Source organism: Bombina bombina, chromosome 4 (genome assembly GCF_027579735.1).
Source record: "Bombina bombina isolate aBomBom1 chromosome 4, aBomBom1.pri, whole genome shotgun sequence".
NCBI classification, from domain to species: Eukaryota; Metazoa; Chordata; class Amphibia; order Anura; family Bombinatoridae; genus Bombina; species Bombina bombina.
In genome coordinates, this window is record NC_069502.1 from 827,196,911 (window position 1) to 827,268,999 (window position 72,089).

A 72,089-nucleotide genomic window follows, 5' to 3' on the forward strand; every position below is an offset into this window, starting at 1 on the left:
CCCCTCTCTCTCTCTCCCCCTCCCCCTCTGTCTCTCTCTCTCTCCTCTCTGTCTCTCTCTCTCCCCTCTGTCTCTCTTTCTCCCATCTGTGTCTCTCTCTCTCTCCCCTCTGTCTCTCTCTCTCCCTTCTGTCTCTCTCTCTCCCTCCCCCTGTCTCTCCCTTTCTCCCTCCCCCTCTGTCTCTCCCTTTCTCCCTCCCCCCTCTGTCTCTCCCTTTTCTCCCTCCCCCTCTGTCTCTCTCCCCTCTGTCTCTCTCTCTCCCCCTCTGTCGCTCTCTCTCCCCCTCTGTCTCTCTCTCTTCTCTCTCTTTCTCCCCTCTGTCTCTCTCTTTCCCCTCTGTCTCTCTCTCTCCCCCCTGTGTCTCTCTTTCTCCCTCTCCCCCTCTGTCTTTCTCCCTCTCCCCCTCTGTCTCTCTCCTCTCTCCCCCCTGTCTCTCTCTCTCCCCCTGTCTCTCTCTCCCCTCTGTCTTTCTCTCTCTATCACTCCCCCCTCTGTCTCTCTCTCTCTCCCCCTGTCTCTCTCTCTCTTTCTCCCCTCTGTCTTTCTCTCTCTATCTCTCCCCCCCCTGCCTCTCTCTCTCTCCCCTCTGTCTTTCTCTTTCTATCTCTCCCCCCTCTGTCTTTCTCTCTCTCCCCTCTGCCTGTCTCTCTCTCCCCCTCTGTCTCTCTCTCCCCCTCTGTCTCTCTCTTCTCTCTCTCTTCTCTCTCTCTCTCCCCTCTCTCCCCCTCTGTCTCTCTCTCTCCCCCCGGTTTCTCTTTCTCTCCCCTCTGTCTTTCTCTCTCTGTCTCTCTCTTTCTCCCCTCTGTCTCTCTATTTCTCCCCTCTGTCTCTCTATCCCTCCCCCTCTGTCTCTCTATCCCTCCCCCCTCTCTCTCTCTCCCCTTCCCCCTCTGTCTCTCTCCCCCCCTCTCTCCTCTCTGTCTCTCTCTCTCTCTCCCCTCTGTCTCTCTTTCTCCCCTCTGTGTCTCTCTCTCTCTCCCCTCTGTCTCTCTCTCTCCCTTCTGTCTCTCTCTCTCCCTCCCCCTGTCTCTCCCTTTCTCCCTCCCCCTCTGTCTCTCCCTTTCTCCCTCCCCCTCTGTCTCTCCCTTTTCTACCTCCCCCTCTGTCTCTCTCCCCTCTGTCTCTCTCTCTCCCCCTCTGTCGCTCTCTCTCCCCCTCTGTCTCTCTCTCTTCTCTCTCTTTCTCCCCTCTGTCTCTCTCCCCTCTGTCTCTCTCTCTCTCCCCCCTGTGTCTCTCTTTCTCCCTCTCCCCCTCTGTCTTTCTCCCTCTCCCCCTCTGTCTCTCTCCTCTCTCCCCCCTGTCTCTCTCTCTCCCCCTGTCTCTCTCTCCCCTCTGTCTTTCTCTCTCTATCACTCCCCCCTCTGTCTCTCTCTCTCTCCCCCTGTCTCTCTCTCTCTTTCTCCCCTCTGTCTTTCTCTCTCTATCTCTCCCCCCCCTGCCTCTCTCTCTCTCCCCTCTGTCTTTCTCTTTCTATCTCTCCCCCCTCTGTCTTTCTCTCTCTCCCCTCTGCCTGTCTCTCTCTCCCCCTCTGTCTCTCTCTCCCCCTCTGTCTCTCTCTTCTCTCTCTCTTCTCTCTCTCTCTCCCCTCTGTCTCTCTCCCCTCTGTCTGTCTCTCTCCCCCCTGTGTCTCTCTTTTTCCCTCTCCCCCTCTCTCCCCTCTGTCTCTCTCTTCTCTCCCCTGTCTCTCTCTCTCTCCCCTGTCTCTCTCTCTCCCCCCTCTCTCTCTCTCTCTCTCCCCCTGTCTCTCTCTCTCCCCTCTGTCTTTCTCTATCTCTCCCCCCTGTCTCTCTCTCTCTCTCCCCCCCTGTCTCTCTCTCTCTCTCCCCCCCTGTCTCTCTCTCTCTCCCCTCTGTCTTTCTCTCTCTCTCCCCCCTCTGTCTTTTTCTCTCCCCCGTTTCTCTTTCTCTCCCCTCTGTCTTTCTCTCCCCTCTGTCTTTCTCTCTCTGTCTCTCTCTTTCTCCCCTCTGTCTCTCTTTCTCCCCTCTGTCTCTCTATCCCTCCCCCTCTGTCTCTCTATCCCTCCCCCTCTCTCTCTCTCCCCCTCCCCCTCTCTCTCCTCTCTGTCTCTCTCTCTCTCCCCTCTGTCTCTCTCTCTCTCCCCTCTGTGTCTCTCTCTCTGTCTCTCTCTCTCCCCTCTGTCTCTCTCTCTCTCCTCTGTCTCTCTGTTCCTCCCCCTCTGTCTCTTCCTTTCTCCCTCCCCCTCTGTCTCTCCCTTTCTCCCTCCCCCTCTGTCTCTCCCTTTCTCCCACCCCCTCTGTCTCTCTCTCTCCCCTTTGTGTCTTTCTTTCTCTCTCCCCCTCTGTGTCTTTCTTTCTCTCTCCCCCTCTGTGTCTTTCTTTCTCTCTCCCCCTCTGTGTCTCTCTTTCTCTCTCCCCCTCTGTGTCTCTCTCTCTTCTCTCTCTCTCTCTCTCTCTTTTTCTGTCTCTCTCTATCTATCATCTCTCTCTCCCTGTCTCTCCCTCCCCCTCTGTCTCTATCCTTATGTGTCTCATTCTCCCCCATGGTCTCTTTCTCTGTGTCTCTACCCTCTGTCTCTCTTTGTCTCTCTCTCCTCTGTCTCTTTGTCTCTCTCCCTCCCTCTGTCTATCTCTATCTCCCTGTCTCTCCCACCCCCTCTGTCCAACTTAAATCTAATTTCCTTCATTTTCTTGATATCCTTTGTTGAAAATCATATCTAAATATGCTCAGTAGCTGCTGATTGGTGGCTGCACAATAGATACCTCATGTGATTGGCTCACCCATGTACATTGCTATTTCTTCAACAAAGGAAATCTAAAGAATGAAGGCATATCCTAGCCAGTGCCTCACCTGCCTCTGACCTCACTGCACATCACTGATATATATATATATATATATATATATATATATATATATATATATATATATATATATATATATATATATATCAAAAAGAATAAGAAAGGCACTCTCCGTGATCAATAGTGAAATAACTTTACTTCGGTGAACATTTTCGGGGTCGCCCCCTTCCTCAGACCTTACAAAACAACTAAACAGTGAACTATTTAAGTGCTTACCCGGTGACGATCCTGCCAGAGTCTGTGGCGTCCTCCTAGCGCAACTGCGCATGCGCAAGAGTCAGTACAGAAGCCCTGGAGGTACAAAAAAGTCACCCAAGCAATATATATATATATTCCAAATATCTTTTACCTAAATGCTGTTTTAAAGGTTGTGCTGCATTCCCACTGGGAAAATGTGATTTTTCATTTTGAATGATTAGTATTCCTTTATGAACCACAATACAATTTAACAGCAGTTTATAATAGTGCTTTGAAGGGTCCAATAAAATAATAGAAACAAGGGGTTGACAAGAAATAAAAGCTATTAAAATGATTTTGCACTGTTTCCTCCATTTCAGTGTGTTCATAATGTGATCCATTTTACCTGATGGATTGGATTAAAATGGAAATGGCTGTTTTTTTTTTTCTGTTGAAACCACAACCTGTACTTCAAAATTCCAAAATGCACATTTCTATTTTACTTTTATTATTATGTACTGCATTATTTTGGTATCCTTTGTTGAAGAGCATACCCAAGTGGGATGTGCACTTGTGTTTCTTGTGCACCGTATTGCAGCAGCTGTGTTCGCAGTATTGATAACTTTGTGTAAAACTTGTATGGTAAATTATTTCTATTTTTTTTTTTTTTTTTTTTTTTTTTTTTTTTTTTAAGTTTAATAGTTTTTATTTGATTTAAAAGAAGAAGGTAACAATTGGGGACGCGCAGGACCCCTGCTCAAGTATCTGTAAACATGAAGTTCATACAAATATATCCAGGGAGGAATAACGTACATTAAACACACAGGAAAACAACTTTATATAAATCGTAGTTCCATACCCAATGAATAAGCAATAAAATTCAATTCTGTGAGAACGCATATTTTATAAAATAAGAAAGATTGAGGCGAAAGTAGTCCGCCTAGTTTGAACCCTGGAGTGGGTTCTGCTTTAGGGGGGGGAGGAGGTGGGCTAATGCTGGGTATCTCATGTCTATAAACATAAGGGTTGTTAGGCTGAACAGAGTATAAGAGGTAAAGATAGGTGTTGCTTGTTCTAGGCATAAAATAGTTTCCATAACTTTCTTTAAAACTAAAACGCATAACAAAAACCTGGGCATCCTACAAGGCTGAGAGCCCTTCTACCGTACTATGGGGCTTAGCTGTATAGCCTCTCTAGATTACATAGTTTAAGCTAAAATCAGTCTTGAGTGGATGTGTTTGTAGTACAATGTTCAGCTGCCGTATGCAACTTAGGGATCTCGTGATAATTAACAAAACGTGTGTATGTTCATGGGTTATGCTTCCTTTACAAGGACTCCCTCAGGGCCCTGGCCACTGGCCCAGAAGGAGAAACAAACATCGTGTAATTGTTATCTTGGGCTAAGTGTAATAATGATACTTAGGTTACGACACTGCTAGAAATATACTCGGCCCCCTCTCACCCCCAGAGCGGACAGACTCATAAGGATGATATGACAATTATCATTAAAAGTGTTGTGCTTATGACCCACAGTTGGTAGAATTATAATATCGCTGCTTCACAAATTTACGAAACTTCTCCCCCAGGGCTTTCCCCCAACCCACGGGAAGGATAAACAGATAAGATGTCCGCAACCTATATTGGAAATAGCCAACGGCAAACTGCATAGGCAAAGCAAACTACAAGATAGAGCAACATCAAGGTCCCACAATAATACCATCAGGGCTGACCCTAGGTGGGACTATATCATGCTCCCTGGGATGCCACCAACAAGTAAAATGGGGTGACCCAGACTGTATTATTATGCGCTTGAAACACCTATTTTTGGGGCGCTTAGTATGGTGAGCCAGAACATAGAACATGTTAACACTAGCATATTAAAAATGTAACACAATAGGAATGAACCTGAGCTAATGGTATCGACATAGGGACTTAAGGAAAGTTCCCGTAACAAATAATGGCATAGTGAGACAGCATTGGGGTAAGGGTTGTGAGCAGCAATAAACATGAAGTATGCTTACAGTAATTATGCAGGTAACATATATACAATAACAATCTGTATGAAGTGCACAATAACGTTATGCTACTAATATCTATGAGCCAGTATAAGCTCCTTATTGGGCAGTACCCGTTATGTAGCCAGGGAGACAGACCACTGAAATATCATTGTCATATATTTTAACACTAAATGTCTAGGTAGCGGGGGCTACATCCTCTGGCTAAAACATAGTGCATAAGACAAATGACCTCTTATATAAAACCAGGACTTACTAGTATTAATACAAACATTAAAGGCTTGATTCCTGCCTAGTCTCCCTCAGATAGGGCATATTCCTATATTATAGCCAAAGCATTTTTCTTCTCTTGCATATATAGATTATCCAGACTGAGCTCTAAAATAGGTCTTCAGAGCAGCAAGTAAGGCTATACAAAACATAAAGAGTAGACTGCAGTGCGGTCAATGTAAAAACAGCTGGGTTTAGAAATGTCCAACTTCTAATGAGGCATATTAATATAACCCCCGACGATTGCCTCATGAATCAGACACATAGGTCTTTATCGGGAGTAGAAAGTTTAAGCAGTAAGTACCTCAGCTGTCAAAAGGATGTTGGGGCAATACTTGACTCACACCGCCACCGGGATCGAAAGGCCAAAATGTACTACCTGCAAGGCCCTCTAACACAGGCTTCAGAAATTGGGCCATTAGATCTCGATCACTGAGGTTGTTGCGATATTCCATGACTGGACATGTTATAGGAATTGAGGCCGTTGTCACAGATGGAACCAGAAAGAACGTCTCTGCTTCACCCCGCCCTGGGGCCCCTTTACTTACATTCGTGGCAAAGCTAACATCAGTGTTCAGCAGTCCTGTGTGATTTTCCATAGCCGGTAAGAACTTCGCGATGATAACCTCTCTCAGGGGCTGCCTGTCCCCCACTTCAAGACACATAGCCTCCATAGTCGCAGGTTCACTCACTTTCCCTATAGTTGGCTGCCGGGACATGGTTGTGCGCTCAGCTGTGGCCATATTAGATCGCTGAATCAGAGCATCTTCCGTTCCCCCATCTGCTAGTAAGGCTCTCTCGGTGGTTTGCCCCATGCTCCGTTGGGGAACAATGAGGTCGGCCCGCTCCTGCTCTGACAAGACATGTTGTTTAGTAAAGCTTACCCTGATCAGTCGGTGGAGCTTTGCAAAATGATCCTCTAGCAGCCGAGTCAGAGTTGCTTCGAGGTTCTGCACCTCCATGGTTGTGGCGGATCTCTTTTATTTCAATGAGATTGTCTCATTAACTCCCACTTCTGGATGAGTAGTTATCCTAGTGCAGGATACAGTAGGTTAGACTTTAGCTGGGTTCATTCTGTACTTTTAATTGCTGCGTAGGCTAAAGAAGAAAGATGGCCGTTCTCAGGCGTCTCCACAGCAAAACATGCTCCGTGAAAGTGAGAAACCGTCTATCTATCATTCCCTGTTTGGAGCTGGGTTGTGCAGGTTTCATGGGCATCCAGAGTTCCCCCTTTTGAAGTCAAATATGAGCTTGAATGGGCACTAAGGTTACTTTTTTAGCATAACTTAGCTGGAGCTCTTATGATACACGTCCATTCAGCTCCACAGTTAGCTCCGCCCCCAATTATTTCTATTTTTACAATACAGTAGTGAGTAGAGAAGAGATTGTTTATCATTCTAATTGCTTAGTGTTACGGTACCAACAGTGTACCAAGGGTTAATACCAGATGAACAATGTCCTGCATAGGGAATCAGCAATTCACAACCTATCCAGTTTCCCTGCAAACATGAGACCAAGCTCCACATTTCAGGTTTTAAAAAAGAATAACTACTTTATTTGAAGGCAGCACACAGATTTATACACCCTGGCTTCAGGTTACAGAGGGCATTGGTTTAACAGTAAAGCAAACATATGAACAATGCATCAAACCTCTAACAATTGTCTATTCACAGGTAAAACAGATTAACATATTAAGTTAATTAACTAGGGAAGAACGTTTACTCAGACAATCTGATGTTGGGCAGTCTAGTTAACATAATCACACAAGGACACAATCAGTTTACCCAGACAGACTCCTGAGACACAATCATATCTGAAACATACATAGAATACATCTTATTACAGAATATAGGAACAGTTCTTATTAGCTATAAAGTCTTTTATGCCCACTTGGTTTATAGAGTCACAATTGCTCCCAAAAGGTGCACTCACACCCTGTACCCATCCTGTATTTATGGATACAGGGTGACATAGACATAAGACAGAGTTATGAAAGTACATGGGGTGTCCAGCATATAAAATTCCATATTTCCATGCAGTCTCTGGGTATCCTTAAGCCCATGTACCTCCAGCCCAAAGAATGTTCCATAACAGGCCCTCCAAGGCACAGTGGCGAGATTGGTCTCGTCACATATCTCCCCTTTTCCAAACAGACTAACAGGGTATCTGACCTCCTGCCGGTCAGTGCCCTGGTTAGTCCAGCAACCCACCCATAAAACACAATTAGTAGAACAGCCCACCCACAATAAATGGTTACTACACTTGAGTACGGGGAAAACTTGTCCATTTCCAGGTGCCTCACTACAGCTGTGTGGGGGACGGGTATGCTGAATTGGTGGGTTGCGAGGTGGGCAGAGACCAGCTGTACTCTGCCCAGGTGCCAGTACTACCATGGAAGTAGCCTGGTGGGAGCCTGGTTGCTGGAGGGGGAGACCGACTGTCTCCCCTTTGGATACATAGCTGTGCTGCTGGAGGGGGAGACCAATCGTCTCCCCTTTGGCTAAACAGCCGTGTTGCTGGGGGACAGGACCAACTGTCCCTACCCCTTGTAATGCAGCCTGCCGCTGGGGAATGGAGTCTGGGCTCCCAATTCCCTGTATATTCCTCTGCTGCTGGGGGACAGGACCATCAAACTCCTCTCCCTCTGGTTTGTCATGCTCAGCTGTCCAGGGTATATACTGTGCCATATACCACCAGAGCGCCTGGTAGGCATGTCAGTTTGCTGGGACAATCCATCTGTATTCCCGTTATGAGAGAGAATTCCTGTCCATACAAACAAGGGTTCAAAATCCTCAGTGCCCAGACCAGGGCCAAACAGTCCTTCAAAATCCCATCAGCTTCTTTACGAGTTTTCTGTACCTGCTCTTTATAGGTATCCACAATCCCTTCATACTGACATAGGGTGCCCTTGAGTTGCTGCACCTCACTATGAGCCAGCGTCAGCTTCTCCTCCAGTGTCACTAAGTTTGTCTTTAATGTTTCATGTTCCACTCTCAAGCTGGTGTTTTCTGCAGTCTGTCGGTGCAGCTTGTCTAGCAGAGATTCACGTTCTAAACGTGCTTTTTCCTCTGCGCTCCTCTTCTCCTTCATCAGCGCATTGTAACAGGACTTCCACGTATCAATAGCGGGTAGAGATTTACTGAGCTCAGCGTCCTGGGGCTTAGCAGCAGGTGGGTCAGTCTCTGCTGCACGGATCTGGGCACGGGTAGTCACAGAGTTAACATCAGCGGGACCCATAGGAGCGTAGGCAGAAACAAGGGGGGCCAAGTCATTTCCAAGAAGAACATCAGCAGGTAAGTCCTTCTTGACCCCCACATTCACAGGTCTAGCGCCCACTCCCCAATCCAAATGTACCCTGGCAACAGGTAGGCTGAACACATCGCCCCCTGCTACCCTCACAGCCACAGTGTCTCCAGTGTACTGTTTCTCAGACACCAAGTTCTTTTGAAGCAAGGTCATGGTACCACCAGTATCCCGTAGACCACTGACCTTCTTCCCATTCACTTTAACCAGTTGCCGGTTATTCCGGTGGGTAGCTTGCACAAGGTCTGCCTCATGTAGGATGCTCCAGCATTCTTGCGCCTCTACGTAGCGGGCCGCAGGCTGAGGATTACGTGGGATTCCGCCGGCGGGTCTTCTCCAGGACTGCGCTTGGTTCGCTGCGTTTAGGGGACACTCTGGTCTTTTGTGCCCTAGTTGCTTACATCTAAAGCACCGAATAGGTTGTGAGTAGCACCGCAGGGCTCTCTGAGGGTAGTTCGTGGCCGGAGGCCGTGTGGTATAGTGGTGCGCCGGGGTTTGGTAACTGGCAGCTGCTGGGGTGACTGGGGGTCTGTACTCCACTCTAGCAGGGGGCTTAGTGGTAGCAGTGTCCAGTTTGCGGGCATCCGTATACTCATCTGCCAAGCGAGCCGCTTCCTGCAGGGTGGAGGCTTTACGGTCCCGAACCCACTCTCGAACTCCTGCGGGTAATTTGTCGAAGCAATGTTCCAACAGGAATAGCTGCAGCACCTCTTCACCAGATATGGCTTGGCACCCCGCTATCCAGTGAGCTGCTGTGCGGTGCACCTTACATGCCCACTCAAGGTAGGAATCTCCAGCTAATTTAACAGTGTCTCTGAACCGTCTCCGGTATGCCTCCGGTGTAACCGCATACCTGGAGAGCAGAGCCTCTTTTACAGTATTATAATCCCTGACTTCCTCATCTGGAATGGCCCGAAAAGCCTCTCTGGCCCGGCCGGATAATTTTCCAGATAATATCGTGACCCAGTCCTCTGCGGGTACCTTGTGTAGTGCACATTGCCTCTCAAAATCCGCAAGGTACCCATCAATCTCTCCTTCTGTTTTCAGGAAGTTTTTAAAAGCTGCAAAATTTACTTTTCTCTTTTCCATCTTAGTCAGTATTGTAATAATCCCCCTCTTCCTGAGGTTACTGGCTTGTGTAGTTGCTCTTCTGGGCGATAAGGTTCATTCCGTCGCTGCCACCAATGTTACGGTACCAACAGTGTACCAAGGGTTAATACCAGATGAACAATGTCCTGCATAGGGAATCAGCAATTCACAACCTATCCATTTTCCCTGCAAACATGAGACCAAGCTCCACATTTCAGGTTTTAAAAAAGAATAACTACTTTATTTGAAGGCAGCACACAGATTTATACACCCTGGCTTCAGGTTACAGAGGGCATTGGTTTAACAGTAAAGCAAACATATGAACAATGCATCAAACCTCTAACAATTGTCTATTCACAGGTAAAACAGATTAACATATTAAGTTAATTAACTAGGGAAGAACGTTTACTCAGACAATCTGATGTTGGGCAGTCTAGTTAACATAATCACACAAGGACACAATCAGTTTACCCAGACAGACTCCTGAGACACAATCATATCTGAAACATACATAGAATACATCTTATTACAGAATATAGGAACAGTTCTTATTAGCTATAAAGTCTTTTATGCCCACTTGGTTTATAGAGTCACAATTGCTCCCAAAAGGTGCACTCACACCCTGTACCCATCCTGTATTTATGGATACAGGGTGACATAGACATAAGACAGAGTTATGAAAGTACATGGGGTGTCCAGCATATAAAATTCCATATTTCCATGCAGTCTCTGGGTATCCTTAAGCCCATGTACCTCCAGCCCAAAGAATGTTCCATAACAGGCCCTCCAAGGCACAGTGGCGAGATTGGTCTCGTCACACTTAGTAACTGGTACTGTGCCACAGAATTGTGTGAGTGTGTATGTGAGCAGAGTGTGTGTGGGTGTCAGTGAGCAGAGTATGTGTGCTTTATTCTCCAGGTAATCAACACATTTCAGATGAACTAGTGCTTTAGTTTCTCAACCATGGTCCTCAAGTACCCTCAACAGGCCAGGTTTTCATTAAAGCTGAACCAGTGCACAGGTGAAGTAATCAGCTGATCAGTAACACAGTGGTTACTAACTTGCTCTCACCCATCAGCTGATTACTTCACCTGCGCACTGGTTCAGCTATAATTAAAACCTGCTCTGTTGGGGGTACTTGCGGCCTGCGGTATATGTGTTTCTTCGGCATATCGTATCTAGTGCCTCACCAGCCTCTAACTTCACCGCACGTCACTGATATATGGTATTTGTGCCTTTACTGTCTCAATATCTTAATTGAACCTCTACAGCTGTTTTATATATATATAACGGTTTTCACAATTTTCACAATTAATGCACAGAATGTTGCATATCTGGATACACTATAACGCAAAATGCTTTTATTTTTAATTATGCAAATAAAATCTAATGAATACCATCACCTGCGTGGGGATATATATTAATACTATATTTATTCTATCCACATGTATTTAATCTTTAGTTATTACAATTTACAGGTCAGATTGTGTAACAATTGTTCTGTTAAATTACATATGAGCTTTAAATACTAAAAGTCCCAGCTATGTTTAAGGTTTTAGAATATAAACATATTGAAAAACTTCCACTTTTAACTTATGAGACACAAATCTCTGTATTATTGTGTGTATATTACATCTGTATAATCATTATATTCTAGCACCCAGCAGCTCTGCTATTGGTCCCAGTAAATGCACCAATGTATTTTAGTCACTGTGTGCTACTATATGACAAACAAACATGTGCTTAGTTGTACATTGTACTTTTTATGGCAGATTTTCCAAATTATATAGAAAATAAAGTCACCTAAATAGCGAGATGCACTGAGCAGCCTTCACATTCCTGACACATTAACTCATCTTATGGCTGTTTATTGACAAACTTCTGTGCTTTACAGACAGGGAACCTGCAGAGTGGGACATATAATACCTGTGTGTGTGAGGGAGACACCACCAGATCAATAAGTAACAAAATAATATAAATTTACTGCAGCTCAAGAAACACAAACACAGAATTATTTGTCAGAGCTGAGAGGCAAAGGCAGCTGAGTTACAGTAACCAATAAGAATGTAGCTCTAGCAGGCGCTAGCCAATCATAGACAGTCCGGTCTCTATATAAACAACAGCTGAGCTTCCTTTACCAGATATTCACTATCAGCGTTTAACAGAGAATTGTGATGGCAGAGACCGCACCAGCCGCACCTCCTTCTGAAAGCGCCGCTCCTGCCAAGAAGCAGCCGAAGAAGAAGGCGGCTGTATCTGGTGGAGCCAAGAAAAGCCGCCCAGTAAAGTCCGGTCCCAGCGTGTCCGAGCTGATTTTCAATGCTGTATCCGCTTCTAAAGAGCGCAGCGGGGTCTCCCTGGCAGCTCTCAAGAAGGCTCTGGCTGCGGGAGGTTACGATGTGGAGAAGAACAACAGCCGCCTCAAGGTGGCGCTCAAAGCCTTGGTGAGTAAGGAGCGGCTCGTCCAGCTGAAAGGCAGCGGCGCCTCCGGCTCGTTCAAGCTGAACAAGAAGCAGCTGCAGAGCCAGGAGAAAGCGGCCAAGAAAAAGGCGCCAGCAGCAAAGGCCAAACCCAAGAAAGCAGCAAAGCCAAAGGGGACGGCGGCCAAGTCCCCCAAGAAGGCTCCATCTGTGCCAAAGAAAAGCCCCAAAAAGGTCAAGAAACCTGCGGGCAAAGCCAAGGTCGCTACTGCAAAAAGCCCGAAGAAGCCTAAAGCCGCCAAGCCCAAGAAGGTAGCAAAAAGCCCCGCTAAGAAAACTGCCAAGAGTCCGGCTAAAAGGGCCGCTAAACCCAAAGTGACCAAAGCCAAGAAGGCGGCTGCTAAAAAGTGATCCATCTCACTGCTTATTCCTCACACCCAAAGGTTCTTTTAAGAGCCACCAACTCGTTCAAACAGAGCTGTGATCTTTCCATTCACTGTAATGTAATCAAAGTGAATTTACTAATTATTTTACACAATCAGCAATAAAAATTAGCATCAGTTTAATTACTAATAGCATCCAAACACTTTTCTATTACACAACAGAAAATATTCTATTCAGTGACAAATACATTGTGTCTCTCACACACATAGGTATTATATGTCCTACTCTGCTGCTCCCCGGTCTGTAAAGCACAGAACTTTGTAATTGGTTAGTGAGAATTATGTAACAATATTGTATGTGATCTCTGACATCCTTAGGGTAAATACGTTCTGTAGTTAAAAGTGCATATGCTGTAAACATAAATCTATCTCCATGTATTTTATATAAAACAAATGCTCATATACGTAATGTTATGGTTTCATCTCTAGTAGTTTTAGTGTCTAATTGTTTTTCTTGGATAAGATCTGATAGAGTTTACGTTTATGAATATAAATTTACTTATAGACTGCAAACAATACAGTTTAGGTATCTATACAATAAGAACAGATAAAGGGGCTAGAGGAGACCACAGCAAGAAGATAATGTGAGTTTCTGTGCATTGTGTTATGGGATGGCGCCTTCTATAACATAATTCTGGGTCACATTCAGTAATGAGTTTCCTATCTGCTCTCATTGATACCAAATAAACCGTTTATGATATTCTATGGGTGTTTATATTGTTGTTCTTTTAAATGGTCACATTACGGCTTTTCCTTCCAAATGTAAAATCTATAATAAGTAGCATATTTGTTTGGAGAAAAGACTGAAGTATATTGAAATGTATCGGGGGTTTTAAATGGAAAAAAATAAGCCAGTTACAGTTGACTTATGATTATTAGAAAACAATGCATTTTTAAATAATTTAGCAACATGAAATAAAACAATTTGCACATAAAGTGAGAGAATCGCTTATACATTTGACCCATATCTTCTCTGCACTTTGATTAGAAAAATAGCGATGTAAAACCAAAAGTGTACAAGAAAAATATTTGAACATAACAATATCCAGTAGGTGGCGCTGCAGGATAAGAAAAGGAATTACAGTAGAAAAAAATATTTCTAGTTTCCTGGAATAATTTCTATTAACTAACTTTCAATGTTAGAATTTACAGAGGTTTTTATTTAACAAATTTAATTCTATGTAACTTATAAACTACTGATCCATAGTAACTTTTTTTTCTGTTTAAATATAAATAATGCATGGATACAAATATAACTGCATATAGAACTGTCAGTATTTATAAGGAGACATTTTAATATGGTTAGGGATTATGATATAGTAATAAATAAAAATAAGGTTTGTTAATAAAACTAGTAGAGAGAACCTACAAAGTAAAGTAAAATAAATAATGAAGACAATCACGAGCCCGGACTTTCCCCCCAAAACTTACAAAGGCTCCTGTTGCCAACCACAAAATAACAGGGTTTAATCAATGAATATGAACTTAACAAGCTCCAGACCCAAATCGTTTTCTCTTCCTTTCCATATAGTGACAGCTGTTTCCTTTTGAGATTTATTAAAAACGAAGATGCACTAAATCATTTTGAAACAAACTTTGATACATTGTTCTTTTGTGGTATTTATGCTTTGTTCTGTAATCTATGTGCTCATCTTTAAAATGGGAATTTAACTTTTATGACTTCTGTAAATATTGTAATGTTCTTATAAATAAGGCTGCACATTCATTTTCTTTCTGTTGGTTCCTTACTTCATCAGTAACAATTCCCCTCACATTCTGCCATTCAGCAGATATTACTTAGACACTGTGTATTGTAATGTAAATTATAGCTGGTTAGCTCTGGGAAGGAAAGTGCTGGGAAAGGCTTTACATTATTTACTTTATATTTATTTTTCTTTTCTTTATCAGACTTTATGCTGCCAGAAAAGGGACAGAGAATTTATTTGCTTGGAAATAATAATAATAATAAAAACCTTATTTATTAGAAGCTGAGCTGTGTCGCATTTCTTTGCCTTAATTCCCAGCTCACTTTATTTCCCTAACATCATCATCATTATTATTCATGAATTACTCGATATTTAATTCTATTGTGAAGAAGAATTCTAAAGAGAAGGATAAAACTATTTGAAAGAATCTCTGGAGCCCGCGCTTTTTCCATCACACAATGGCGTCTGTTATTACAGAGGCTTCCTGGAGTCTTATACGATATTTATACATAAGGATTTATACATTTGAGTCGCCAATTGCTTTAATTTTTGTTTCCCCAGACATTTCAATACATTTTTACTGTGATTTAATTATAGACACATTTATTTTTCAATAATTATTATAAATGTGATAAAACATTAGATAGAACAATGGGAGCCCATTAAAAACCCACTAACGAGCCAATCAAAGGAGGATACAGTAAGTCAGCCAATCATTTTGAAGTGTTACAAACTCCGCCCACTAGTTCCCATTCAGGTTCTCACAAACACAATATAAAGAGCGTTGCCTCCTTGCTGAGGTTATTCATCTACTTTTGGAAGAACCGTGAACATGTCCGGACGCGGTAAAGGCGGGAAGGGATTAGGTAAAGGAGGCGCCAAGAGGCACCGTAAAGTGCTCCGAGATAACATCCAGGGCATCACTAAGCCGGCTATCCGGCGCTTGGCACGGAGGGGAGGTGTTAAGCGAATCTCCGGCCTCATCTACGAGGAGACCCGCGGAGTGCTCAAGGTCTTCCTGGAAAATGTCATCCGAGACGCCCTCACCTACACCGAGCACGCCAAGAGGAAGACCGTGACCGCTATGGATGTGGTGTATGCTCTGAAACGCCAGGGCCGCACTCTCTACGGCTTCGGGGGTTAAACGCAATCTCTTCCCAATCACACAACAAACCAAAGGCTCTTTTGAGAGCCGCCCACGTATTCACTATCAGAGCTAAAGCTTTATTTGTTCAGTATTAGCGCTGAATAAGCTAAAGGGAATTAGTGGCATTGTTACTCTTGAAGAAAATTGTAGGAACCAAAATGTTTTTGTTTTTTATTAGTCACAAGGTCTACTATGTTTATTATATATGTATAATATATATATATATATATATAAATATACTATTCCAGCAAGTAGCGCATTGGTGTAATATCGTATTTGTTCCTCTTTCGGATTAATTACTTTATATAGCTTGCGCTGAGGCTAGAATGTTGCAACATATACATAATAAACGTATAAATTGGAAACACTGTGTTCATTAGTTTTGCAATATGAAATGATACAATCTCATACTTTATCTGTCACTTTGTTACGTGATTTAGTAATGATGCAGCGTCTGAAATAAATATTTGAACAAAAATCAATGTCCAGTAGGTGGCGCTGCAGGATAAGAAATATAACACAATGTTCTTGATATTTGTTTTAGGCTATCAGTGATTTCATTGACCGTACTTTTCATTGACAGATCTGTACATTTCTAAAACCTCTATAGTAAAGTACTGATCCATAGTTATACTTCATTTAGAAACTCCAGATATTAAAAAGGAGTTTTAGGCTTTCAGTGATTTCATTAACCGATCTGTACATTTCTAAATATTCTATAGTAAAGTACTGATCTATAGATATACTTCAATTAGAAACTCCAGATAGCAAAAAAAATAATTTCTACAAATGTTTAGAAATTAATCCTTTGACTAAAAGTGGAGCTGTGGGATGCGATGTAATTATTGGGTTATCTTCTTGAGTGGATGCTAAGAGCTTGATTACTCTATTGTTTAATAGAATTCCTGTAGACTATAAGGTTGTAAGAGCTACAGAAACTGCAGTTGAGAAGACAATACAAATTGTAATTTGCTCTCAGACCCCCCGGACATTCTTTTTGCAGGGTGATTTCTTTGTTGGGTTTCCAGATCACTGACACCATGGGGTATTTCACTTACTCTCTTATATGTTGTGTAAAACTTGAAACAACATAATACAAATTATTGTCCAATCAATTTATCCTCATTTTCTCTATCTCAAATATATATTTGGTTTATCTAAATTTCATTATATTATGGAATCACACATTGGACACAGGTTGCATTAAACAGTAAAAAAACAAATAAAGGAGTCTGTTGCTGAAAAACCACCTGATGTGTAGAACTGAAGTACAACATGAGAAGAGAGAGGCTTATGGTGAGTGAGGTCATCAGTCAGGACTTATTTATCTCCAGGTTAGTGCTGTATACACAGTAGCTGTCATGATGTCACTGTATTTAGTACACAGGATGTTGTAAGGGGCACAATCTGACTTTATGTCTAGGGCATCACTGCAGGGAGTGAATGCAAGAAAAGGTAGGCTATCAATGAACAGAAAATAAAGCTTCAGTCAGCTTCCAGTCTAACTATATCGTGCTTCAAACAAAAAATACACTTTATTCCCATTACTTGAAATAGGAGCAAACGTTTAAACCCATCAACCTATTCATGTGACACCACTCGCTTATTAACTATTAATATACCATTAGATTTGAAATCTGGATATGTAGCGTTTGATCTTCTATGGTTTTATTACATTTATTCACATCTCAAAAAAGGAAAGTGCTACAATGTCTGTACTTTAAATCATTATTACATTAGATAATTATGCATGGGATATGTAATAGGATTTTAAATAAATAACAATTGGTGTAATAATTCAGGGATTGATGCTGCTAATTTGGAGTCCAATTGACGATTTTATTACAATGATTAATTGATAAATTGATGCCAATTGTTTTTATTGCTGCATGTTTAGAGTATTTATAGCATCTCATTACTTCTCTATAAAACGACAAAAATAACGTTCGCTTTGCTAAATGGTTTTCAGTAGCAAATATCTGCTCAGTTATTTATTGTTTATAAGCTACACTTACACTGGGTTTATGTAAGAACATGAGTTGTAGAATATTAACCCAAATATCACTAAATGGTTATTCGGGATCTGATTACAGTTTACCGGTACTATTTTTTTCGCATGCTAAGAGAAAGATCTCATTGCGGGAATTAAACTAGATTAATGTCTGTAAGAAGAAAATAAAATAGTGAGTACAGCGCGTTATTGATAATTTGGTGGCTCTTAAAAGAGCCTTTGGGTCAGTAGTTATTCCGGGCGTGCAGTGGGTCTAAGCCCTCTCCCCGCGGATCCTGCGGGCCAGCTGGATGTCCTTGGGCATGATGGTGACTCTCTTGGCGTGGATAGCATACAGGTTGGTGTCCTCGAAGAGCCCCACTAGATAAGCCTCGCTGGCCTCCTGCAGCGCCATGACCGCAGAGCTCTGGAAGCGCAGATCGGTCTTGAAGTCCTGGGCGATCTCTCGGACCAGGCGCTGGAAGGGCAGTTTGCGGATGAGCAGCTCGGTGGATTTCTGATAGCGGCGGATCTCCCTGAGAGCCACAGTCCCGGGCCGGTAGCGGTGAGGCTTCTTGACTCCGCCGGTGGCCGGGGCACTCTTCCTGGCAGCCTTGGTGGCCAACTGCTTGCGGGGAGCCTTCCCTCCGGTGGATTTGCGGGCGGTCTGCTTGGTGCGGGCCATAGCGAGCTCTGTACTCGTCTGATGCTAGAAATGGTCTGTATGTGCCAAAGAGCTTCTATTTATACAATGTACTGAGTGCTGATTGGCTGCAGTCCCTCCTTACTGATTGGCTGCAGTCCCTCCTTACTGATTGGCTAATGTGATCTTGAGCACATTTTAAAAAGCCCGCCTGTTTTATGTATTTTATTTCTATTGTTTGTCTTAATAACTTTATGATAATAAAACTGAGCCTGATACACAAACAGCAGATGTTAAACGATTAAATATAAAGCCCCCCAGCAGCTGATGTGGTACCGCTATGTCTGTGTGTTATGTGATCGTGTAATAGGATCTAATAACAATCTGTACACAGACAGGTTACACGGAGCTGCACATAAACACATCACATATTACTCTAAAGCTTTAGCGACCGCTACACATTTTATAATGAGGGGAAATAAACTTAATAAAATGTTACCGTTTCTCTGTAGATAAAAGATATAAAGAAAAGTGACAAATAAAATGCTACAGCTCCTCTATTGATGTCACACAAGTAAATCTCAGCTATAATTATCAGCTACACAAACAATGTAACAAATATTTCAGTCTATACCAAATGTATCCTTTATATTTACTAGACACCTTGTTCCTTATTAGATTATAACTAACAAATGTATCCTTTATATTTACTAGATACCTTGTTCCTTATTAGATTATAACTAATAAATGTAACCTTTATATTTACTAGACACCTTGTTCCTCATTAGATTATAACTAATAAATGTAACCTTTATATTTACTAGACACCTTGTTCCTTATTAGATTATAACTAATAAATGTAACCTTTATATTTACTAGACACCTTGTTCCTCATTAGATTATAACTAATAAATGTAACCTTTATATTTACTAGACACCTTGTTCCTCATTATATTATAACTAATAAATGTAACCTTTATATTTACTAGACACCTTGTTCCTCATTAGATTATAACTAATAAATGTAACCTTTATATTTACTAGACACCTTGTTCCTCATTAGATTATAACTAATAAATGTAACCTTTATATTTACTAGACACCTTGTTCCTCATTAGATTATAACTAATAAATGTAACCTTTATATTTACTAGACACCTTGTTCCTCATTAGATTATAACTAATAAATGTAACCTTTATATTTACTAGACACCTTGTTCCTCATTAGATTATAACTAATAAATGTAACCTTTATATTTACTAGACACCTTGTTCCTCATTAGATTATAACTAATAAATGTAACCTTTATATTTACTAGACACCTTGTTCCTCATTAGATTATAACTAATAAATGTAACCTTTATATTTACTAGACACCTTGTTCCTCATTAGATTATAACTAATAATTGTAACCTTTATATTTACTAGACACCTTGTTCCTCATTAGATTATAACTAATAATTGTAACCTTTATATTTACTAGACACCTTGTTCCTCATTAGATTATAACTAATAAATGTAACCTTTATATTTACTAGACACCTTGTTCCTCATTAGATTATAACTAATAAATGTAACCTTTATATTTACTAGACACCTTGTTCCTCATCAGATTATAACTAATAAATGTAACCTTTATATTTACTAGACACCTTGTTCCTTATTAGATTATAACTAATAAATGTAACCTTTATATTTACTAGACACATTGTTCCTCATTAGATTATAACTAATAAATGTAACCTTTATATTTACTAGACACCTTGTTCCTTATTAGATTATAACTAATAAATGTAACCTTTATATTTACTAGACACCTTGTTCCTCATCAGATTATAACTAATAAATGTAACCTTTATATTTACTAGACACCTTGTTCCTTATTAGATTATAACTAATAAATGTAACCTTTATATTTACTAGACACATTGTTCCTCATTAGATTATAACTAATAAATGTAACCTTTATATTTACTAGACACCTTGTTCCTTATTAGATTATAACTAATAAATGTAACCTTTATATTTACTAGACACCTTGTTCCTCATCAGATTATAACTAATAAATGTAACCTTTATATTTACTAGACACCTTGTTCCTCATTATATTATAACTAATAAATGTAACCTTTATATTTACTAGACACCTTGTTCCTTATTAGATTATAACTAATAAATGTAACCTTTATATTTACTAGACACCTTGTTCCTTATTAGATTATAACTAATAAATGTAACTTTATATTTACTAGACACCTTGTTCCTTATTAGATTATAACTAATAAATGTAAGCGGGTTATATACAGCTGTGATCACCTAATTGCTAAATATTCTGCCTTACTCAGTTGCTATAGAAATAGATTTACTTGATAAAATGTCTCATGGTGTTAACCTATAAAGCTCAGATTGTAATTACAGTTTACTCAGTTACAAATATAAGGAGATAAAGAAAATGACAAAGTGTTTGGTTCTATGAACATCATAATCATTAGAGCTGAATGTTTCTGGATTGTGTAAAAAAAACTATTTATAATTTCCCAGAGAAAAAATGTAAAAGTGGTGAAATTACATTTAGTTTAATTGACAAACTCTCATTGTAAAGCAAGAAAACTCTGAGTCTATAAAGCGAATACTCAGTGAGCGCTGTGATTGGCTGCTGCTCTCTGCATCCTTCTTACTGATTCGCTATTATGACCGTTTATATTTATTTTAAAAAGCCCGCCTGTTTCACACCGTGTTATTCACAGTCTCTGCCTATAACATTTTTATAACATTTAATAACTGATTTAATAATTTATACAAATGTACTCAGTGCTGCACGGACCGGTGAGATCTGTTTCACTGTTTGTTTTCAGAGGGGGGGAAGCTCCAAATGAAACTATTTCTACCTAAGATGTCTGATGAATTATACTGATTGCATCTAGTGGTAACTTTGTGCAGCTGATCTGACTAAAATAAGCAACAATGTTTTAGATTAGTGTCTCCTGAATTGTACTTATTAGATACATTGTTGTTAATTACATAAATATTCCCCCAGTGGTAAAAGGCAGTGAAATACATTGTATACATTTCTCATGTGTGTAAAAGAGTAAAGTTTATTTTAAGCACTGGTTGTTTTTGCATTTTTATAATATAATTTAGTTTGTACAGAGCTATTTTTACATTTTATAAATATTTATACAGATATTGTTGTATTTATCGTGTTGGTGTAAAACTTAGTAATTCAGCTCATTTAGGAGGTCTTGGGGGCTCTGAAAAGAGCCTTTGGGTTGTGCTAAGAGATCTGGGCGTTCGGTTCTCACTTGGCCTTGGCCGGTTTGCTGCTCTCGGTTTTCTTGGGCAGCAGCACAGCCTGGATGTTGGGCAGAACACCGCCCTGAGCGATGGTGACCCCACCCAGCAGCTTGTTGAGCTCCTCGTCGTTCCTCACAGCGAGCTGCAGGTACCTGGGGATGATGCGGGTCTTCTTGTTATCCCTGGCAGCGTTACCGGCCAACTCCAGGATCTCAGCGGTGAGGTACTCGAGCACTGCTGCCAGATAGACGGGAGCACCGGCTCCCACCCGCTCAGCGTAGTTCCCCTTCCGGAGCAGCCTGTGCACACAGCCGACTGGGAACTGCAGACCAGCCCTAGATGAGCGAGTCTTGGCCTTAGCACGGACTTTACCGCCTTGTTTGCCTCTTCCTGACATGATTAGAAAGTTTTACTGGTAGCAGAGAAACAGTAACTAAATCCCCTCACTACTCTGTCATTTATACCCATGGAGAACAAAGAGCTCATTGTGATTGGTCAGTTTTGGAGGGAACCAATGAAGTTCAAAATTTATTATACACCACTCATAAGCTACTTTAGATATCACATGACATTATCAGCTAATCAGAGATCAGCACACAGACCCGCCCCTATTGATCCCTGACAATAAATAGAGCTCTTGGCGGCGCTGTCAGTTATTAGTTCTCTGTGTTGTGAAGAGCTCATTTCCTAGCAATGCCTGAACCAGCTAAGCCAGCACCCAAGAAGGGCTCCAAGAAAGCGGTGATGAAGACTCAGAAGAAGGACGGCAAGAAGCGGAAGAGAAGCAGGAAGGAAAGCTACACCATCTACGTGTACAAGGTGCTGAAGCAAGTGCACCCGGACACCGGCATCTCCTCCAAGGCCATGGGCATCATGAACTCCTTTGTCAACGACATTTTTGAGCGCATCGCAGGGGAAGCCTCCCGCCTGGCTCACTACAACAAGCGCTCCACCATCACTTCCCGGGAGATCCAAACTGCTGTCCGCCTGCTGCTGCCGGGAGAGCTGGCTAAGCACGCCGTGTCTGAGGGTACCAAGGCCGTCACCAAGTACACCAGCGCCAAGTAACTCCCTGTACTGTGTCATATACACCCAAAGGCTCTTTTAAGAGCCACACACACATCCACTATCAGAGCTAAAACTTATACTGTAAACAAAAATCACTCTTCATGTATTAGATATAAAACAAATCATATAGGTGGTTATCATTTTCAAACGTTTGTAATTTTAGTGTTTAATTGATTTTTTTGGATAAGATCCGTTTATGAATATAAGGCAACTTGTATTATAGTTAACTATAAATTAAAAATGGATAAAGGGGCTGTGTATGGCGCGTTCTATAAAATAAGTCTGGGTAACGTATTTGGCTTCAAATCGGCTTTCATTGATTCCAAATTAAAGTGTTTTTTCACTCCGTGTGTGTGTGTATACTATATATATATATTATCATACCATATTTGTTAGTTTGTAGAAAAAAGACTAAATTATACTAACATTTCAGAAGTTTTTAAAAAAGGAAAAAACCCCAGATAGTTAATTTTTATTGTTTGAAAACAATATATTTTTAAATAATTTAACAACATGTGAAATGGTACAATTTGCACATCAAGTGAGAGAATCACTTATACATTTGTCCAGTCACGTCTCTGCATTCTGATTTGAAAAATATTGATTTAAAAGTGAACATAAAAATATCCAGTAGGTGGCGCTGCAGGATAAAAGATGGAATTTCAGAACAAAAAATACTTTTTAATTTCATGGGATAATTTCCAATAACTAACTTTCAATGTTAGAAATAGCAGGGTTTTTTTTTTTTATTTCAACAAATTTAATGTTATGTAAGTTATAAAGTAAGTCATCCATAGTAACTAAAAATAATAAATATAAAAATATATAAAAAAGGCACAGATACAAATATACATAACTGCACATAGAACTGTCAGTATTTATAAGGTCATAAATTAATGATTGGGGATTATGAAATAGAAAGGAATAAAATTAAGGTCGGTTAATAAGACTTGTTAGTAGAGAGATCCAAGACAAATAAAATAAATGATAATCACGAGACCCCCGGACTTTGCCCCCAAAACTTACAAAGGCTCCTGTTGCCAATGCCAAACATCAAGTAACAGAGTTTAACAATGAACAGAAGCTAAAACAAGCTCCAGTCCCAAACCACGTTCTCTTCCTTTCTATATAGTGACAATTGTCTCCTATTGAGATTGTTTAAAAACTAAATACGCGATTAATACACCATAGGCAAATCTTTATAGCCAATTTACTTAATATTTGATAACTATAATAATTATCCAGCTTTTGTTTTATATGTGTTGTATATTTATACAATTACTTAACTGTTTTGATTTTATTCTAGCAGGGCACATTAACACAACTAAAACTTGTGTATGAAATATAATGCACAGTATTCATTAGTTTATTGGTGTAATACAATTCGAACTGAAGTATTTAAAAGTTTTAAAAGTATTCATGAAGGTTTTGGGGGCGATAACATAATTTAAATATTGATTTTGAAATGTACTATATTATTTGATACACTAAACAATATCCAGAAACGGGATTATAATTGGGGGGATTAATTTGTTAAATCCTACTGAATGATCCATTTGTGTTTTTGTATCTGAGAGATGTTTCCACCACAGTTCATATTTAACGTATTCAGGGGGGAAATACATTAATATTGATAGTTTAATAAGTCTCCTCATTAAGATTAACTCTCTTATATTATCAACCCTTTTAATTGTCATATTGGTTGATAGATTTGGAGAATTTGTCTATAGAGGAAATATGTATCTGGGGAAGTAAATTAATATATAGAGAAACATAATATAGCAGCAGATAGTAAGGACTCTACAAGATCCTTGACTTATTTAAACCACCAAGGGATATACAGAGAAATGGCTGCAGATCTGAGAACAAAATGAAACACCAGCTGCAGGATCAGCAGAAACAGACAATGAGAGTGTATAAGTGTTGTGTGATGTGTAAATAGCAAACTCAGTGAGTGTAGAAGTCTCTGTTAGAACGGAGATAGATTGAAACAAATAAAGGGGCTTTCTATATGAAGTATCTTATCCTTCATGAATGAAAGTCCCCTTTATTTGTTTCAATAGTCAATCGTAGCTTTTGTAAAACGCTAGGGTTGACTTTCACTTTAATAATACATCATGTTTTATGTAGTAACTTCATATATATCTACCTATGGATGTGATACAAATGAGTTAAACCTCAGTAGCCAACATTGTGTATAAATGTTACAATCTATCAAATAATTAATGTAACTGTAAAACATCAACAATTTTGCAACTACAAAAGGGATATTTTCTGTAACAAGTAAAAAAGGAGTCATTGGTCTGTAAGTTCAATAATGCAGTAACATTTAATTATTTAGTGTGTGATATAATAATAATATAATATGTTTAAGCTCCTTTATACCCACAGGTTAAAATAATACATTTCACATACAGGTTCCAGAAAATATGACTGGTAAATTATCTGGGAAAATATGATTATGAAATAGATTTGTCTCATATTGATTTATTTCAAAGTTAGATCTAAATAATAATGTAGAAATAAAATTACCGTGTGTTGCTGGAACACTGTTTGAGTATTAAGATTATATATAAGGAGAAATGTAAAATAATTTACATTGAAGATAAAAAATAAAACACATGCATGAGCCCGGGCTTTTTTTAACCACTAACGGCTCCTGTAACAAATGACAAGAGGACACGTCACACAACAAATGAAGCTCTAACAAGCCCTTAGTTCCCTTTCAGGTTCGCTCCATCACAAAGTACCACCTATATGTTTTTATATAGAGCTTTATAATGGTTATATAGACACAAAGGAATTAAGAATTACCCACATATTCACTATTAGAGCTTGTGCTTCCATATGTACATTATTTACAATAAATGGCCAATTTACTTTACATGAAAACAAAGTTAAACAATTACACTTAAATAGGTGTTTACAAAAATCTTTAATACATTGTTATTTTTTCTATAAACGTGATTTTTTTTTCAAGTCGATTCACGGGGTAGGGATACACTTATCTTTTTCCTCCCCCCCTTTCCCCCTTTTCCTTTGCAATACCAATTCAGTAAGTACAATAAACCAGTACATTTTAGTACAAGATAAGAACTAATTTACCAATTGTCTGTATACTTCACAAATTAACATCTTAAGTCAATCACATAATTAATATATCGATATTGTCTGTCTAGTGGCATCCCCCTTAAATACATTTCTATCCTGAGGAAAAAAAATCACTATCAGAGCTTGTGCTTCCCTATGTACATTATTTACAATAAATCAGACATTAGATGAATATAAGACGAAAATTATCAATCCTTGGATTGATGGAGTGTACACCTATATAGCACTCATTCCCTAATTGATAGTGACAAAAATTGGACAAGAGCTGTGTCTCCTTGGAGGAGAGTGTGCATGGGGATATTTATTAAAATATAACCTTCATTGGTAATCCTTTAAAAATATAAGGCAACAAACACAATTGACATACAAACTTTATTAAAAACACAGGTTTGGGTCTTAATAGATTATTATCCGTTATTCACGGAGTACATTACGTGGTTGTGGTGTGTATTAGAAATTACTTGGGTTGGAAGTCAGGTTAACCCCAGTGATTATATAGTGATTTGCTATACTTTGAGCTTATATTTGAGAAGGCTGTGGTATTGTGATATTTACTCTATTGTTATGTGTGTGGTCTGTGACTCATCATTCAAATCAAATTTTGATATTATAGGTATTAGCGTAAATATCCCATATTATCACCAATGTTTATTATTAATGCTTGTAAAATTGCATTTCATATGTATCTTGGTGAGACACTACTTAATTTCCTAGTAGTTGTCTTCTTATTTCAGTATGATATTGTGGGAAATATATGTATACTGCTGTTTTAAATAGCCTCCTAACTATATAGATGCAAAAAGTACTTTCTGTGTATAGTATAATAAAACTGGTCAGTAAGTTAATGTATTAACCCCTGTGATATCTTGGATCGTATATTTATCAATACTTAAGTATGCACAAGCATTGTGCTTGAATCACAAGCATTGTGCTTGATATCTTGGATCGTATATTTATCAATACTTAAGTATGCACAAGCATTGTGCTTGAATCATTACACAGAAATTGTATTTTTTAAATTTCTTGGAATTTTTAAAGTTGATAGTGTGTACTATAATTGTTATAACAGTAACATATTTAAGTAATTTAGTAGCTCTATTGGATCTTGGCGTTCTTAAATCTTTGATATTATTGGTAACACGCTTCCAGTATAAATTCTCAAGAAAGTGTTTGGTAGTAATATTCACATCTTTTGTTTCTCTAATAGTTTAATCTTAGGATCTTACGATGTAAGAGTTATAGTATTCTTGTGAGTATACTTTAATGTTACAAAAAAGTAGCTGTTCTGGTATAATAATTATGCTCTTAGTATGTATGAACTATTACTTAGTGGTCTTAAATAATTAAATCATGTTGTCCACTTAGGCCTTAGGAGTTGTTAGCGGTATTGTGGCGTGAGTTTGCTAAATATTAGCGGTTTTTCTGTATATTTAAATATTCGTACTCCTAACCGCTTGCTGAATGCATGCTTTTGATACTGGTTGTTTTTTAAAGTAATTCGCTAAGTACTTGCATTATTATATCTAGGCTTAATGTGTCACCTATATAACTGTTTGCAATATTTGCAATACTTGCGATATTGTATCTATGTCTGATGTATAACAATATTGACCGCTTACTAAATCCAGGCTTAATGTATCACATGTATCTAAGCTTAATGTATCACATATATAGCTACTTGCAATATTTGCAATACTTGTGATACCGTATCTATATCAGATGTATAATAATGTTAACCGCTTACTAAATCCTGGGCTATACCTGTCAATTTAGCGTGGGGTGCTTCGCTAAATATTGTAAACCATCCGAAAACAGCCACCTTTTACTTGATCCCCAAGGTACACAAAAATGCCAAACACCCTCCGGGTCGCCCCATAGTGTCTGGTAATGGAAACTTGACAGAAAAAGCAAGCAAATATATCGACCAGCGATTAAGAGAATTTCTAACAGAAATCCCTTCATATATAAAAGACACTATGGAGACACTTCAGCATTTACAAGGTATCCAATTAGGACCCACATCTTGGCTTGTCACTGCAGATGTGGAGGCCCTCTACACTAGTATCCAACATGAATTAGGGCTGGAAGCAGTTCAATACTATCTTAATTTACAAACAGAAGAAGATGACAATCACAATAAATTTGTGTTAAAATTACTTGAATTTGTACTCAAAAAGAATTACTTCATTTTTAGCGACCAATTCTATCTGCAAACAAGGGGGACAGCCATGGGGACAGCGTGTGCACCCACATACGCCAACCTATTTTTAGGTTGGTGGGAGCACAACACTGTCTTCATTGACGACAATGATGAATTTACTAAACATATCCCCCTCTGGCTAAGGTACATAGATGACATTCTTTTTATCTGGGAAGGACCTAAGGATAAGTTGAACATATTTCTAAAGACCCTAAATGTAAACAGGTTAAACATCAAACTAACCTATGAATACAGTCAGACAGAGATATCCTTTTTGGACTTGAGAATTTTTAAAAAAAGTAATAGCATGGTGGGGACTGATTTATACAGAAAGAAAACGGCCACCAATACTATCCTTTACAATACAAGTGCACATGCACCATGCACAGTTAAATCACTTCCAACAGGAGAATTTCTACGAGTCAAAAGAAACTGTTCAGAACCAGACTTATATAAAATAAGAGCACAAGAAACATCAGATCGCCTTAGCCAGAGGGGGTACAGTAAATCTCTCATTAAAAAAGCAAAGGATAGAGCAACAAAAACAGAACGTCAGAATCTATTGAAACCTAAGATTCACACTAGTGACAACAAAACCAGATTAGTGTTAACTTATAACACACAGAGCAAAAATATAATTCAAATAATCAATAAACACTGGCATATCTTGCAAGCAGATAATACCTTGAACCATTTCCTAGGATCCAAAGTTGACATCAGTTATCGACGCACAAAAAACTGAAAGATTTAGTGAGCCCCAGCCATTACACTCGTAAAAAGAAAACTACTGCCAGTGGCATACAAAATGGATCATACCCATGTGGGAATTGTATTAGCTGCAAATTTCTGAAAAAAACAACATCAGTTACAGACAGATTTGATAAAAAACATCCAATCAAATCTTTTATCAATTGCAACACTACCGGCGTAATTTATGTTTTACAATGGAAGTGTCCCAAAATGTATGTAGGGATGACGACACGTAAATTACGAACAAGATTACAAGAACATGTGCGCAATATCAGGAATGCAGCTAAAGACTTAAAGAACAAAAAGGCCATCTCATCAGTAGCACAACATTTTTATAAATTCCATCAAGGAAAGGCAGAAGGGCTAATATGCTTTGGTATACATAAAACCAACCTAGGAATTAGAGGTGGAGACAAAGAAACAAGTTTATTACAATATGAAAGCAGATGGATTTATCTGCTTAACTCCATACAACCTAATGGGTTAAATGAACATAACAATTATTTTTCATACCTGTAGATATAAACAAGATGACAAATATCAGTAACCGAGAAAATATCTTAGAAATAACTTTGGAAAAAGCATATTGTAATCATCATACAGACTATAAATTTATCAGTCACTCAACATGGATTATATATCCATCACTCATCACGGACACTTAAACATTCGTTATCTGCCTTTATGACCACTACCAAGCAGATATTTAATTATCTATTATTCACAATTATTTAATTTCTTTTTTGTATTAATATCACGTTAGTACCAGCACTGTTTTGTGCTCACATCACACCCACTCTCACTTATACCTCACATGGCACTGCATCACTTTATCGAAATAAATAGTTATACTATTAGAATTTTCATTTTTATAATCTCTTATGTTTAAGGGTCATATCTCAGTTCAAGTTAACACCATCACCTCCTGGATTCACATTTAGTCAACATAATAAGACTTTTATCTCAAAGTACATTTCCTCAGTTAACATAACACCGAGCAATATGAGAAACATTTGACAGCACGTTTCACATCAAATTGTAAGTAGGCAGTAGAACAGCTCCTGACAAAACTCACCATTGTTTTCCCTTACATTATCAGCCTCAAGGAATCATCAAACAATGGAAACATAAAAGTAAATGTAAGAACTAGCCGAATGGAGACTATTATAAATGTTTAAAATCATTTAATAGTGTTACTATCAGTATTTATTATTTCTCATTTTACACATTATTAGTATTATTCTCCAATTTTACTGCTGTTAGTGTGTTTTTTCTAGATATTTCTCGTCTTAATCCAGCCAGATATCTATATTTCTCTTTCAAGTTAAAGAGATTTCAGTATAACCCATTATATTATGAATAATCAAAAATCTTCTCTGCCAGTTTATCTGTACCCATCTTTATATCACAAGATCAACATTGATCATGAATAACCTGCCAGTAATAGAATCTGTCATTGGCATATTCAAATTCATAAAAAACATAGACAACAATCACAAAAAACAGTTTCTGAGAACGTTTATTCAAAGAATAATTTAAGAAATTTTAGAAGATCTCTGCCTTCCCAATGTTCCCCCGGGGGTTTTGTTCCCCCTTTCATTGGAATAAGATGTGCATATTTTTCTTACTGCAAAACTACATTGAGATCCGGAATCTTTATATCACACAATGAATGAAGGAACAGCCTTACCCAATAATATTCCGTCTCTAACACACACAGGCTGTCCCACATTCAATGATTGGTTCCTCGTCAGGAACAATCTGATTGGTTCATAACGTCCAATAGGAGGAGTAGTGCCAGCCAATAAATAGACATCAGCATGGCCGCGCCGTACCCTTTGAAAAAGCCACGTTAGTGGCGAAACATGTTAGGGAATTGTTTGTAGAATGCCAGTTAGCATTTTTTAATTAGCAGGAACAGAGGTCTTTATATTATATATAACTATTGTGGTTGTGCACAATATTAAGTAAATTTACTTGTAAACGGAGTTAACTCAGTAGTAAGAGCATTTGATATTAGAAGCCTAGAACTGGCCAACGACCAGATTTATGGAGCTCTAAAATATACATACAACACTGCCAATATTTAGCGAAGCACCCCACGCTAAATTGACAGGTATAGCCCAGGATTTAGTAAGCGGTTAACATTATTATACATCTGATATAGATACGGTATCACAAGTATTGCAAATATTGCAAGTAGCTATATATGTGATACATTAAGCTTAGATACATGTGATACATTAAGCCTGGATTTAGTAAGCGGTCAATATTGTTATACATCAGACATAGATACAATATCGCAAGTATTGCAAATATTGCAAACAGTTATATAGGTGACACATTAAGCCTAGATATAATAATGCAAGTACTTAGCGAATTACTTTAAAAAACAACCAGTATCAAAAGCATGCATTCAGCAAGCGGTTAGGAGTACGAATATTTAAATATACAGAAAAAAACGCTAATATTTAGCAAACTCACGCCACAATACCGCTAACAACTCCTAAGGCCTAAGTGGACAACATGATTTAATTATTTAAGACCACTAAGTAATAGTTGATACATACTAAGAGCATAATTATTATACCAGAACAGCTACTTTTTTGTAACATTAAAGTATACTCACAAGAATACTATAACTCTTACATCGTAAGATCCTAAGATTAAACTATTAGAGAAACAAAAGATGTGAATATTACTACCAAACACTTTCTTGAGAATTTATACTGGAAGCGTGTTACCAATAATATCAAAGATTTAAGAACGCCAAGATCCAATAGAGCTACTAAATTACTTAAATATGTTACTGTTATAACAATTATAGCACACACTATCAACTTTAAAAATTCCAAGAAATTTAAAAAATACAATTTCTGTGTAATGATTCAAGCACAATGCTTGTGCATACTTAAGTATTGATAAATATACGATCCAAGATATCAAGCACAATGCTTGTGATTCAAGCACAATGCTTGTGCATACTTAAGTATTGATAAATATACGATCCAAGATATCACAGGGGTTAATACATTAACTTACTGACCAGTATTATTATACTATACACAGAAAGTACTTTTTGCATCTATATAGTTAGGAGGCTATTTAAAACAGCAGTATACATATATTTCCCACAATATCATGCTGAAATAAGAAGACAACTACTAGGAAATTAAGTAGTGTCTCACCAAGATACATATGAAATGCAATTTTACAAGCATTAATAATAAACATTGGTGATAATATGGGATATTTACGCTAATACCTCTAATATCAAAATTTGATTTGAATGATGAGTCACAGACCACACACATAACAATAGAGTAAATATCACAATACCACAGCCTTCTCAAATATAAGCTCAAAGTATAACAAATCACTATATAATCACTGGGGTTAACCTGACTTCCAACCCAAGTAATTTCTAATACACACCACAACCACGTAATGTACTCCGTGAATAACGGATAATAATCTATTAAGACCCAAACCTGTGTTTTTAATAAAGTTTGTATGTCAATTGTGTTTGTTGCCTTATATTTTTAAAGGATTACCAATAAAGGTTATATTTTAATAAATATCCCCATGCACACTCTCCTCCAAGGAGACACAGCTCTTGTCCAATTTTTGTCACTATCAATTAGGGAATGAGTGCTATATAGGTGTACACTCCATCAATCCAAGGATTGATAATTTTCGTCTGACAAAACAAGTACACAGCACCTCAGCCAATTTTTTTAGTAACACTACAAATCTGGTTGGATATTTATACCATATTACCAGAACCAGAAATCACTAGGCTACCCTAAGTTGTAAATTTAAGCAGTGCCATTAGTATCCCCCCTTTTTTTCTTTGTTGAATTCTTCACCTAGCACGCTAGGTCTAACTAATAGAGCACGCTAGTCTAAACAGACAGTATTAATAATATGGCTAACAAATTGGAACAAGACAGAATAACCAGAAATAACAAACGATTAATAGATTTCCAAGAGGTTTTCAATGAACCACAATCTCTTAATACAGAGCCAACAGCAGATAGATTGGATCAAATATTACGTGAACTCCATAAAAATCTCTATAAGCAAGATAAAGTATGGTGGAACCATCACTTTTTTGATAAGTACATCGAACGAAAATTAATTCCCAGAGGCCTCAGAATACAACTCTTTCCTGCCTTTGAATTTAAACAAAAAGAACTAACTATAGAGTGGGAAGAAGCTTTGTCTGAGTGCTCTAATAAATTAATGAATATCCTTATCAAACACGATACTGCAGAATATGAGAGATTAGAAGAGTTGATAAAAATACAAAATGAACAACTGAAACAATTTGAGACACTTAAAGAATTTGAAACCTCTTATAAAAAATACCAAAAAGAACTTGACAGATATGAGGCAGAAATTAAACAAACCAAAATGGGAAAACTAAACAGAGATGTGGAAGACTTCCAAAACAACAGGGTATACAGATGGAAAAGAAAATTCAATTCTAACATCTCTACAAATCGCCAAAGAGTAACTATTATACAAAGCGACACAGAGACAGAGGGTGAAGAATCTGATAACCCTATAGAGGAAGCAACCCCAGAACGACCTACCAAATCTGCCCCAACTCAGTCAGAAAACAGAAAAAGGAAAGGTTTTTTAGAGGAAGGTATCAACATAAACCCAGACACACCAGAAGAGGTAGGGGGGGCAAACAAAAAAGCAACAAGAACCAGAAGTGTCAGAGACACCAGACACAGCAACAAACCTTACAAAAGGAGCCCCAGTCCTTTCTCCAAAATCAAACTGAAACAATGAAAGTGTTAAACCTATCCAATAAAATGTTGTCAGAAGACCATCTATCTCTACTATCCAAAGGGTTATCCTTTTGCCCAAGCACATCACTTGACAAGTTTGACAATATCAAGGATATACAATTATTCTTGCGAAAACTACTACTACGTAAACAATATGCAGATATAAAAAATCAAAAAGAACCAAATATAGAGAATCAATGGACCATAGAGGATTTAACAGTACTACAGGATTTAGAAGATCTACTGAAGGAAAATGAAACAGAGGGAAGTACAAATTGGCGAAATAGCCTAATCAATAAATCCAAATATATACCTAAATCCTCCATAAGCCCAAGTGTACAAATTTTCAACAACATCGTTTGTAAAGAGATATCCAATTTACAAGTCAAATCTCCTCCAACAAATTTAACCAAAGGTGAAAAACGTGCTCTAGCCGAAATTCAAAAGTGGTATGACATTATAGTCCGCCAAGCGGACAAAGGTGGTAATATTGTTCTCTGGCCTAGAGAGATGTATCTAAAAGAAGCCAATTCACAATTAACCAATGAGAAACCAATGAGACTTGTTACAAAAAACTGTGGAGTAACCCTACGGAACAATTTTTAACACAGTATAAGGATCTCATCGCTCAAGCCAAAATGAATAACATCATCAGTGAAAAAGAGAAGAAATTCCTAACTGTAAACCATCCGAAAACAGCCACCTTTTACTTGATCCCCAAGGTACACAAAAATGCCAAACACCCTCCGGGTCGCCCCATAGTGTCTGGTAATGGAAACTTGACAGAAAAAGCAAGCAAATATATCGACCAGCGATTAAGAGAATTTCTAACAGAAATCCCTTCATATATAAAAGACACTATGGAGACACTTCAGCATTTACAAGGTATCCAATTAGGACCCACATCTTGGCTTGTCACTGCAGATGTGGAGGCCCTCTACACTAGTATCCAACATGAATTAGGGCTGGAAGCAGTTCAATACTATCTTAATTTACAAACAGAAGAAGATGACAATCACAATAAATTTGTGTTAAAATTACTTGAATTTGTACTCAAAAAGAATTACTTCGTTTTTAACGACCAATTCTATCTGCAAACAAGGGGGACAGCCATGGGGACAGCGTGTGCACCCACATACGCCAACCTATTTTTAGGTTGGTGGGAGCACAACACTGTCTTCATTGACGACAATGATGAATTTACTAAACATATCCCCCTCTGGCTAAGGTACATAGATGACATTCTTTTTTCTGGGAAGGACCTAAGGATAAGTTGAACATATTTCTAAAGACCCTAAATGTAAACAGGTTAAACATCAAACTAACCTATGAATACAGTCAGACAGAGATATCCTTTTTGGACTTGAGAATTTTTTAAAAAAGTAATAGCATGGTGGGGACTGATTTATACAGAAAGAAAACGGCCACCAATACTATCCTTTACAATACAAGTGCACATGCACCATGCACAGTTAAATCACTTCCAACAGGAGAATTTCTACGAGTCAAAAGAAACTGTTCAGAACCAGACTTATATAAAATAAGAGCACAAGAAACATCAGATCGCCTTAGCCAGAGGGGGTACAGTAAATCTCTCATTAAAAAAGCAAAGGATAGAGCAACAAAAACAGAACGTCAGAATCTATTGAAACCTAAGATTCGCACTAGTGACAACAAAACCAGATTAGTGTTAACTTATAACACACAGAGCAAAGATATAATTCAAATAATCAATAAACACTGGCATATCTTGCAAGCAGATAATACCTTGAACCAATTCCTAGGATCCAAAGTTGACATCAGTTATCGACGCACAAAAAATCTGAAAGATTTAGTGAGCCCCAGCCATTACACTCGTAAAAAGAAAACTACTGCCAGTGGCATACAAAATGGATCATACCCATGTGGGAATTGTATTAGCTGCAAATTTCTGAAAAAAACAACATCAGTTACAGACAGATTTGATAAAAAACATCCAATCAAATCTTTTATCAATTGCAACACTACCGGCGTAATTTATGTTTTACAATGGAAGTGTCCCAAAATGTATGTAGGGATGACGACACGTAAATTACGAACAAGATTACAAGAACATGTGCGCAATATCAGGAATGCAGCTAAAGACTTAAAGAACAAAAAGGCCATCTCATCAGTAGCACAACATTTTTATAAATTCCATCAAGGAAAGGCAGAAGGGCTAATATGCTTTGGTATACATAAAACCAACCTAGGAATTAGAGGTGGAGACAAAGAAACAAGTTTATTACAATATGAAAGCAGATGGATTTATCTGCTTAACTCCATACAACCTAATGGGTTAAATGAACATAACAATTATTTTTCATACCTGTAGATATAAACAAGATGACAAATATCAGTAACCGAGAAAATATCTTAGAAATAACTTTGGAAAAAGCATATTGTAATCATCATACAGACTATAAATTTATCAGTCACTCAACATGGATTATATATCCATCACTCATCACGGACACTTAAACATTCGTTATCTGCCTTTATGACCACTACCAAGCAGATATTTAATTATCTATTATTCACAATTATTTAATTTCTTTTTTGTATTAATATCACGTTAGTACCAGCACTGTTTTGTGCTCACATCACACCCACTCTCACTTATACCTCACATGGCACTGCATCACTTTATCGAAATAAATAGTTATACTATTAGAATTTTCATTTTTATAATCTCTTATGTTTAAGGGTCATATCTCAGTTCAAGTTAACACCATCACCTCCTGGATTCACATTTAGTCAACATAATAAGACTTTTATCTCAAAGTACATTTCCTCAGTTAACATAACACCGAGCAATATGAGAAACATTTGACAGCACGTTTCACATCAAATTGTAAGTAGGCAGTAGAACAGCTCCTGACAAAACTCACCATTGTTTTCCCTTACATTATCAGCCTCAAGGAATCATCAAACAATGGAAACATAAAAGTAAATGTAAGAACTAGCCGAATGGAGACTATTATAAATGTTTAAAATCATTTAATAGTGTTACTATCAGTATTTATTATTTCTCATTTTACACATTATTAGTATTATTCTCCAATTTTACTGCTGTTAGTGTGTTTTTTCTAGATATTTCTCGTCTTAATCCAGCCAGATATCTATATTTCTCTTTCAAGTTAAAGAGATTTCAGTATAACCCATTATATTATGAATAATCAAAAATCTTCTCTGCCAGTTTATCTGTACCCATCTTTATATCACAAGATCAACATTGATCATGAATAACCTGCCAGTAATAGAATCTGTCATTGGCATATTCAAATTCATAAAAAACATAGACAACAATCACAAAAAACAGTTTCTGAGAACGTTTATTCAAAGAATAATTTAAGAAATTTTAGAAGATCTCTGCCTTCCCAATGTTCCCCCGGGGGTTTTGTTCCCCCTTTCATTGGAATAAGATGTGCATATTTTTCTTACTGCAAAACTACATTGAGATCCGGAATCTTTATATCACACAATGAATGAAGGAACAGCCTTACCCAATAATATTCCGTCTCTAACACACACAGGCTGTCCTACATTCAATGATTGGTTCCTCGTCAGGAACAATCTGATTGGTTCATAACGTCCAATAGGAGGAGTAGTGCCAGCCAATAAATAGACATCAGCATGGCCGCGCCGTACCCTTTGAAAAAGCCACGTTAGTGGCGAAACATGTTAGGGAATTGTTTGTAGAATGCCAGTTAGCATTTTTTAATTAGCAGGAACAGAGGTCTTTATATTATATATAACTATTGTGGTTGTGCACAATATTAAGTAAATTTACTTGTAAACGGAGTTAACTCAGTAGTAAGAGCATTTGATATTAGAAGCCTAGAACTGGCCAACGGCCAGATTTATGGAGCTCTAAAATATACATACAACACTGCCAATATTTAGCGAAGCACCCCACGCTAAATTGACAGGTATAGCCCAGGATTTAGTAAGCGGTTAACATTATTATACATCTGATATAGATACGGTATCACAAGTATTGCAAATATTGCAAGTAGCTATATATGTGATACATTAAGCTTAGATACATGTGATACATTAAGCCTGGATTTAGTAAGCGGTCAATATTGTTATACATCAGACATAGATACAATATCGCAAGTATTGCAAATATTGCAAACAGTTATATAGGTGACACATTAAGCCTAGATATAATAATGCAAGTACTTAGCGAATTACTTTAAAAAACAACCAGTATCAAAAGCATGCATTCAGCAAGCGGTTAGGAGTACGAATATTTAAATATACAGAAAAAAACGCTAATATTTAGCAAACTCACGCCACAATACCGCTAACAACTCCTAAGGCCTAAGTGGACAACATGATTTAATTATTTAAGACCACTAAGTAATAGTTGATACATACTAAGAGCATAATTATTATACCAGAACAGCTACTTTTTTGTAACATTAAAGTATACTCACAAGAATACTATAACTCTTACATCGTAAGATCCTAAGATTAAACTATTAGAGAAACAAAAGATGTGAATATTACTACCAAACACTTTCTTGAGAATTTATACTGGAAGCGTGTTACCAATAATATCAAAGATTTAAGAACGCCAAGATCCAATAGAGCTACTAAATTACTTAAATATGTTACTGTTATAACAATTATAGTACACACTATCAACTTTAAAAATTCCAAGAAATTTAAAAAATACAATTTCTGTGTAATGATTCAAGCACAATGCTTGTGCATACTTAAGTATTGATAAATATACGATCCAAGATATCAAGCACAATGCTTGTGATTCAAGCACAATGCTTGTGATTCAAGCACAATGCTTGTGCATACTTAAGTATTGATAAATATACGATCCAAGATATCACAGGGGTTAATACATTAACTTACTGACCAGTATTATTATACTATACACAGAAAGTACTTTTTGCATCTATATAGTTAGGAGGCTATTTAAAACAGCAGTATACATATATTTCCCACAATATCATACTGAAATAAGAAGACAACTACTAGGAAATTAAGTAGTGTCTCACCAAGATACATATGAAATGCAATTTTACAAGCATTAATAATAAACATTGGTGATAATATGGGATATTTACGCTAATACCTCTAATATCAAAATTTGATTTGAATGATGAGTCACAGACCACACACATAACAATAGAGTAAATATCACAATACCACAGCCTTCTCAAATATAAGCTCAAAGTATAACAAATCACTATATAATCACTGGGGTTAACCTGACTTCCAACCCAAGTAATTTCTAATACACACCACAACCACGTAATGTACTCTGTGAATAACGGATAATAATCTATTAAGACCCAAACCTGTGTTTTTAATAAAGTTTGTATGTCAATTGTGTTTGTTGCCTTATATTTTTAAAGGATTACCAATAAAGGTTATATTTTAATAAATATCCCCATGCACACTCTCCTCCAAGGAGACACAGCTCTTGTCCAATTTTTGTCACTATCAATTAGGGAATGAGTGCTATATAGGTGTACACTCCATCAATCCAAGGATTGATAATTTTCGTCTGACAAAACAAGTACACAGCACCTCAGCCAATTTTTTTAGTAACACTACAAATCTGGTTGGATATTTATACCATATTACCAGAACCAGAAATCACTAGGCTACCCTAAGTTGTAAATTTAAGCAGTGCCATTAGTATCCCCCCTTTTTTTCTTTATTAGATGAATATAAGTTAAACAAATACATTTGTTTGGGTGTTTACAAAAATCTTTAATCTTTTTCATATTTAATTTTTTTTAGAAACGGATTACTGTCAGTTTTTATAGAGTTTATAGCAGTGATGTGCAGTCACTAGAGGCAGGTGAGGCAGTGCTTCACCTCTCATATGGGCAAAAATATATTTTTTTTTATTGGCTTTAAAAAAAAAATTGTACATTTTTCCCCCCAGCATTTTTTTTTCTCACAGCTATATGTTGTGCAATGAAGAGGCACAATCAGGTCTGCCCACCATTACACAACATGCTGCGCCATCTACTGGATGCAAGTGGTTAAGATCATTGCATGACCCATTAACTGCTTATTTGAGGCAGTCCTATTTGGGCTGAACCAATCCAGTGAGAGGCATTAGTAAGTGGAACATAGGGTTGGGGCTGGATGTTAAATCATATAAAACAAAACAAAAACGCAAAAAAACAACTTTCATATATTTTGTTGCTGTCCTGTGAACCTGCTAGCTTTGCTAAAGTGAAAAAGAGAGTTCTGTTCTTCCCCTCTAAGTGCAGTGGAATGTGCCACTGTCACTTCCTGAATCCTTACAGAGCAGGAAAAGAGGCACAGAGAGCAGTGTTTCATCCACATCTTATTAAAGTAAGATTTTACTGAAAGATTCTGTTAGTGAAAATGATAATTTAATGAATGTGGTTTAGTGTTTGTTTACTCTTTTATAGCAGGGTCGTTTTTGTATTTTGTTTACTCAAACTTTACACCCACTAACTTAGCAGCTTGCCTCTGTACTTCACACTAAATTATAGACTAATTTTCTGAACTCTCTGTAGCTCTGCTGTTTTATTACTTTAAAATGCAGTGGTCCCTCTCCCCCCCCCTTGTGTGTGTGTGTGTGTGTGTGTCTCTCTCTCTATCTATCCATCTCTCTCCTTATGTGTTGTTCTCCCCCATGGTCTCTTTCTCTCTCTGTCTCTCTTCCTCCCCCTCTGACTCTCATCCCTTATGTAATGAAAGAATCTATAAGCATAATTTGCAGCATTAAAGTAAAAAGTATGTTTTAAACATATTTTAATGGGCATGGATTTCTAGATCTCATAATCAGAGCAAGCATTGTGTTATCTGGCAAGAGTTTCTGTTACAATCCTTTTAGACTAAAATCAGATGTTTACTAAGTTGACCAGTTTTCCAAGACACCATTTAAAGGGACATGAAACCCATATGAAACCCATATGCAAATTTAAATAACTTTCCAATTTACATCTAATATCTAATTTTCTTTATTCTTTTGATGTCCTTTGTTGAAAATCATATCTAAATATGCTCAGTAGCTGCTGATTGGTGGCTGCACATAGATACCTCATGTGATTGGCTCACCCATGTGCATTGCTATTTCTTCAACAAAGGATATCTAAAGAATGAAGGCGTATCCTAGCCACTGCCTCACCATCCTCTGACGTCACTGCACGTCACTGGTTTATAGCCATTGCATTTTGTTACACTATTATACGTTAATTAAACGCCATAGGCTGGAAATACATTAAATAGGAGATAGGATACACATCTACATTCACCACTATTTAAATACTATTTATAACACTGAGATTGGCACAATTATATCTGTCACATTGTAACGATGTATTTGAAACAAGTATAGCAGTTTGTTAGTTCAGATGAAGATTTCATTATGCTAAAATGTCACAACTTTTTTTTGATGGGGGGGGGGGTGGAACATTTGGCTTTAGAAGGGTGATAGGAGGTTATTTATAATTATATAATTTATGTTCAATTCCTAATGCTGGTGCCCACTTGTGTTTGAAGACAAACTGTATGTTTAGCACCAAGAGATACAATCACTTATACTTTATATCCCTCATTTCACCTAGAAAAACACAGCTGTGACCGGAGCTATAACTTTCCTTTACAAGTGCTTATGCTGTAAACATAAATCTATCTCCATGTATTTTATATCAAACAAATGCTCATATACGTAATGTTATGGTTTCAACTCTAGTAGTTTTAGTGTCTAATTGTTTTTCTTGGATAAGATCTGATATAGTTTACGTTTATGAATATAAATTTACTTCTAGACTGCAAACAATACAGTTTATGTATCTATAGAATAAGAACAGATAAAGAGGCTAGAGGAGACCACAGCAAGAAGACAATGTGAGTTTCTGTGCATTGTGTTATGGGATGGCGCCTTCTATAACATAATTCTGGGTCACATTCAGTAATGAGTTTCCTATCTGCTGTCATTGATACCAAATAAACCGTTTATGTTATTCTATGGGTGTATATATTGTTGTTCTTTTAAATGGTCACATTATGGCTTTTCCTTCCAAATGTAAAAACTATAATAAGTAGCATATTTGTGTGGAGAAAAGACTAAAGTAGAATGAAATGTATCGGGGGTTTTAAATGAAAAAAAAAAAAAAAAGATACAGTTGACTTATGATTATTAGAAAACAATGTATTTTTAAATAATTTATCAACATGAAATAAAACAATTTGCACATAAAGTGAGAGAATCGCTTATACATTTGACCCATCACTTCTCTGCACTTTGATTAGAAAAATAGCGATGTAAAACCAAAAGTGTACAGGAAAATATTTGAACATAACAATATCCAGTAGGTGGCGCTGCAGGATAGGAAATGGAATTACAGTACAAACACAAATATTTTTAGTTTCCTGGAATAATTTCTAATAACTAACATTCAATGTTAGAATTGACAGAGCTTTTTATTTAACAAATTTAATTCTATGTAAGTTATAAACTACTGATCCATAGTAACTTTTTTTCCTGTTTAAATATAAATAATGCATGGATACAAATTTATATAACTGCATATACAACTGTCAGTATTTATAAGGACTCATTTTAATATGGTTAGGGATTATGATATAGTGATAAATAAAAATAAGGTTTGTTAATAAAACTAGTTAGTAGAGAGAACCTACAAAGTAAAGTAAAATAAATAATGAAGACAATCACGAGCCCAGACTTCCCCCCAAAACTTACAATGGCTCCTGTTGCCAACCACAAAATAACAGGGTTTAATAAATGAACAGACCCAAAAGCTCCAGACCCCAATCTTGTTCTCTTCCTTTCCATATAGTGACAGATGTTTCCTTTTGAGATTTATTAAAAACGAAGATGCACTAAATCATTTTGAAACAAACTTTGATACATTGTTCTTTTGTGGTATTATTTAACTTTTCTTTATTAAAGTGAATGTAAATTTTGATGCTAAAGTGCCCGGTTTTTAAAACTTTGATTAAAAACAGGGGCACTTTAATTCATAAAAATTTACATTTCACTCCTGTTGTGACAAAAAACTTACCTTTTAAACTTCACAGCAGCTCCAGCTTTCTCCGGTCTCACAAGCCATTTCTGATGTCAGAAATGATTGATAGGTCATTCTCCAATCACAGCTCCCCCCTCGGGGGATTCAGTGTCTGATTCACTGCTGTGATTGGAGGAAGCCGATGCCTCATTTTAGACCCAGGAAGAGGCTTTGAAACAGGTGGAGGAAGCTGGAGCTGCTGTGAAGATTAAAAGGTAAGTTTTTTTTCACAACAGGAGTGAAATGAAATTTTTTTTGAATTAAAGTGCCCCTCTTTTTGATCGAAGTTTTAAAAACCGGGCACTTTAGCATCAAATTTTACATTCACTTTAAGAACACATTTATGCTTTGTTCTGTAATCTATGTGCTCATCTTTAAAATGGGAATTTAACTTTTATGACTTCTGTAAATATTGTAATCATCATTATTATTCATGAATTACTCCATATTTAATTCTATTGTAAAGAAGATTTCTAAAGAGAAGGTTAAAACTATTTTAAAGAATCTTTGAAAGAATCTCTGGAGCCCGCGCTTTTTCCATCACACAATAGCATCTGCAGTGACAGACTCTTAACCCCTTAATGACCACAGCACTTTTCCATTTTCTGTCCGTTTGGGACCAAGGCTATTTTTACATTTCTGCGGTGTTTGTGTTTAGCTGTAATTTTCTTCTTACTCATTTAATGTACCCACACATATTATATACCGTTTTTCTCGCCATTAAATGGACTTTCAAAATATACTATTATTTTCATCATATCTTATAATTTACTATAAAAAAAATTATAAAATATGAGGGAAAAAATGGAAAAAAACACACTTTTTCTAACTTTGACCCCCAAAATCTTTTATACTTCTACAACCACCAAAAAAAAACCATATGCTAAATAGTTTCTAAATTTTGTCCTGAGTTTAGAAATACCCAATGTTTACATGTTCTTTGCTTTTTTTGCAAGTTATAGGGCCATAAAAGCACTTTGCTATTTCCAAACCACTTTTTTTCAAAATTAGCGCTAGTTACATTGGGACACTGATATCTTTCAGGAATCCCTGAATATCCATTGACATGTATATATTTTTTTTAGAAGACATCCCAAAGTATTGATCTAGACCCATTTTGGTATATTTCATACCACCATTTCACCGCCAAATGCGATCAAATAAAAAAAATTGTTCACTTTTTCACAATTTTTTTCACAAACTTTAGGTTTCTCACTGAAATTATTTACAAAAAACTTATGCAATTATAGCATACATGGTTGTAAATGCTTCTCTGGGATCCCCTTTGTTCATAAATAGCAGACATATATGGCTTTGGTTTTGCTTTTTACTAATTAGAAGGCTGCTAAATGCGACTGCGCACCACACGTGTATTATGCCCAGCAGTGAAGGGGTTAATTAGGGAGCATGTAGGGAGCTTCTAGGGTTAATTTTAGCTTCAGTGTAGTGTAGTAGACAACCCCAAGTATTGATCTAGGCCCATTTTGGTATATTTCATGCCACCATTTCACCGCCAAATGCGATCAAATAAAAAAAAACGCTAAATTTTTCACAATTTTAGGTTTCTCACTGAAATTATTTACAAACAGCATGTGCAATTATGGCACAAATAGTTGTAAATGCTTCTCTGGGATCCCCTTTGTTCAGAAATAGCAGACATATATGACTTTGGCGTTGCTTTTTGGTAATTAGAAGGCCGCTAAGTGCTGCTGCGCATCACACGTGTATTATGGCTAGCAGTGAAGGGGTTAATTAGGTCGTTTGTAGGGAGCTTGCAGGGTTAATTTTAGCTTTAGTGTAGAGATCAGCCTCCCACCTGACACATCAGACCCCCTTATCCCTCCCAAACAGCTCCCTTCCCTCCCCCACCCCACAATTGTCCCCGCCATCTTAAGTACTGGCAGAAAGTCTGCCAGTACTAAAATAAACGGTTTTTTTTCCCCCCTTAGCCCCCAACCTCCCTGATCCCCCCCAAAACAGCTCTCTAACCCCCCCTCTGCCTTATTGGGGGCCATCTTGGGTACTGGCAGCTGTCTGCCAGTACCCAGTTTACAATATATTTTCTCTTTTTTATTTTATTTTTTTATGTTTTTCTGTAGTGTAGCTTCCCCACGACCAACCCCTACCCCCACCCCCTCCAAGATCCCTTAGATTACTTTTTTGGGGCATTTATTCCCCCTCTTCCTCCCACTTACATAGTGTAGTGTAAGCGGTTCCCACCCGCTCCCTCCCCGTGCACGCGCCCGCCCGCCCCCCCCCCCCGTGCACGCGTGCGTGTCTATGCGCGCCCCTGACTTTCCCGCCCCCGATGCCGCCCCCTCTGTGTGTCAGAAACCATCGATGGCCGCCCACCCGCCTCCCACTGCAGCTCCCACCCACCAACGATTGCGGCCATCGATGTCCGGTGTAGAGAGGGCCACAGAGTGGCTCTCTCTGCACCGGAGGGGTACAAATTGTTATTGCAGGATGCCTCGATATTGAGGCATCCTGCAATAACCGGAAAGCAGCTGGAAGCGATGAGGATCGCTTCCAGCTGCTTTCCAAACCGAGGACGTACGCCATACGTCCTCAGGCGTTAACTGTATTTTTTCTGAGGACGTATGGCGTACGTCCTTGGTCATTAAGGGGTTAAAGGGGCAAATAAAGCAAAATCCTAAACATTAAGCAATATTTTTTTAATTTTCTACTAGTCTATATTATTCAGATACTTGAAGAGCACGCACAAAAAAAGGATAATATTTATTTTGCAGTAATCATTTATCTATTATTAACTCATATTAGTAGCTCTATAATGTAGAGCCTCAAAAAATCATTGAAAACTCATAGCTGTTCCTCTCCACAGAAATCTTTAGTAAAAAGCGAAAGATTTATTCAATCTGAAGAGAAACCAGAGTATGCCTGTTCACCATCTAAATATAACTGGAGTTTAGAGTAACTCCTATAAAGCCTAAAGTGAAAAAATAAATGTACATTTCTTAGTATGAAATATGTACACTTAGGTTATATTGACAAATAATCAAGTAGTTACATTTATTTAGGTTGTTTTGAAAAGATAATTAATAAAACACAAGCACATTATAAAACTATTTTGCAATGCACCATGGGTATGCAAATGAGAACATTGTCAGGTTACTCATGCACAAAGTTCATTTTATTTCTTTGTTGTTGTTTTGTTTTGTTTTTTTGGAGGGGGGATGTTTTTGTGCACTTCAACAAAACCCAGACTTGTGTTGGTATTTTCATGGGCCTTTAATGCTGAGAGTTATTCTTAAACTAGAAAGAACAAAAATGATTAGGATAAATAAGGTATCAAAATTACACATCCCTGAGAAATTCATACATACTAAATTATAAAATGTCAAATATGTTTCAGGGTGACCAACTGCAAGAGACTATACATTAAAGATGCTGTCACTTTTCTGTTACTTTATGGATTTTAAAGAAGGTAGCTAGGTATATATAGATAACTTAAATAATCAAAACGTAAAGTAAAAAAATATTGGAATTAACCCCTTAAGGACCACAGCACTTTTCCATTTTCTGACAGTTTGGGACCAGGGCTATTTTTACATTTCTGCGGTGTTTGTGTTTAGCTTTAATTTTCCTCTTACTCATTTACTGTACCCACACATATTATATACCGTTTTTCTCGCCATTTAATAGACTTTCTAAAGATACAATTATTTTCATCATATCTTATAATTTACTATAACATTTTTTATAAAATATGATGAAAAAATGGAAAAACACACACTTTTTCTAACTCTGACCCCCAAAATCTGTTACGCATCTACAACCACCAAAAACATCCATGCTAAATAGTTTATACATTTTGTCCTGAGAAATACCCAATGTTTACATGTTCTTTGCTTTTATAGGGCAATAGTACAAGTAGCACTTTGCTATTTCCAAAATTAGCGATAGTTACATTGGAACACTGATATCAGCCAGGAATCCCTGAATATTCCTTGACATGTATATATTTTTTTAGTAGACAACCCAAAGTATTGATCTAGGCCCATTTTGGTATATTTCATGCCACCATTTCACTGCCAAATGCGATCAAATAAAAAAAATGTTCACTTTTTCACAAACCTTAGGTTTCTCACTGAAATAATTTACAAACAGCTTGTGCAATTATGGCACAAATGGTTGTAAATGCTTCTCTGGGATCCCCGTTGTTCAAAAATAGCAGACATATATGGCTTTGGTGTTGCTTTTTGGTAATTAGAAGGCCGCTAAATTCCGCTGCGCACCACACGTGTATTATGCCCAGCAGTAAAGGGGTTAATTATGGAGCTTGTAGGGAGTGTGTAGGGTTAATTTAGCTTTAGTGTAGTGTAGTAGACAGCCCCAAGTATTGATCTAGGGACGCCCCCCAGACCTGATCCAATAATTGAATTCCCACAATCGTGTGATTTCAATTTTTCTATATCAGAAACACAGATGTTCCAATGTAAACAGTTTAACCCTGGCAGGAACGATTTAACTCTTGTCTATATTTGTTTTCTATTATCTGTTTTTCCACATCATTATTAGCCAAACTACACGAGTAGCAGGCCTTCAGAAATTGTTTTACCTCATAATGAATCCACAAATTCATCCATTACTTGTACATATTTTTATTCAGGATCTGTCCCAGGTGTGAGCAGGGGCTTTAAAACTGAGAGTGAGGAGTAAGAAACTTCATAGTGAGTCGCTGTTGTGTAAATAAAATAGGAAAATAATATCATTGTGAACAAAATGTAAATATGTATAACTGTAAAAACAATTAGTGTATAAAAAAAGTACTTTTTTTTTTTTTTTTTTATAAACTAAACATCGCAATGCATTGTGGTTATTTAACCTTTCATGACCAGTCAGCTCTGTACGGAAGCTGAGAGTTTAGTTGCAATTCAACGCTGTGAGATGCGCTTTTGTACAGTTACTTCCATGCGAGTCTGTACTAGTTATAGGGATTTTATTATAAGCACAGAGACTCCTATTATACTTTACCTTCTTTTTACTATTTATGCAGCTTTTCAAAGAAACAACATATCAATAAAAAATAAACAAGTTGAACATAACAGTGAAAACAAGAACAACCAATGAACAAGAGACATGCAAATGAGCTGATGAGATAAGCCAATAAGCATGATCGTAGTGCCCATAAACTGTCCAAATAGTCCCAATTCCTCCTCTTTCTTTTTGCTGCTTGTGCAGATAAGTACATTCTATATTTATTTTGTTAACAATATTTATATTTCCCTAAGTATTGTTTTTTTCTAACCGGTTGGATAATATATTTCACTTACATAAGTTTCCTTTCCTTTCTTCCCTTATTTTTTATCATCGTTTAATAAAATATTTTAAATTTTCTTCATACTTCAGTTTTTATTTATGTATTGATGTTGCGGTCCTTACCGCTTGTGTCGCTTCCTAATTTGGGGTTTTACAGGTCCCTTTGTTTCCTTGGCTGCTTTCAGGGTCAGCCGTTTTTCTCCTGGTATTCACTCGACATGCCACCTTTTACTTCCCGCCCATTTTCCCACCCTCAATCTTACCTCAGAGCTAACGCACAGTCCTTTCAGTTATCTCTGCCTCCTGAGCAGTTTGTTTGTAGGCGATGTTGTGTTGAAATCTGCGACCCGACGGAATGTGCGACCGTGACGTCCCCACATTTCTGAGCATACACGTGACTGGTTGACCACCAATCAGCTGCTAGAGACACTTCCTTCTTTGGCTATGCCCCGCCCCTCCTCCCCGGGACCATACCAAGAACGCTGACTGCTCAGAGGGAGAGACTTGATACCCATTAGAATATGGTGTACAACCTACTATTGTCACTACAGACTTACGTGCTGTCTGACTAGGGTTACTGTGGTCTCAAACTGTGGTTTATAAACGTCACTATTACTAAACACATTGACTAACACTAACAGTATGTAGCACACAGATATGATACGAGTCATGCGGTAATGCCATGTTCAAATTTAAAATTATTTCAGTTTCAATAACTTCCAAACTATTTTCTAATGCTCTCTACAGTCATTTCAACTTTATTTGTATTATGATAAATTCCACAGGTAACTGTCTGACGTGGCGCTGACTTTGATGCTTCGGGTCTGTTTGATAATTACACTGTACGCAAAACACAAGTTAATAAAGCTGCCCATCATACATCCTAGTTGATGAGACATTAGTCCAATCTTTAATGTTATTATTAACAGTGATGTACAGATTCTGCGACCCGTCTGTCGCATGCACACTTTCTGGTTACAAAATCCAATGACAGACAGCTGTTCCATCTGATTTTGCAACCAGTCACGTGTGCGCTCAGGAATGTGGTGATGTCACGGTCGCACATTCCATCGGGTCGCACATTTCGACGTGACACCGGTTACATCTGCTACATTGTAAGGAAATTACCTTTTGTTTTTGCCCATTCATTATTACCCTGTAATTTTATTTGTTCTCCACTAAGTGTCCCCATTTGTTCATTTCTTTTGCAGGTTGGATATTAGATTTCCCATACATCATTTTTTCCCTAACAAATTTCAAGTAATTCAGATTGTTGATTTACCTCAATTATTTTAATGTATCCTTATTATTCAATTGTGCCCCTGTTATTATTATATTTGTTATTAATTCATTATGTCTCAATCAGACAATATGGAAATTTCTGTTAATACCTTGAATGATAAATTGTCTAATTTTATATCCCAAGTGCATAATAAAATTAACTCCCTTATGGCAGTTATTAACCCTAACCCTTCTGCCCCTACAAAAATGTGCCTTTAATGAGACAAGTTTGACTGTAAATTTCTCTTCTCTGTTCCCATTCTCCTTAAAGGGACAGTCTACACTAAAATTGTTATTGTTTAAAACGATAGATAACGCCTTTACTACCCATTCCCCAGCTTTGCACAACCAACATTGTTATATTAATAATATACTTTATAACATTTAACGACCAAGGTCATGTTCCTCTGGGGTTTGAAGCGCTGAAGACTTTGTGGCCCTCTCTGCATCGGCCATTGATGGTGCCGATCATTGGTGGGTGAGAGCAGCAGCAGGGAGGTGGGTGGGCAGCCTATTGGCGTTTTATTTCCTATTTATGCGCACGGGTGGGGGCGTGCATGCGTTTGTGCGCCGCATTTCCATTAGATGCAATTGAATGCATGAGATGGAGGGAGGGGGAATCCAATGTTGGGCAAGGGATCTGGGAGGGGGTAGGGTATTGGGGGGGCAGCTACACTACAGAAAATTGGGGATTTTATTTATTTATTTCAAAAGGCATATTTTTTTAGGGTTAGAGAGCTGTTGGGGGGGTCATGGAGGTTGGGGGCTAGGGGGGATCCAACACTGCAGAATAACTATATATATATATATATATATATATATATATAGCCTTTTAGTTGCAGACTTTCTGCCAGTACTTAAAGGGACACTGAACCCAAATTTTTTCTTTCGTGATTCAGATAGAGTATGACATTTTAAGCAACTTTCTAATTTACTCCTATTATCAAATTTTCTTCATTCTCTTGGTATCTTTATTTGAAATGCAATAATGTGAGTTTAGATGCCGGCCCATTTATTGGTGAACAACCTGGATTGTTCTTGCTGATTGGTGGATAAATTCATCCACCAATTAAAAAAGTGCTGTCCAGGTACCAAACCAAAAAAAAAAGCTTAGATGCATTATTTTTCAAATAAAAAAGCAAGAGAACAAAGAAAAAATGATAATAGGAGTAAATTAGAAAGTTGCTTAAAATTGCATGCTCTATCTGAATCACGAAAGAAACAATTTGGGTTCAGTGTCCCTTTAAGATAGCGGCGACAATTGTGAGGTGGGGAAGGGTAGAGAGCTGTTTGAGGGGGTCAGGGATTTGGTGGTGAAATGGCGGCATGAAATATATCAAAATGGGCCTAGATCAATACTTTGGGTTGTCTACTACACTACACTAAAGCTAAAATTAACCCTACAAGCTCCCTTATTAGGGTGACCATATTGCCGCTTGAAAAATACATGAAAAATTACATATGTCAGGGTTCTTATACAAAGCATATCTTTAAACAGCCCTGACATATGTATTTTTCATATGTGTCCCTTTTTAAAGTGACAATATGATCACCCTATCTATCTCTTATTAACCCCTTCACTGCTGGGCACAATACACATTTGATGCACAGCGGCATTTAGCGGCCTTCTAATTACCAAAAAGCAATGCCAAAGCCATATATGTCTGCTATTTCTGAGCAAAGGGGATCCCAGAGAAACATTCACAACCATTTGTGCCATAATTGCACAAGCTGTTTGTAAATAAATTCAGTGAGAAACCAAAATGGGCCTAGATCAATACTTTGGGTTGTCTACTAAAAAAAACTGTTTTGAAATAGCAAAGTGCTACTTGTCAAAATTAAACTTTCATGATTCAGATAGAGCATGCAATTTTAAACAACTTTCCAATTTACTTTAATTAACAAAATGTGCACAGTCTTTTTTATATTTAAATGTTTTGAGTCACCAGCTCCTACTGAGCATGTGCAAGAATTCACAGAATAAACGTGAATGCATTTGTTTGGCTGTCACATGGTACATGTATGCATTTGTGATTGGCTGATGGCTGTCACATGGTACAGGGGGGAGTGGAAATAGACATCACTAAAAATGGTAAGAAAAAAAGTTCAAGACTAAGTGCCATTGCATTGTCTTGTTATCTTGCATTTGTTGATTATGCAAATCTACTGTGTTGACTGGTCTGTTAAGCCTCTTCTACAAAGAATATTACGAGAACAAAGCAAATTAAATAATACTAATATGGGAAATTAGTTTACATAATATTTTATTGACATATGTCACTGTATATTAAATCCTATATAGCAATCCAGAAGACAAAACAAGCAACAAAAGTATTCTTAACCTTTTGATGCGTTCTATTCCGTCATGAGTACACTGGGCTTTAGAGTAGTTATGACGGAATAAAACGTCATAGCAAACGGCTGTCCTGAAGCCTTCTGTGCTTCCTGGATTTGAACGCAGTCTAGAAGGCGTTCCTAGGGACGCCCCCCAGACCTGATCCAGTAATTGAAATCTCGCAATCGTGTGATTTCAATTTGTCTGTGTCAGAAAAACAGTTGTTCCAATGTAGACACTTTAAGCCTGGCAGGAAAGATTACCTCTTGTCTATATTGGTTTTTTATTATCTGTTTTTCACACCATTATTAACCAAACTACATGAGTAGCAGGCATTCAAAAAATGTTTTAACTCAAAATGAGTCTATGAATTACTTAAACATAATTATTCTTCAGGATCTGTCCTAGGTGTGAGCATGGGCTTTTCTACTGAGCGTGAGGAGTGGGAAATTTCACAGTGAGTAGCTGTTGTTAAATAAAATAGGAAAATAATATCATTGTGAACAAAATGTAAATATGTATAACTGAAAAAACAATTAGTGTATAAAAAAAGTACTTTTTTTTTTTTTTTTTTTTTTTTAAACTAAACATCACAATGCATTGTGGTTATGTAAATGAGCCTTACACGACCAGTTAGCTCTGTACGGAAGCTGAGAGTTTAGTTGCAATTCAGCGCTGTGAGCTGCGTTTTTGTATTGTTACTTCCATGCAAGTCTGTACTAGTTACAGGGATTTTATTACAAGCACAGAGACTCCTATTTTACTTTGCCTTCTTTTTACTATTTATGCAGCTTTCCAAAGAAACAACACATCAATAAAAAATAAACAAGTTGAACATAACAGTGAAAACAAGAACAACCAATGAACAAGAGACATGCAAATGAGCTGATGAGATAAGCCAATAAGCATGATCGTAGTGCCCATAAACTGTCCAAATAGTCCCAATTCCTCCTCTTTCTTTTTGCTGCTTGTGCAGATAAGTACATTCTATATTTATTTTGTTAACAATATTTGTATTTCCCTAAGTATTGTTTTTTTCTTACCGGTTGGATAATATATTTCACTTACATAAGTTTCCTTTCCTTTATCCCCTTATTTTTTATCATCGTTTAATAAAATGTTTTTAATTTTCTTCATACTTTAGTTTTTATTTATGTATTGATGTTGCGGTCCTTACCGCTTGTGTCGCTTCCTAATTTGGGGTTTTATTGGTCCCTTTGTTCCCTAGGCTGCTTTCAGTGTCAGCCGTTTTTCTCCTGGTATTCACTCGACACGCCCCCTTTTCCTTCTCGCCCATTTTCCCGCGCTCAAACTTACCTCAGAGCTAACGCACAGTCCTTTCAGTTATCTCTGCCTCCTGAGCTGTTTGTTTGTAGACGATGTTGTGTTGAAATCTGCGACCCAACGGAATGTGTGACCGTGACGTCACCACATTTCTGAGCATACACGTGACTGGTTGACCACCAATCAGCTGCTAGAGACACTTCCTTCTCAGGCTATGCCCTGCCCCTCCTCCCAGGGACCATACCAAGAATGCTGACTGCTCAGAGGGAGAGACTTGACACCCATTAGAATATGGTGTACAATCTACTATTGTCAGTACAGACTTACGTGCTGTCTGACTAGTGTTACTGTGGTCTCAATCTGTGGTTTATAAACGTCACTATTACTAAACACATTGACTAACAGTATGTAGCACACAGATATGACACAAGTCATGGGGTAATGCCATGTTCAAAATTGTTTCAGTTTCAATAACTTCCAAACTTTTTTTCTATTGCTTTCTACAGTCATTTCAACTTTATTTGTATTATGATAAATTTCGCAGGTAACTGTCTGACGTGGCTCTAACTGTGATGCTTCGGGTCTATTTGATAATTACACTGTACGCAAACACAAGTTAATAAAGCTGCCCATCATACATCCTAGTTGATGAGACATTAGTCCAATCTTTAATGTTATTAGGAACAGTGGTGTACAAATTCTATGACCCGTCTGTCACATGCACACTTTCTGGTTACAAAATCCGATGACAGACAGCTGTTCCGTCTGATTTTGCAACCAGTCACGTGTGTGCTCAGGAATGTGGTGATGTCATGGTCGCACATTCCATCGGGTCGCACATTTCGACGTGACACCGGTTACATCTGCTACATTGTAAGGAAATTACCTTTTGTTTTTGCCCATTCATTATTACCCTGTAATTTTATTTGTTCTCCACTAAGTGTCCCCATTTGTTCATTTCTTTTACAGGTTGGATATTATATTTCCCATACATCATTTCTTCCCTAACAAATTTCAAGTAATTCAGATTGTTGATTTACCTCAATTATTTTAATGTATCCTTATTTTTTAATTGTGCCCCTGTTATTATTATATTTGTTATTAATTCATTATGTCTCAATCAGACAATATGGAAATTTCTGTTAATACCTTGAATGATAAATTGTCTAATTTTATATCCCAAGTGGATAATAAAATTAACTCCCTTATGGCAGTTATTAACCCTAACCCTTCTGCCCCTACAAAGTGCAAAACGAAATCTAAACATTTAACCCCTGTTTCTCCAAAACAATTACATTTAAGAGTGTCTAGTCTGTCTCATCCAGACTTTCCTCCTCACTCTCTGCAAATTGCAGATAATCCTTCTGGTGACCGGCAGATTACCCTAGGCATCAGAACCCCTGATCATAAGAGCCTTATGTAAGAGAATATTTTTTCAGATTCTGACCTCACGCAATCTCTTTTAAACCTTTGAGTGCTAAGCACTTCCCACCTGGGTGCTAAGCACATTTGAGGGTTTTTTAATTTTACATTAGGTGATTACCTTTCCAATGGTGGGTCTTGAGGGTCTGTAGCTGCTTAGATGCCTGAGATACAGGCTTCTAAGCAGCATGCCCCCTTTCCCTATATTGTCCATTGTCTTTTTTAAATAAAGTTGTGCGGTGACGTCATTGCGCGTGACGTCACCACACAAAACGGAAAGCCCCGGCGATGCCTGTCACTCTACAGGCATGATCGCCGGGGTAGGAGCGGGTGGGAGCCCCCAGATCTCCCTCAAGGTGGGAGAGTGCTAGCGACGGCTCTGAACCATCGTTAGCACCTGAGTGAGAAACTCTGTGACGGCTCAGAGCCGTCATTAGCACTCAAGGGGTTAAAGAGATCAGTCTCTGACCTTAATGCTCGTAAAGGGCCCTTTAATGACATTTCCTCCTCTGAGGAAGAATATTTTTCTGATAACGACCATTCCAACCACTCTGATGCTTTCTCTTCCGATTCTGACTTTGACGAATTTATTAAATATAAACGATGCAAAAAAGCACATCTTAATATGCTTAAAAAAGAAAAGATTTTTCTAGATTCATTAGGTAATCCCCTCACCAAACCTGATGAACTTCAGCATCCCCATTCTACTGAATGTTTTCCTTCTAAGGAAATTGCAGATCGTATGGACCATTATCTTCGTGATTCCCTTAAAAATCATCTAGGTCCAAACTCAGAGCCAAAATGCCCCAGACCATCCCTGCCCAATAATTCAACCATTACGCCATAAATTGACTCTGATATTTTAAAATTCCTTGGCACCCAGTGTTTCAACCTTAAAAAAGGTTCTGACCACCTCCTTAGTGCCTGTCAGGATAAGCTTTTGGATACCAATGGTCCCATTGCAAAAATGTTTGATCTTACTGAAGAGGCTATTGCCTCTAATTTTTCCCTTGATCCTTTTGTGATGATGGAATTTATTTAAGATCTGTTGCTTTTCTTGGCAACGCAAACAAGGCTATACTCGCGGAAAGGAGGAGAAACATCATTTGCAGATTAGACCCAAAATTATCTGATTTTGCCACCACCCAACACTCTACCAATTCTAATGGTTTATTATTTGGGGACATATACTTATTCAAAATGAATAATTATGCAAAAACTTCCAATACCTTATCCAAAACCAAATCTACTTTAAAAAAGACGCTTTATACACAGTCAAGTGTTTTTGACAGGGCCGGGAGAAGAAGGGGCTGTTTTCCCCGGCCGGTCCAGCTATAATGCATACAACTCTAAGTCCCAATATTATTATTCTAACCAATCGCAAACCCAAGCACAAAATCCCACTTTCTTCCAATCAAGACAGAGGTCGATCTTGGCCATCAAGGTCCTTCAGGAATAGAGGCCGCTTCAGATTTAACCCAGGTAATTTCTCCTCTTCCCCCTTCTTTTCCCTTTTTTGCCCAACAAAATGGGTGGAAGATTTGCTGTGTTTCTCCCAAATTGGCACCTTATTACCTCCAATTCCAACTCAAATTCAGAAATTTAAAACAAGCCATAGAATTGGTCCTCAGGGACGAGAACATTTATATAAGCAATCTGTTCTTTTTCAAAAAGAAGAATGGTCTCTTCCGTCTGGTGATAATTCTCAGGACTTTGAATGCCTCAGTTAGTTACCAACACTTAAAAATGGAGGGCATCCAACTTCTGCGAGATTGTCTCGAGGATCGAGATTGGTTGGTTCGCTTGGACCTAACTGCAGCTTACTTGACTGTTCCCATCCATCAGGATTTCAGGAGATTTCTCCGTTTTTCCTGGAACAACATCCTTTGGCAATTCACCTGCCTTCCATTCGGCCTTTCCTCTGCCCCTTGGACTTTTACCAAAATTCTGAAACCTGTCACAGCATGGCTCACATTCAGGCAGGTTTGTCTAATCATTTATCTAGACAATATCGTTTTAATGAATCAAGATCACTCTACCCTCCTAGCTCACTTCCACCTTACCACCTCCCTCCTAGAAAACTTATCCTCATAAACAAAGAGAAGTCACTTCTCATTCCCTCTCAGAATTTTGCTTTTCTGGGATTTCTAATAGACACCTTACCCTCTACCCTCAGTCTCCAACATAAAGAAAGAAATATCACTTGTTCTCAAGAAATCTTCTTTTCCCCTGAGACTTTTAGCTCATATTATTGGTCTCCTTTCTTCCTCCGTTCAGGAAATCTTTCCTGTCCCTCTCCCCTATCGGGCCCTTTAACGTTTAAACATTAAGTATCTTCAAAAAGGATTTGCCTGTTCTCACCTGATTTCTCTCTTATTAAACGCTCACCAGGAACTCAATTGGTGGCTTTGCAATATGGACGCCTGGAATAGCAGAGCCATTTTTGGAAAATCTCCGGATCTAATTATAGAGGCAGATGCCAGCAACTCGGGTTGGGGCGCTCCTTGGGGTCCTCTTATCAACTGCAGCAAATGGACAAATGCAGAGAAAAGCCTTCATATCTAATTGCAAGAAACTTCTTGCTGGCTCTTTTGCAATAAGGAGTTTTGTTTGCAACTCTTCTCCTTTATCAGTTATCCTCTGCATGGACAACATTTCTGCTGTGATATATCTGAACTGCTTGGGCGGGAGCAATTCAAAAACCCTTTCAGACATCCCGAAAGACTTTGTACATCACTGTCTGAGGAACAAGATCTCTATCCAGGCCGAACACATCCCTGGCCTATCAAACTTTGCCGCAGATTGGGTATCTCGGCATCTTCAAGATTCCAGCGATTGGAAACTACTTCCAAAAGTTTTCCTTGCCCTATGAGGGGTCCTTTTGTAATAGATCTTTTCACCACCAGATTCAATTTCCAAATGAAACCATATTTCAGTTGGCCTCCAGATCCAGATGCCTCGTCAATAGATGCCTTTCTCCAATCCTGGCCGATTCAGGGAGCATATGCATTCCTTCCCTTTTCCATGAATCCGAGAACCCTGGCTCATGTTCGCAGGTCCCATATCTCCCTTCTCCTGATAACTCCCCTCTGGCCAACCCAATCTTGGTATCCCTCCCTCCCTCTTGGAACTTTCCTTTCTTCCCCCTGTCCTCATTCTTCTCCTCGCCAATTTTCTTCTGGACCCGTCAGATCATCCTCATCCCCTCATTCAAGACGGATCCCTCAACCTTGTAGCTTGGGCAATTTCAGGGGCCCCTGGACCCTCGAAGGACTTTCGGAAAGATCTCAATCCCTTCTCCAAGAATCTTGGGCTCCAGGCACCAAAAAAGCATACTCTTCAGCCTGGTTTAGATGGTGTTATCGAAGGAACTTGGGTCCAGTTTGTGCCCCTCTTAATGAAATAATTAATTATTTGTCTTCTCTTTTCGATAATGGATTTGCTTATCGTTCCATTAATCTTGCCCGTTCTGCTATCTCTACTAGCCATGATTTAATTAATGAATCTCCTATTGGTAAACACCCCCACTTTTGTTAATTACTTAAAGCCATTAGGATTCAAAATCCTCCTTCTTCAAAATCAGAGCCCTGATGAAGCCCAATACTTTCACGCTAAGGATTATGGGTGAAACACATGTTGGCAACTAATGGATCACTCACAGAACCCAGTCTAAGAAGAATCAGCAGTTTGTATATGCGGTGTGTGCGAATCAGCAAACCAATCATCCAGCAGCTTAGCAGCAAGGTTTGAGTGCAGCTAAGGCCGCAGCATTTGTGCTGTTATGAGAAAAATACTGTGAACTTAATACAGCGCTTCACGGACAGCGGACACTCTGCACCGATATTCGAGTAAGAGATGCAGCGGTCTATCATTCTGTTGCCTTGAATTGTTAATAATTTCCCCTGAAGGATAAAAGGAAGGAAGAATTGGGCCACAATCCATATACAGACCAGAAGGGAAGTCAAGGTAATAGTATTGCATTTTGGAAACTATGTATTGATCTCTGCTGAAATACAAAAGAGTGTAACCATATAAACCCTCACCTCTTAATGGGGGAAGGCACACACGTAAGTCTCTCACAGCTGCATAATAATATTGTGGGACTGTTTGTTCTTTTTTCAACTGAAGTGTGCTTTAAAGTTGCTTTGCTTTGATCAAGCCATATATGATCTTCAACACTTTATGCATAGATGAACTTTCATATTAGCTTTTTATGCTGATCAGCTTATTCATTCTTGCATGCATGCTCAGAAGTAGTGATGTCTCGAACTGTTCGCCCGCGAACGGTTCACAGCGAACATAGCTTGTTCGCGTTCGCGTTTGTGGGTGAACACATGGCGATGTTCGATCCGCCCCTATGTGTCATCATTGTGGAAACTTTGACCCTTTATGTCACAGCCGCCTGACACATTAGAGCCAATCAACATCAGACACTCCCTCACAGACACTCCCAGCTACTCGGAATCCGCCATTTTAGACTCATAACGACCTTGCTTTTTTAATGAAAGGACGTGTTGTGTTTTTGCTCCTGACATTAATAGGAAAAACATAGCTAGGCTAGTGTATTTACAGTCCAGAAGGACTCCACTCATCTCTGCTGCAAGCACAGCACCCCAAAAAGCCCTTTTTAGGGCTATATTTCGTGCCGTTTTTTTTTTTTTTTCGTTTTTTTTTTATTAGCATTTGCCTGGCTTTCAGCTGTGTGTTTAAGGCTCACAGCATATGCTGTGACTACTGCCACCACTGATATCTCCCTAACAACATTAGTTTAAATTTAACTAACCCAAAAATGTAATTATTTTTCTAGTGTAATTTTTTTTCATTTTCTATCAGGCCAGTGTCACACAGCATATACTCTGGTTCATTGCTCTGTGCCAGCCAGCAGCCCCCAGTGTTAATATCCGTTTATAACATTATTTTAAATTTAAAAAAAAAAAAATAATAATAATATTTTGCTAGTTTAATCTAATTACATTTACTATCATGCCTGTGTCTGTCAGGCTCACTCAGCATTAATATACCTCTTTTTTTTCAGTCTTTTGGTTAATTGGTCTGTGCCAGGCAGCCACCCAGCACTCATATCTATTCTCCTTCACCTTAATTTTAATATAAAAAAAAAAAAAGTTTAAATTTGTTTGCTAGTGTAATCTAATATAATTTTCTATCTGGCCTGTGTGTTTTGCTGACATAGAGAGCCTACTGTGTTTACTTGCTGCCCTCCCTAGTCTATGAGCCACGACTCATATGTGTTTAACCTTTTTTTTATTTCCCCCCACAAAAAATAATTTCAATCATTTTTCTAGTGTAATCTAATAGTATTTTCTATCAGGCGTGTGTGTATCCGACTTACTGTTTTTAATAGCTGCCCTTCCAAGGCTATCAGCCACGACTCATATATATGTGCTTAACCTTTTTCTTAAAATTTCCAAAAAAAAGTCTTTAAATCATTATGCTAGTGTAATCTAATTGTATTTTCTATCAGGCCTGTGTCTAACTGTCTATCTGACTTACACAGCATACTGTTGTTATAATTGCTGCCCTACGTAGCAGCCAGCCAGTGCGACCACTCATAGAGTCATATGTGCATTGCACTTCTTAACATAATTTTAATATTAAAATCTAAAATTTTCAAATATTTTGCTAGTGTAATGTAACTTAATTTTCTATCAGTCCTGTGTTTTTGTCACTTACACAGCATACTGTGTTAAATTGCTGCCCTACCTACCATCCATGACTCATATCTGCCAGCCTGTCTGCCAGGCCCAAGTAGCCAATTAGTGGCACCAATCACAATTCTTGTAACTAATTAAAAAAAAAAAATCATAATTTTTTGGACTGCAAATATTCAGTCTCCTAGTGCCATTGAATTTCATTTACCTCCGGCCTGCCACTGCCAGCCTTTTGTGCCAGGCCGTCTAGCCAACTATTTACACCAATCATAATTGTTGTCACAGACAGTATAGTTATTAATTTAAATAAAACATTTTTTTAGTGTTGATCTTAATCCTCAGTTTGCTCGTGCCTTTGAATTGCACTTTTCTACAGCCTTCCAAGCCTGTGTGCCAGGCCTACTTAAAAAATATTTACACCAATCATATTTGTTGTGACAGTATTCTAATAATTAAAAATTAAAATTTTTGGTAATAGTTGCTGTGATTTGAATCCTCATTTTGCTGGTGCCATTGAATAGCACTTTCCTCCTGCCTTGCAGCCTGCTGTGAGCCAGGCCCACCTAGCCAATTGTTGTCAGCAATCATATTTCTGTTAACAGTATTGCAAAAATTGTCAATCATCACTGTTTAGACTGTCAGTAATCAGTCTCCTAGTGTCCTTGAATTGCATCTACCTCCTGCCTGCCATCCTTTTGTGCCAGGCCGTTTTTCCAACTATTTACACCAATCCTAATTATTTGTCACAGTATAGTTACTAATTAAAATTAAAAAAATCTTGATTGTTGATGATCTTAATCCTCAGTTTGCTCGTGCCCTAGAAGTGCACTTTTCTACAGCCTTCCAAGCCTGTGTGCCAGGCCTACTTAAAAAATATTTACACCAATCATATTTGTTGTGACAGTATTCTAATAATTAAAAATTAAAATTTTTGTTAATAGTTGCTGTGATTTGAATCCTCATTTTGCTGGTGCCATTGAATAGCACTTTCCTCCTGCCTTGCAGCCTGCTGTGAGCCAGGCCCACCTAGCTAATTGTTATCAGCAATCATATTTCTGTTAACAGTATTGCAAAAATTGTCAATCATCACTGTTTAGACTGTCAGTAATCAGTCTCCTAGTGTCCTTGAATTGCATCTACCTCCTGCCTGTCATCCTTTTGTGCCAGGCCGTTTTTCCAACTATTTACACCAATCCTAATTTTTTGTCACAGTATAGTTACTAATTAAAATTAAAAAAATCTTGATTGTTGATGATCTTAATCCTCAGTTTGCTCGTGCCTTTGAATTGCACTTTTCTACAGCCTTCCAAGCCTGTGTGCCAAGCCTACTTAAAAAATATTTACACCAATCATATTTGTTGTGACAGTATTCTAATAATTAAAAATTAAAATTTTTGGTAATAGTTGCTGTGATTTGAATCCTCAGTTTGCTGGTGCCATTGAATAGCACTTTCCTCCTGCCTTGCAGCCTGCTGTGAGCCAGGCCCACCTAGCCAATTGTTGTCAGCAATCATATTTCTGTTAACAGTATTGCAAAAATTGTCAATCATCACTGTTTAGACTGTCAGTAATCAGTCTCCTAGTGTCCTTGAATTGCATCTACCTCCTGCCTGCCATCCTTTTGTGCCAGGCCGTCTTGCCAACTATTTACACCAATCCTAATTTTTTGTCACAGTATAGTTACTAATTACAATTAAAAAAATCTTGATTGTTGATGATCTTAATCCTCAGTTTGCTCGTGCCCTAGAATAGCACTTTTCTACAGCCTTCCAAGCCTGTGTGCCAGGCCTACTTAAAAAATATTTACACCAATCATATTTGTTGTGACAGTATTCTAATAATTAAAAATTAAAATTTTTGGTAATAGTTGCTGTGATTTGAATCCTCATTTTGCTGGTGCCATTGAATAGCACTTTCCTCCTGCCTTGCAGCCTGCTGTGAGCCAGGCCCACCTAGCCAATTGTTGTCAGCAATCATATTTCTGTTAACAGTATTGCATAAATTGTCAATCATCACTGTTTAGACTGTCAGTAATCAGTCTCCTAGTGTCCTTGAATTGCATCTACCTCCTGCCTGCCATCCTTTTGTGCCAGGCCGTTTTTCCAACTATTTACACCAATCCTAATTATTTGTCACAGTATAGTTACTAATTAAAATTAAAAAAATCTTGATTGTTGTTGATCTTAATCCTCAGTTTGCTCGTGCCCTAGAAGTGCACTTTTCTACAGCCTTCCAAGCCTGTGTGCCAGTCCTACTTAAAAAATATTTACACCAATCATATTTGTTGTGACAGTATTCTAATAATTAAAAATTAAAATTTTTGTTAATAGTTGCTGTGATTTGAATCCTCATTTTGCTGGTGCCATTGAATAGCACTTTCCTCCTGCCTTGCAGCCTGCTGTGAGCCAGGCCCACCTAGCTAATTGTTATCAGCAATCATATTTCTGTTAACAGTATTGCAAAAATTGTCAATCATCACTGTTTAGACTGTCAGTAATCAGTCTCCTAGTGTCCTTGAATTGCATCTACCTCCTGCCTGTCATCCTTTTGTGCCAGGCCGTTTTTCCAACTATTTACACCAATCCTAATTTTTTGTCACAGTATAGTTACTAATTAAAATTAAAAAAATCTTGATTGTTGATGATCTTAATCCTCAGTTTGCTCGTGCCTTTGAATTGCACTTTTCTACAGCCTTCCAAGCCTGTGTGCCAAGCCTACTTAAAAAATATTTACACCAATCATATTTGTTGTGACAGTATTCTAATAATTAAAAATTAAAATTTTTGGTAATAGTTGCTGTGATTTGAATCCTCAGTTTGCTGGTGCCATTGAATAGCACTTTCCTCCTGCCTTGCAGCCTGCTGTGAGCCAGGCCCACCTAGCCAATTGTTGTCAGCAATCATATTTCTGTTAACAGTATTGCAAAAATTGTCAATCATCACTGTTTAGACTGTCAGTAATCAGTCTCCTAGTGTCCTTGAATTGCATCTACCTCCTGCCTGCCATCCTTTTGTGCCAGGCCGTCTTGCCAACTATTTACACCAATCCTAATTTTTTGTCACAGAATAGTTACTAATTACAATTAAAAAAATCTTGATTGTTGATGATCTTAATCCTCAGTTTGCTCGTGCCCTAGAATAGCACTTTTCTACAGCCTTCCAAGCCTGTGTGCCAGGCCTACTTAAAAAATATTTACACCAATCATATTTGTTGTGACAGTATTCTAATAATTAAAAATTAAAATTTTTGGTAATAGTTGCTGTGATTTGAATCCTCATTTTGCTGGTGCCATTGAATAGCACTTTCCTCCTGCCTTGCAGCCTGCTGTGAGCCAGGCCCACCTAGCCAATTGTTGTCAGCAATCATATTTCTGTTAACAGTATTGCAAAAATTGTCAATCATCACTGTTTAGACTGTCAGTAATCAGTCTCCTAGTGTCCTTGAATTGCATCTACCTCCTGCCTGCCATCCTTTTGTGCCAGGCCGTTTTTCCAACTATTTACACCAATCCTAATTATTTGTCACAGTATAGTTACTAATTAAAATTAAAAAAATCTTGATTGTTGATGATCTTAATCCTCAGTTTGCTCGTGCCCTAGAAGTGCACTTTTCTACAGCCTTCCAAGCCTGTGTGCCAGGCCTACTTAAAAAATATTTACACCAATCATATTTGTTGTGACAGTATTCTAATAATTAAAAATTAAAATTTTTGTTAATAGTTGCTGTGATTTGAATCCTCATTTTGCTGGTGCCATTGAATAGCACTTTCCTCCTGCCTTGCAGCCTGCTGTGAGCCAGGCCCACCTAGCTAATTGTTATCAGCAATCATATTTCTGTTAACAGTATTGCAAAAATTGTCAATCATCACTGTTTAGACTGTCAGTAATCAGTCTCCTAGTGTCCTTGAATTGCATCTACCTCCTGCCTGTCATCCTTTTGTGCCAGGCCGTTTTTCCAACTATTTACACCAATCCTAATTTTTTGTCACAGTATAGTTACTAATTAAAATTAAAAAAATCTTGATTGTTGATGATCTTAATCCTCAGTTTGCTCGTGCCTTTGAATTGCACTTTTCTACAGCCTTCCAAGCCTGTGTGCCAAGCCTACTTAAAAAATATTTACACCAATCATATTTGTTGTGACAGTATTCTAATAATTAAAAATTAAAATTTTTGGTAATAGTTGCTGTGATTTGAATCCTCAGTTTGCTGGTGCCATTGAATAGCACTTTCCTCCTGCCTTGCAGCCTGCTGTGAGCCAGGCCCACCTAGCCAATTGTTGTCAGCAATCATATTTCTGTTAACAGTATTGCAAAAATTGTCAATCATCACTGTTTAGACTGTCAGTAATCAGTCTCCTAGTGTCCTTGAATTGCATCTACCTCCTGCCTGCCATCCTTTTGTGCCAGGCCGTCTTGCCAACTATTTACACCAATCCTAATTTTTTGTCACAGTATAGTTACTAATTACAATTAAAAAAATCTTGATTGTTGATGATCTTAATCCTCAGTTTGCTCGTGCCCTAGAATAGCACTTTTCTACAGCCTTCCAAGCCTGTGTGCCAGGCCTACTTAAAAAATATTTACACCAATCATATTTGTTGTGACAGTATTCTAATAATTAAAAATTAAAATTTTTGGTAATAGTTGCTGTGATTTGAATCCTCAGTTTGCTGGTGCCATTGAATAGCACTTTCCTCCTGCCTTGCAGCCTGCTGTGAGCCAGGGCCACCTAGCCAATTGTTGTCAGTAATCATATTTCTGTTAACAGTATTGCAAAAATTGTCAATCATCACTGTTTAGACTGTCAGTAATCAGTCTCCTAGTGTCCTTGAATTGCATCTACCTCCTGCCTGCCATCCTTTTGTGCCAGGCCGTCTTGCCAACTATTTACACCAATCCTAATTTTTTGTCACAGTATAGTTACTAATTAAAATTAAAAAAATCTTGATGGTTGATGATCTTAATCCTCAGTTTGCTTGTGCCCTAGAATAGCACTTTTCTGCAGCCTTCCAAGCCTGTGTGCCAGGCCTACTTAAAAAATATTTACACCAATCATATTTGTTGTGACAGTATTCTAATAATTAAAAATTAAAATTTTTGTTAATAGTTGCTGTGATTTGAATCCTCAGTTTGCTGGTGCCGTTGAATAGAACTTTCCTCCTGCCTTGCAGCCTGCTTTGAGCCAGGCCCACCTAGCCAATTGTTGTCAGCAATCATATTTCTGTTAACAGTATTGCAAAAATTGTCAATCATCACTGTTTAGACTGTCAGTAATCAGTCTCCTAGTGTCCTTGAATTGCATCTACCTCCTGCCTGCCATCCTTTTGTGCCAGGCCGTCTTGCCAACTATTTACACCAATCCTATTTTTTTGTCACAGTATAGTTACTAATTACAATTAAAAAATCTTGATTGTTGATGATCTTAATCCTCAGTTTGCTCGTGCCCTAGAATAGCACTTTTCTACAGCCTTCCAAGCCTGTGTGCCAGGCCTACTTAAAAAATATTTACACCAATCATATTTGTTGTGACAGTATTCTAATAATTAAAAATTAAAATTTTTGGTAATAGTTGCTGTGATTTGAATCCTCAGTTTGCTGGTGCCATTGAATAGCACTTTCCTCCTGCCTTGCAGCCTGCTGTGAGCCAGGCCTACCTAGCCAATTGTTGTCAGCAATCATATTTCTGTTAACAGTATTGCAAAAATTGTCAATCATCACTGTTTAGACTGTCAGTAATCTGTCTCCTAGTGCCCTTGAATTGCATCTACCTCCTGCCTGCCATCCTTTTGTGCCAGGCCGTCTTGCCAACTATTTACACCAATCCTAATTTTTGTCACAGTATAGTTACTAATTACAATTAAAAAAATCTTGATTGTTGATGATCTTAATCCTCAGTTTGCTCGTGCCTTTGAATTGCACTTTTCTACAGCCTTCCAAGCCTGTGTGCCAGGAATACTTAAAAAATATTTACACCAATCATATTTGTTGTGACAGTATTCTAATAATTAAAAATTAAAATTTTTGGTAATAGTTGCTGTGATTTGAATCCTCAGTTTGCTGGTGCAATTGAATAGCACTTCCCTCCTGCCTTGCAGCCTGCTGTGAGCCAGGCCCACCTAGCCAATTGTTGTCAGCAATCATATTTCTTTTAACAGTATTGCAAAAATTGTCAATCATCACTGTGTAGACTGTCAGTAATCAGTCTCCTAGTGTCCTTGAATTGCATCTACCTCCTGCCTGCCATCCTTTTGTGCCAGGCCATCTTGCCAACTATTTACACCAATCCTAATTGTTGTCACAGTATAGTTACTAATTAAAATTAAAAAAATCTTGATTGTTGATCTTAATCCTCATTTTGCTTGTGCCATTGAATTGCACTTTTCTACTGCCTGCCAGCCTGTGTGCCAGGCCCAACTATCCAATTAGTGCCAGCAATCATATTTCTTTTAACAGTATTGCAAAATGTGTCAATCAACACTGTTTTGACTGTCAATCTGCAGTCTACTAGTGCCCTTGAATTGCATTTTCCTCCTGCCTGCCTGCCTGTGTGCCAGTCCCAACTAGCCAATTAGTGCCACCACTCATATTTATTGTAACAGGATTGGAATATTTGTTAATCATAACTGTTTTGACTGTGATTCTTCAGTCTCCTAGTGCCATTGAATTGCAGTTTCCTTTCTCCCAGCGTGTGTGCCAGACAGGCTCATTTGCCAAATAGTGCCAAACAATCATATTTGTTGCCACAGTACTTGTAAGTTGTAATATTTTAAAAAATTAACAATTTGTGATTTTTAAAACATCTGTCTTTTTTGTTGTTGTCAGTCTCACAGCGTATACTGTGCCCACTTTCACAGTGCCACCACTCAATTGGTGTAATAGTATTGTTAGTGTCCATTTAAAAAAAAATGACAGGCAGAGGCAGGCCACCTCGCAGGTTCCGTGGTCGTGGTGCTGTGATTCCTTTAGACCCTACAAATATGCACATTGTTCAGACGCCGGGTGCCAGGGGGGACGCAAAAACTTCTGAGGAGGACCTAGTTGAATGGCTAACACAGGAAACCCAATCTTCTTCAGCTTCCGCTGCTAGTCCTCCTAACCTTGACGCACCATCTAAGTCCAGCTGTGCTTTGGGCAGGTCTCAAGTGACCAGTGCCACTCTGCCGCCTGTCGCCACCACCAACACTAGCACCACAGCCGCTTCACTTGATCTGTCACAGGAGTTATTGACACATCATTTGGAAGAAATGAGTGATGCGCAACCATCATTGACAGAGGATGTAGATAATAGTGATCAGTCTCAGTCAGGCAGCATTACCGACATGGAGGTACGGTGTGATGATGATGATGATGTTGTACCCGCTGCTGCTTCCTTTCTTGATGTTTCAGATACAAGTGAAGCGGTTGATAATGATGTGTCGGTGGATGTCATGTGAGTGCCTGCTAGAAGAGAAGAAGAAGAGGGGGAAAGTTCAGATGGGGAGACAGAGAGGAGGAGGAGGAGACGATTTGGAAGCACGGGGAGGTCATTTCAAGGAGCTAGTGGCACAGTCAGACAGCATGCATCGTCACCAGGGTTCAGCCAGACAGCCCACCGACGCCCATCAACGCATGCTGTTGCCACCACCAGAATGCCGTCATTGCAGAGCTCAGCAGTGTGGCATTTTGTTTGTGTGTCTGCCTCTGACAACAGCGATGCCATTTGCAACCTGTGCCAAAAGAAACTGAGTCGTGGGAAGTCCAACAGCCACCTAGGTACAACTGCTTTGCGAAGGCACATGGTCTCCCATCACAAAGGCCAATGGGAAGAACACATGAGTAGAAGCAGCACACAAAGTGAAAGTCGCCCTCCTCCTCCTGCTCCAGCATCTTCAGCCACGTCAACCAGTGCTGTCCTCCTTGCCCCCTCTCAACCATCCTCCACTCAGTCTCTCTTACGTAGCAGTTCCTGGTCATCTGCCCACAGTCAGGTGTCTGTCAAGGACATGTTTGAGCGTAAGAAGCCAATTTCTCAAAGTCACCCCCTTGCCCGGCGTCTGACAGCTGGCTTGTCTGAACTCTTAGCCCGCCAGCTTTTACCATACAAGCTGGTGGAGTCTGATGCTTTCAAAAAATTTGTATCTATTGGGACACCGCAGTGGAAGGTACCTGGCAGAAATTTCTTTTCACAAAAGGCAATCCCAAACCTATACTCTGTTGTGAGAAAGGAAGTTATTGCATGTCTGGCACACAGCGTTGGGGCAAGGGTCCATATGACCACGGATAGCTGGTCTGCAAAGCATGGTCAGGGCAGGTATATCACCTACACTGCGCATTGGGTAAACCTGCTGACTTCTGACAAGCATGGAATGCGTGGCTCTGCAGAAGAGTTGGTGACACCGCCACGACTTGCAGGCAGGCCTGCTGCTACCTCCTCTACTCCTCCTACTCCATCCTCTTCCATAACCTCTTCCTCGGCTGAGTCCTCTTCAACTTCTGCGTCTTGCTCCACATCTATGGCACCCCCCCAGCTCCCCAGGTACTATGCTACATCCCGGGTACGGCAATGTCACGCCGTCTTGGGGTTGACTTGCCTGAAAGCGGAGAGTCACACCGCACCAGCACTCCTGACCGCCCTGAACGCACAGGTGGATCAGTGGCTGACTCCGCACCAACTGGAGATTGGCAAGGTTGTTTCTGACAATGGAAGTAATTTGGTGGCGGCATTGAAATTGGGCAAGTTGACACATGTGCCGTGCATGGCACATGTGTGTAATCTAATTGTACAACGATTTGTCCATAAGTACCCAGGCTTACAGGGCGTCCTGAAGCAGGCCAGGAAGGTGTGTGGCCATTTCAGGCGTTCCTACGCGGCCATGGCGCACTTGTCTGATATCCAGCGTCGAAACAACCTGCCAGTGAGGCGCTTGATTTGCGACAGCCCGACACGGTGGAATTCAACACTCCTAATGTTTGACCACCTGCTCCAACAAGAAAAAGCTGTTAATGAGTATTTGTATGACCGGGGTGCTAGGACAGCCTCTGGGGAGCTGGGGATATTTTTGCCAAATTACTGGACGCTCATGCGCAATGCCTGTAGGCTCATGCGTCCTTTTGAGGAGGTGACAAACCTTGTCAGTCGCCCCGAAGGCACCATCAGCGACATCATACCATTTGTTTTCTTCCTGGAGCGTGCCCTGCGAAGAGTGCTGGATCAGGCAGTAGATGAGCGTGAAGAGGAAGCGGGAGAGTTGTGGTGTCCATCACCCCTGCAAACAGCCGAATCAGCATTGCTTGCTGGACCTGCGTCAATGCAGGAAGAGGATTGTGAGGAAGAGGAGTCAGAGGAGGAATGTGGCTTTGGGGAGGATGAGGAGGAGGAAGACTGAGCACAACAGTCATCCCAGGGTGCTCGTTGTTGTCACCTCTCTGGTACCCGTGGTGTTGTACGTGGCTGGTGGGAAGAAGATACCATCAGTGAGATCAGTGAGGAGGAGGAACGCGACATGATTAGCTCAGCATCCAACCTTGTTCAAATGGGTTCTTTCATGCTGTCGTGCCTGTTGAGGGACCCTCGTATAAAAAAGCTGAAGGAGAACGACCTGTACTGGGTGTCCACGCTCCTCGACCCCCGGTATAAGCATAAAGTGCCTGAAATGTTACCAAATTCCCACAAGTCGGAAAGGATGGAGCATTTTCATAATAAATTAAAAACTATGCTTTACACAGCGTATAAGGGTGATGTCACAGCACCACGGGAATGTAACAGGGGAAGAGATGAAATTAATCCTCCTCCTCCCACGACCACGGCGGCAAGGACCGGGCGCTTTCCTGATGTCTTGTTGATGGAGGACATGCGTACCATTTTAACTCCCATGCACCATCAGAGCCTTTCAGGATCCAGCCTTAGAGAAAGACTCAACCGACAGGTAGCAGACTACCTAGCTTTAACTGCGGATCTCGACACTCTCAGGAGCGATGGACCCCTTGACTACTGGGTGTGCAGGCTGGACTTGTGGCCTGAGCTATCCCAATTTGCAATGGAACTTCTGGCCTGCCCCGCTTCAAGTGTCCTGTCCGAAAGGACTTTTAGTGCAGCAGGAGGTTTTGTCACTGAGAAGAGAAGTCGCCTAGGTCAAAAAAGCCTTGACTATCTCACTTTTATAAAAATGAATGAGGGCTGGATCCCGAAGGGACTGACATTGGGCGATACATTTGAATAAAAAACTACTGATGATGATATGAGCTGGCTTGGGCTACAACTGGTACACAGGCTGGCCTTTTTTTTTTGGTTATAAAGACGGAGGACTTGCTTGACTTATCCGCCAACAACTAGTTTTCAAGCCACAAGCTTTTAGGGCACTTTATAAATGTTTTACAAACATCGATTTTTCTGGCCGCTGCTACAGCAGTTGCTACAACAATACCCCAATTTTTCAGTCATTTGTACATTCCTAATTTTTCTGGCCTCTGCTGCATCTCTGTGGGTACAAAACTCAAATAAAAAAACATAAGGCACATAACACTAGTGATTAAACTGTTACAAATTGTACAACTTAACACACCACTCATATCCGGTGGACCATTCAATTGAACGCAAAATGCAACAAATTTGAAAGAGTAGGACTGACCAAGCATCTTTATCCGTCTCTTGGTTGCTCTAAATTATCTCTGTGTTCCATCTATGCCATACCTGTACTCTATTGTGCAAAAGGGTGGCATATGTTGTGTTTCATGCTGTTGTGCCTGTTGAGGGTTGTGGCCCATGATATAAAAAGGCTGAAGGAGAACGACCTGTAGTAATGGGTGCCCCATCCAGTTTTTAGAAAAATGTTCCTGGTTCCTCTCAATTATCTTTGGGTTTCTAAAATGGATGCCATACCTGTACTCGCTTGTGCAAAAGGATGTCATATGTGGTGGTGTTTCCTGCAGTTGTTTCTGTTGAGGGTGCTGGACCCTCTTATAAAAAAGCTGAAGGAGAACGACCTGGAGTGGGAGTCCAAGCATGGTTTTTGGGGCTATTTCACTTTTACAAACAATTATCTGTGGGTTTCACAAATCAATGCCGTACCAGTACTCTGTTGTTCCAAAGTATGCCATATGTTCTCTTTCCTGCTGGTATTTTGTTTGAGGGTCCTGGACACTCTTATAAAAAGGCCTAAGGTGAAAGAGGTGTACTGGGTGTCCACTCATTTTTCTTTTCTATTTCTCATTTGACCAAAATTATTTCTGGTTTTGTAAAATCAATGCCGTACCTGTACTCTATTGTTCAAAAGGATGCCATATGTCCTCTTTCCTGCTGGTGTTTTTTTTTAGTGTCCAGGACCCTCTTATAAAAAGGCCTAAGGAGAAAGAGGTGTACTGGTTGGCCACTCATTTTTATTTTTCTATTTAACAATTGACCAAAATGATCTCTGGGTTTGTAAAATCAATGCCGGACCTGTACTCTATTGTTCAAAAGGATGCCATAGGTCCTCTTTCCTGCTGGTGTTTTTTTTTGAGTGTCCAGGACCCTCTTATAAAAAGGCCTAAGGAGAAAGAGGTGTACTGGTTGGCCACTCATTTTTATTTTTCTATTTAACAATTGACCAAAATGATCTCTGGGTTTCTAAAATAAATGCCTTTTCTGTACTCTATTGTTCAAAAGTATGCCATATGTCCTATTTCCTGCTGGTGTTTTTTTTTAGGGTCCAGGACCCTCTTATAAAAATGCCTAAGGAGAAAGAGGTGTACTGGGTGTCCATCGAATCATTTTTTTGATTCAAATTTCCATTTAAAAAAAAATTTCTATGGGTTTCTAAAATCAATGCCTTTCCTGTACTCTATTGTTCAATAGTACGCCATATGTCCTCTTTCCTGCTGGTGTTTTGTTTGATGGTCCTGGACCCTCTTATAAAAAGGCCTAAGGAGAAAGAATTGTACTGGGTGTCCATCCAATCATTTTTTTTAATTAAAATTCACGGTTGCAACAAATTATCCCCGGGTTTCTAAAATCAATGCCTTTCCTATAATCTTTTTTTCACAAAGGATGCCATATGTCCTCTTTACTGCTGCTGGTTTTGTTGAGTGTCCTGGAGCCTCCGCTAAAAAGGCCTAAGGATAAAGAAGTGTAATGGGTGTCTATTCAATGTTTTTTTAGATTTCCCGGTTGTAACAAATTTTTTCTGTCTTTCTAAAATCAATGCCTTTCCTGTAATCTATTTTTCAAAAGGATGCCATATGTCCTCTTTCATGCTGTTCTTTCTGTTGAGGCTCCGGGACACTCTTATAAAAAGGACTAAGGATAAAGAAGTGTACTGGGTGTCCAATCAATGTTTTTTTTTCTATTTCCCGGGTCATATAACTGATCTCTGTGTTTCTAAAATCAATGCCTTTCCTGTAATCTAATTTTCAAAAGTATGCCATATGTCCTCTTTCCTGCTGGTGTTTTTTTTGAGGGTCCAGGACCCTCTTATAAAAAGGCCTACGGAGAAAGAGGTGTACTGGGTGTCCATCGAATCATTTTTTTGATTCAAATTTACATTTGCA

The 72,089-nt window shown here is 38.6% G+C and overlaps 5 protein-coding genes and 1 non-coding gene across 6 annotated transcripts; 3 read left to right on the forward strand and 3 right to left on the reverse strand.

Moving 5' to 3' along the window:
- The first annotated feature begins 11,847 nt into the window (after positions 1 to 11,847).
- Positions 11,848 to 13,241, forward strand: LOC128655629 (histone H1A-like). Its single transcript, XM_053709216.1, has one exon. The coding sequence runs from the start codon at positions 11,848 to 11,850 to the stop codon at positions 12,502 to 12,504; it is 657 nt and encodes a 218-aa protein (XP_053565191.1). The 3' UTR covers positions 12,505 to 13,241.
- A 1,830-nt stretch (positions 13,242 to 15,071) lies between these two features.
- Positions 15,072 to 15,386, forward strand: LOC128657151 (histone H4-like). Its single transcript, XM_053711393.1, has one exon. It carries the CDS (start codon positions 15,075 to 15,077, stop codon positions 15,384 to 15,386), a length of 312 nt encoding a protein of 103 aa, XP_053567368.1. The 5' UTR covers positions 15,072 to 15,074.
- A 2,267-nt stretch (positions 15,387 to 17,653) lies between these two features.
- LOC128657153 (histone H3-like) lies at positions 17,654 to 18,076 on the reverse strand. Its single transcript, XM_053711396.1, has one exon. The coding sequence runs from the start codon at positions 18,062 to 18,064 to the stop codon at positions 17,654 to 17,656; it is 411 nt and encodes a 136-aa protein (XP_053567371.1). The 5' UTR covers positions 18,065 to 18,076.
- A 3,245-nt stretch (positions 18,077 to 21,321) lies between these two features.
- On the reverse strand, positions 21,322 to 21,714 carry LOC128657152 (histone H2A type 1-like). The gene has a single exon (XM_053711395.1). It carries the CDS (start codon positions 21,712 to 21,714, stop codon positions 21,322 to 21,324), a length of 393 nt encoding a protein of 130 aa, XP_053567370.1.
- A 296-nt stretch (positions 21,715 to 22,010) lies between these two features.
- Positions 22,011 to 22,385, forward strand: LOC128655631 (histone H2B type 1-J-like). Its single transcript, XM_053709217.1, has one exon. It carries the CDS (start codon positions 22,011 to 22,013, stop codon positions 22,383 to 22,385), a length of 375 nt encoding a protein of 124 aa, XP_053565192.1.
- Positions 22,386 to 45,095: 22,710 nt separating this feature from the next.
- LOC128658547 (U5 spliceosomal RNA) lies at positions 45,096 to 45,209 on the reverse strand. Its single transcript, XR_008402227.1, has one exon. It is a non-coding gene; the product is annotated as a U5 spliceosomal RNA (small nuclear RNA).
- Positions 45,210 to 72,089: the final 26,880 nt, after the last annotated feature.

What these genes read in the sequence shown, in the direction of transcription:
- LOC128655629 (XM_053709216.1), top strand. Translation starts at nt 11,848, where the DNA reads ATGGCAGAGACCGCACCAGCCGCACCTCCTTCTGAAAGCGCCGCTCCT.
- LOC128657151 (XM_053711393.1), top strand. Translation starts at nt 15,075, where the DNA reads ATGTCCGGACGCGGTAAAGGCGGGAAGGGATTAGGTAAAGGAGGCGCC.
- LOC128657153 (XM_053711396.1), bottom strand. Translation starts at nt 18,064, where the DNA reads ATGGCCCGCACCAAGCAGACCGCCCGCAAATCCACCGGAGGGAAGGCT.
- LOC128657152 (XM_053711395.1), bottom strand. Translation starts at nt 21,714, where the DNA reads ATGTCAGGAAGAGGCAAACAAGGCGGTAAAGTCCGTGCTAAGGCCAAG.
- LOC128655631 (XM_053709217.1), top strand. Translation starts at nt 22,011, where the DNA reads ATGCCTGAACCAGCTAAGCCAGCACCCAAGAAGGGCTCCAAGAAAGCG.